Source organism: Halichoerus grypus, chromosome 8, assembly GCF_964656455.1.
Source record: "Halichoerus grypus chromosome 8, mHalGry1.hap1.1, whole genome shotgun sequence".
NCBI lineage: Eukaryota > Metazoa > Chordata > Mammalia > Carnivora > Phocidae > Halichoerus > Halichoerus grypus.
In genome coordinates this window covers 19,065,087-19,137,175 of record NC_135719.1, presented here as the reverse complement: position 1 = coordinate 19,137,175, position 72,089 = coordinate 19,065,087, and positions in this window count along the sequence as shown.

Sequence of the window (72,089 nt, the reverse complement as noted above, 5' to 3'; positions counted from 1 at the left end):
GGCCACAAGCCACAGCAAAAGAACTTTGCTAGCTCAAGTAGAAAGGAATTCATTTGGAAGGCTTTGGGGCAACTCCCAAACTGCATACGAAGGCCAGATAACCAGACTCGGCAGGGCTGAACCAAGGGAGACTGGGCGTAAAAAAGACAGGTGAGCTCCAAGCACAGCATGAGCTTGGGTTAGGCCCCATCACTGGTACTAGACACGTACCAAGGACACAGGTGTCATCTGGTCTCCTCTACTGTCACCTCAAAGCTCTGAAATCCCCAACTGTCCTCCCAAGATTCAAAAGCCCGGTGCCAAGTGTCTTCTTAGCTAACCCTCCATTATCTGCCCACTCTCCCCCCGGCATGACTTCTAAGAGCACCTGACTATTCCGCTTTCTGAGACATACTTGATGTCCCACCAGATACCCAGGGCAGACATTCTTTCCAAAAATAAGGCTCTTACAAAAACAAAATAAAACAAATGAACCAAAAGCCTCATACAGTCAAAAGCAGCCAAAACAAGAGACACTTGTCTACCACTTCCCACCTCGCCAATTCCCAGACCTGCATTTCAAATCCAAAAGCAAAACAACATATATGATGCAAAAGTCTTCTGCCTCACATAAAAACAGTCTGCCTTCGTACTGCCGAAAACACTCTACTTCCCAGAGCAAGCCATTAAAATCTCTCCACTCTATCCAAGCTCCAGCCCCAAGACCCCCGACTGACACCCTTTCCTTTGGTTTGCATTCTCTAGCAAGCTTGTTCTGGTATTTTGCAAACCACAAAGCAGTGACAAAGTCAGACAACACTAATGCATGTGTAAACTTGGTGGAAAGAGATTGAAAAGGATGTTAAAACACTGACATGATACAATAAGGCAGGAAACTCTGGGTAATGGCTTTAGTTCTCTTCTCTGTGGCAGGTCTCCGCTGTGGGTCACATCAACGGCTTCCCTACGCCAGAGCCCCCTCCACGTCTACTTTGCCTTCAGCCAGCACTTTTGCAGCTGGGGACACTTAATCCTTGGGGTGAGCCTGTGACCCTCAATGTCACACATGGAGATGTCGGCTCTGGGTCATCCTGCGTGTATAGGGTTACAACAGCCTTTCAGAACTGCCTTTCACTAACTTTTTCTTTCTTTTTAAGACATCCTTTGGTTTTATACTGGGCAAGGGCAAAAATAAGATTACTTGATAGTAAATCGCCCCTACCGTACAATTCCAAAATGCTGCTCTTTACCACATTGTAAGATTTCAATACGCAGCCAGCCTATTTCTGATTTCTTCATGGGGACTAATGTGATATAATAATAAAGATGGCTGTATCCCCACCAGGTAATTCAAATCCCCACTTAAATCCTCCACAAGTGGCCCCAACTTTTCTCTTGTCCAAATAAAGACTAAGACGCAAGATGGTTTAAGAACAAATGAAAACTCCATCGCCTTCAACCGAACTCTAGCTCTATCTGTGTAAATAGTAAGCAGTATTTCCCTCTGATTAAACCATCTTTCATTTAAAGAACTATTTCACACTTGAAATTCTTAGGCCATATGCAACTGTTATGGGATAAACTGCGTTCCTCCAAAATTTATGTTGATGTGCTAACCCCAGGTAACTCAGAATGTGAATGTATTTGAAGATAGGGCCTTTTAAAGAGTGATTAAGCTAAAAGGAGACAATTAGGGTGAGCCTAATCCAATCTGACTGATGTCCCAATACGAAAAGGAAATTTGGACCACAAAGGGACACCAGGGACATATACACAGAGAAAGAAGGCAGCCATTTGTACGCCAAGGAGCAAAGCCCCAGAAGAAACCAAAGCTACCTCTACCTTGATCTTGGATTTCCAGGCTCCAGAACTGTAGGAAAATACATTTCTGTTGTTTAGCCCCCAGTCTGTGGTACTTTGTTATGGCAGTCCTAGCAAACTCATACAGCAACCCGTTCAAAGAGACCAACTGGATTATTAGTAAAGAAAACAATGTATGAATTGCCATCTACTTTCATCGGTGTTTTAAATACTTTTCCCATGTCATGAGGGGATGGATTTTGTAATTCCCAGTAGGAAAACATACTTGAAAATCTCCGCTCTTCTCGGTCTTGCCTTCTTAATCCACATGAACATCAAAATGTGTAGCCTCTGAAGAAACAACTCCGTTGTGAATATGATCTTCGAGGTGGGGATTTCTCACTGCCCACATTCAGATTAGAGTCCTACCAGATACAATCGCTCTTAGATGCTGGACAGCATATGCTGGGTTGCAGGGCGATGTAATAATTTCACCGGTTCTTTTCCATGTTGAATGGCGTATTTCAGAAGCACTGCGGTGGAGGTATGTTAGCAATGTCGCTGTGTCTGTCTGAACGAGCAAGAGTAATTTAAATAGGACAAGTTCAGTGGCTACAGTCACCTGGGATCTCGGCCCATGGAGTTAAAGGAGTTTTCGCTGTCTGTAAATGCAGAGGATCAAAAGCTCCAACTCTTCTCTGCTCCTAGGGAATCACAACAGGACTCCTTGTGCCCTCCCTCCAGAGCTGGTCACGTGGTCAGTCCAGTCCAGCTCTGTTTGGAGGACTCAAAGCTCATCCTGGGGGTACGAACCCCTTGAATGCCCAAGGAAAAGTTTGTGAGATCTGCTAACGGTGACATAAAAACTTGATAATGAGCATCCCTCACATTTTCCTTCATTGGTGCTTCTTTTAATTTCTGGGCCAAAAAAAAAAACTGAAGTGGGAAAACAATTGAGATGTAAATATATAGATCTAGACCTTCCAGGAGGTGAAATCCACATCATGGTTAAGGTAAAATTTAATCCACCATCCAAGTGGCCGATGTTTAGTGTGTGCCATAAGGAAGCATATGCACTTTGCTGCATGGCCTTGAGAAAATGACATTCCTTTTACTGTTCGTGCAAATCATCTTTGTTATTAATTTGCTCAGTTCGGTTTCTTCCTATCATATAATTGTCATGATAGTTTACAGAAAACATATCCCCTTTTTATAGTGGCTTGTGTAGAGAGACCACACTTGGTGACCTACTCCTAGCCCTGCCACTTAACTAACTACATGTTTTCCTGCAGTTGGTAAGAAAAGAAAAAAAAACAAAGAAAAAAAAGACAGTGGTTGGTGGGGTTTCAGTTCCTTGAACAAGGGAGTGGCCCCAACAGAAAAGGAGTCTACATTCTAATAGCTCAGAAGGAAGACCTATTATAAAATCTTTCTTTGGAAACCAAAACCAACATTTAACTGTCTTATTAATAATAAGCCTATGTAACATTATTTCAAATACCCACACATGTATTTAACACAAGCTAATTAGCTGGATATGTTCCCAGGTAGTAAGTTGCTCAAATTTACATTTTCATAAATATTATAGTTTTCAAGGGTGAGAATTTTTATGGACAAAATGAACATCTGGTAAGAGTTGCTTTTAAAAAGTTAAAATTGTTGGAGAAATGGTAGGGTAAATCTTAGAGCCTCAGTCCCCCATTTATCAGTTAATTAAAGCAGACCCAAATTTACTTTTTTAGGTGAAGCTTTACCTTTCTCAAGAATACTTCGTCATCATCGGTATTTTGATGTCTGCTGATGTGAATTCCATCCAATGAGCTTGTTGCTTAAGCTTTCCCCCCAGATTAAACCAGCCCAAGAGAGCATTCCATACGGTACAGCATTGCCGTGGCCCCACACGGAATCACTTTGTTGGATTGTTCTCTCGCGTGCTGCCATTGGCCCTAGTTTGGAGCATCTTGGAATCAGTCTTGAGAAATGTGTTGTTGAAATTGCACTTGGAATGTTGGCCAGGGTTATTGTTCTTAAAATCCTGGGGCTTGTTTTAAGATGATCCAAGGTAGAAGTTGTCGGTCATGACGGGTATGCAAACCTAGGCTTTTCCACACGATTGGTTTGTTGGCATCCCCTGAATTCTGTAGAGAGCACAAGTGAACTGGTTTTCCTAATTTGACTACTAGAATGCTCAGAGAGGTCTACCTCTGCAGTGCTTTTTTGTACATTGTATAACAAAGTTATATTTTTCTACCTTTACTGTTGTAAATCTGAGATGACACTGAAAGAATTTTCAGGACTGGAATATTGGAATAATAATTTTCTGTGCAATTAGACGGGCATTCATTGACACATTCACCCACATAACTACAACATATATTGAGTAGCTACAATGAGGGCCACAGACTAGCATGCCTATAGGGGCCAGGCTGGTAAAATAAATGTGTGACTGGCCACAAACAAAGAAACAGAGACTCCCACAAACTGCCCACCTAAAGGAATTCATTTATTAACTCTGTGCTGGCCGGATAAGGCAGGTGGCTAGAAGTCAGGTGGCTATTCCTACCCCCTGGCCAACAATGTGTCAAGCCCTAAAGTATACACTATGGCTATACATAAATAAGATATGAGGCTCCTGCCCCCCAGGGGCTTCACAGTTTGTTGAAGGGGGAAAACATGGAAACAAATGAGCACAATAGCATGTCAGAAGTAGTAGGAGCACCTGCAGGGTCCAGCAAGTAAAGTACAGAGTCAGGTGCAGGATTCCAGGTAGAAAATATACAAGGGAATTAGCAAACACAATGATTCCGCGCAACCCCAACTGCTGAGAGAGGAGATCCTCAGGATTGAGTCTTAGCGCACACCACTGCAAGGAACACACACTCAACCAGCAGGAGATCAATTCAGAAAATGAAGCCAGACCCGTCTAGCAATATTTCCGTGATTGTTTACTCGAGTAATCAGAAAATTAAAATATAGATACATGGAAAGAAATAACACTTAGTCGAGGACATTAACCAGTTTTGGACTTGACGTCTCCAGCCTATATTTGTGAGTGCTGGGACATATAATTTGAATAAGTTTTCACTCATCGAGCCTCCAATTACTGGCTGGAATGATGACCTACAAAGAAAATACAGAATCACTACTTAATGGATTGAAAAGTAGTCAGGAAATACATGGGGCTTTATTAAGTGCATAATAATATTTTCAAGCTGACTTGGTAAACGATGACCTGCATTACTGATTTTTTAGGTTCATATTTATAATGACTATTGTTGTATCTTCCTGAGAGACTCTGGGCCCAAAATAGAGAAAAAAATAGTAAGAAATCTGGGATGCCTGGGTGGCTCAGTCGGTTGAGCGTCTTCCTTTGGCTCAGGTCATGACCCTGGGGACCTGAGATCAAGTTCCACATTGGGCTCCTTGCTCAGTGGGGAGTCTGCTTCTCCCTCTGCCTGCCACTCCCCCTGCTTGTGCTCTTATCTCTGTGGAAATAAATAAATAAAATCTTTTTAAAGAATAATAATAAATTTCACATTAATACTAAATGAATTCCTTAATTTCCAGTATAAATGTGCTCTTTTTTTTTTCTATGTTTAAAATTTTATACATTCTGTTAAGGGCTTATTCTTTAAAAAAATAAGTTGGCTTGGTAGTTTGAACTTCCTATTAGGCTTATTTTAAAATGAAGAATGGGAAGGATAAAAACCAATTCAGTGAAATGCAAAATGTATTTTAGATCATAAAGGAAAGAGAGTTTCACAGCTGATTCTCTCAATGTCAGACAAATTTGGTTGTAGTTTTGAACTTTTATAATGACCTTTGCACCCACCCTCCAAATGAGTTTGTGACCTATCTCCTTATTCTTGATGGATTTTGGTGAAACTGGACCCGACTTGATGAATTTGCAAAATGGAATTTCGCTTTAGTAACTCTCATTTGAAAATCCCAGCCTTAGATATCGAACTGAGTATGCTTTACCACACACATTCAGGGGTAAAATATGTTCAGGAATTCCGTAAAACTAAGGCAGGAATCCAAGCTATATGCCCACACAGTAGATGAAAACATTCTGGGCCTTGGTTAAGTTTTGTGTCCATAATGTCTCATTTCTTACAGGCTCTTTCTTCCCCAGCAATAAAAACTAATCACTTCTCTTAAGAACCAAGCAAAGCCTAACATCATGTTATTTCACCTGAAGAAACTGTATTTTAGTATATGGCATAAATGTCAATTTTGTTAAATGAAAGAGAATTGCAAATTGAGTCAGAAGGAGTAGGCTCAGAGGACCAGCATTTAAAATGCGGGGCCTGGGTGGCTGGGTGGGTTAAGCATCTGACTCTTGGTTTTGGCTCAGGTCATGATCTCAGGATTGGGAGATGGAGCCCAAGTCGGGGTCCCTGCTCAACGCAGTCTGCTTGAGATTCTCTCTCTCCCTCGCCCTCTGCGCCTCCCCCCCACTTGTGTGCACGCTCTCTCTCTCAAGTAAAATAAATAAATAAAATCTTTAAAATGCATGTAGGGTCATTGTGCTGTTTCCTGCTCGTGTTTTGTACAGCTCTGAAGTGCACATTTGAGCAAGGTGTGCTCAAGGAGGCTTGTGTCCCCAACAAGCTGGAAACTTCCACGGTCACTTAATGATGAAACATGGCAGCGGAAAAAAGGACGGAATTAGCAGCACCATGAAAAGTGTTATTGGACTCTAAAGGGCGGAAATTAAAAATGAGAAAGCGAGTGATCAATGAACAGTATGGAGAAGCAAGCTAGAATTTAAACTGGCAAGGAAAAACTACTAGAAACCATCAGGGAAAGAAAATCAAAGTGTGAAGATAAATAATATAGACAATAAGTCAAAGGGGCGCAATATAATGAAAGTTCATACTACGTGTAGGTGTAATGTAAGTCAGATGAGAAAATGGATTTTTCTTCTTTGTGATCACACCTCTCTCGAGGTGTACCTGTCATTGCAGCTTTTTGAAATACAGAAGTACTCTGCCTAATGAAGAGATTAGTAGTCTACCATTGCGCTCTATCTGACTATTATTCTCTGAGAATAAGAAAGCTAATTATCTCATGCCTTTAAATTTAACGCAGGTAGATACCACATGCTCAATGTGACTAAGGAAATTATAATGAAAAAAGAGTTATTTGTAAGAACTAATGTTTTGTGTTAATATGCAGTATCTCTATAACATGAGTCCAAAACAGAAGTTATGGTGATCTGCCTAGAAGAGTAGTATTTATTCCATCATTATCTTTTCTCTTGTTTTCTCATGCTACATTCTGCTCACGGTTTCCTATACGTGCCCTTTAGTTTCCCATCAGTCTTCTGACTAATTCTTTCACTCCAAGTGCCTAGATTCATTGTCAGCAAAATGTAGTCAAATTCTATCCCTTCAAGGCCCAAAATACTGTCTCCTCCTGAAAGAAGCCCCTCTTTTCTCAACCAGAAACAATGCCTCCTCCCAAGAACTCTCATAGCAATATCCTTGCCAATCTTATAAAGCTTTAATGAAGAACAATTGCTTTCATCTTTATGGTAACAGTTATTTGGGGTACCTGTCTTATCTTTCATACATTCATTTGTTTTGCAAATGTTTCTGGAAAACCTTCTCGATTCAAGGATAGACTCTAGAATGTAAGATTTTTGATTTTAGATTCATGCATACTCAACATGTTAATTACCTATTGATAGGTGACAAATTACTTAAAAACTGAATGGCTCAAAGCAACAAGCATTTACGATCTCAGAGATTCTATGGGGCAGGAATCCTGGTGTGGCTAGGATGGATGTTTCTGGCTTAACATCTCTCATGACGTTGCAGTCATCTCAAGGCTCAAATGGGGCTGGAGAATCTGCTTCAAAACTCACTCAAACAGTTGTTGGCAGACCATCATTCCTCACCATATGGGCTATTCCATAGGTGGCCTATGGGTCCCCATGTCATGGCCACTGGTGATCAAAGAGAGAAAGAAAGAGACCAAGATGGAGCCACCATCTTTTTGTGACTTCATCTTGGCAATGACATCTGATCACTTCTGCCATATTCTCTTTTATTAGATGCAAACCAATAAATTCATCACATATGCAGGGAGAGGGTATGACACAAGAACATGAACACCAGGAGGCCAGGATTATAAACTTAGACACCTCTTACCATGCCTAATTACCACACACAATAAGTGTGTGATGAATAATCTGTTTAGGATTCTTGAACCTGTGAGTTTATGGTTTTCATTGAATTTGGTTATGATAAAAAAAAATTTCAAACATCCTTTCTTCAAATATTTTATGACCCCATTTTTTTCATTTTGAAAACTGTATGTATATACACTTAATATACTCATATATAATACACGTATATAATAATACACACACATATATATGTGAGGCCACTTAATGTTGTCCCAGAGCTCACAAATGCTCTGCTCATTTTTTCTCCATCTTTAGGCTTCCATTTTCTGTGTGTTTCATTCTATATGGCTAGGTTAATTAATTTTTCCCTGCAATATCTTACCTGCTCTTAATCCTATCCAATGTGTTTTTCAACAGACATTTTATTTTTCATTTTGAAAATTTTGATTTTGGTTCTTTGTATATCTTTTATTTTTCCTATCTGCTCATTCTCTCTTCCACTTTGTTAAAAGTAGAGAGTATATTGATAATACTGTTTATCTTTCTTGTCTACTAATTCTTATCATTTGTTTTGCTTCCGGGTTTTTTTCTATTTATGAATTTTTTCTACTTGCCATGGGTCTTTTTTCCTCTTTCCCTGCCTGCCTTGTCAATCTCGATTAAATGCTATGCAGTGTGAATTTTATGTTGCTTAGTGCTGAATTTTTTAAATGAATATTCCTTTAAGTATCTGGGGGCTTTTTTTTTTTTTTTTTTCTGGAATGCGGATTAAGTTTGCTTGGAAATAGTCTGATTCTCTTGAGGGTTGTTTTTAAGCTTTGTTGGGTGGATATGGAACAATCTCTCATCTGGGGTTAAATATCGAGGTATAGGTGACCTTTAATAACATTTACATATTAAATTATGCAATTTAATAATTTTTGACATATTTGTACAATGTTCTTATTTAATTGTTGACCTATAATAAAATGTACGTGTTAACGTATACCGTTATTAAAGTTTTGAATTATTTATACATCCACGAAACCATCACCACAATCAAGACAGTGAACATATCCATCTTCCAAAGTTTCCATGTGCCCCTTGGCAATCCCTTCCTTGCTTTCTATGACTGTAGATTAACTCACATTTTCTAGAGTTTATATAAATGAAGTCTACAGAAGATATTCTATGTTTATCTGGCTTCTTTCACTCAGGATAATTAGTTCTCAATTCATACGCTATGTTGTAGTGTATACCAACAGCTCATTCAGTTATATTGCTGAGTTGTTTCCATTGTGTGGATATACCATAATGTGTTTATATATTCACTTGGTGATGAACAATTGGATTCTTTCCAATTTATAGCAAGTATAAATAAGGCTGCTGTGAATATTTGTATACAAGTATTTGAAAGAACATAGGCTTTCTTTTCTCTTGAGTAAATAGCTAGGAGTAGAATGGATCATATGGTACATGGATGTTTAATTTTTAAAGTCACTTCCAATGATTTTCCAAAGTGGATGTACCATTTTACATTTCCAATAGCAGTATAGGAGGGTTCCAATTTCTCCACCCACTTGCCAGTACTTTGTATGGTTTTTAATTTTAGCCATTCTAAAAGGTATGTAGTGATATCTCCTTGTGGTTTTAATTGGCATTTTTAAATGACTTGTCAAAATCTAGCATGTTTGTATGTACTAATTTGCCATCAATATATCTGCTATGGTAAAATATTTGATCAGACTTTCTGCTCATTTTTAAAATTGTGCTGTTTCTTGTTGAGTTTTGAGTATTCTTTACCTATCCTAGATTCCAATCCTTTATCGGAGCTAAACTTTGCAAATATTCTCCTAGTCTATGGATTATATTTTTATCCACCCAACAGTGTTGTTTGAAGAGCAGACATTTAAAAAGTGTTGAAGTATATTTTAAAAAAATATTTGATTATAACTATGCTTTGAAGTTGGATCTAAAACAATTTTTTTTTTGCCTAATTCAAAGTTTACATTGTTAAATCTATTGACATGAAGTTATTTAGAAAATTACCTTGGGGGTGCCTCAATTGGTCAGTCTGTTAAGAGATGGATGTTGATTTTGGCTCGGGTCATGATATCAGGGTCACGAGATTGAGCCCCACGTCAGGCTCCGTGCTCAGTGCGGAGTTTGCTTGGGATTTTCTCTCGCCCTCTGCCCCTCCCCCCACTCTCTCTCTTTCTCTCTCTTTCAAATAAATCAAATCTAAAAAAAAGAAAAAGAAAAAAGTCCACAAAATTCCCTTGAGGTTCACTAATAGCTATAGAATCAGCTTTAATGTAATCTGTCCCATTAGCAATTTGGGTCTTCTTTTCTTTCCTTCACATCAAGCCTGGCTAGTTTGTCAATATTACATATTATCAGTCTTCTCAAATAATTTTAGTTTCATTTATTATCTCTAGTAATATTTTTTTTTTTGGTTTTCTGTTTCATTGATTTCCATTTCTATTTGCTTTCTTCTTCATTGGATCAAATGTGCCTTTCCTTTTATTTTCTAGATTCTTAAGGTAGAAACATAGGCCATTAACGTAAGACATGTGTTCTGTTTAATAGAATTGTTTCGTGGTACAAGTATCACCCTGGTGTTATTTTACAGTATTCAACCAATTTTAACATGCTGTGTTTTTATTTTCTTTTTCCATTCAACATATTTCCTAATTCTCCTTTTTGATTGCTTCTTTGATAAATGGATTGCCTAAATATATGTTACTTAGTTTCTGTACTTCATAAGTTTTCAAGCAATCTTTCTGGTTTTGAATTGTAATTAAATTCTAACTTTATCCTAGAACATATTTTGCATGAATTGAATCTTTCAAAATTTATTGAGATTTGTTTTCTGGTCCAAATTATAACTTTATAAAAATGTTCCATGTGTGGTTGAGAAGAACGTGTAGTCTGATGTTTTGGAGTGGATTGTTCTATATATGTAACATAAGTCAGGTTTGTTGATAATTTTGTTCAATTTTTCTATATCCTGCCTGAATTTTATGTCTGCTCACTCTATCAATTATTGAGGGAGGGGGATACAAATCTCTGATTCTCTTTGTGAATTTGTTTGTTTTTGCACTTTCAGTGGATTTTAGCTTTGTGAATTTTAAAACTCTCTTAGGTCATGAACATTTTTGGTTGTTTTGTCTTCTTAAAGGACATTTTTACCACCATAAAATTACCTTATTTATCTCTTCTAATATTCTTGGAAATTTACTTTGTGGGATACTGATATACCCACTCTGCTTGGTTTTTCTGTTTTTTTGTTTTGTTTTGTTTTTTAGTGTTAACATAGCATATTTTTTCATCCTTATTTTTAATCTATTTGCATTGTTATAGGGATCATTTCTGCTAGGCAACAAGAATATCGGTATTGCTTTTTTATCCAATCTGACATTTTGCTTCTTAATTGGAATGTTTGGGCTCTTTACTTTTAATGTAATCAATGATATCATTAGGTTTAACTCTGTTTTCTTGTTGTTTGTTCCCTATTTGTCTCATTTGTTTTTTGTTCCCTTTTTCTGTTGTTCTATCTTGTTTGGAATTAATTAAATATAATTTTGGGATTCCATTTTATCTCCTTTTTGGCTCATTAGCTGAACCACTTGTTTGGTTATTTTAGTCATTGCTTTAGGGTTTGCCCTACATTTATCACAATCTCCCTTCAAGGGACATCATACCACCATGTAGGGTATAAAGCCTGTAATGGTATGAAACGCTTGCATTTCTCACCTCCTGACTTTTGTGCAACTGTATACATTTTCCTTAATAATTAGATTGAGCAAAGGCAAAGTTAAGAAGAAAGAAAGAGAGAGAGAGAGAGAAAGGGAGAAGAGAAGGGAATAAAGGAAAAACGGAAGGAAGAAAGAAAAGGCAGAAAGAGAGAGAGAGAACAAAACAGCTTTAATCTCTTCATGGCAATTCCAAAACCCAAGAAGTTCTGAAAACCAGAGGCTTTCATGACATGTTTTACAGCAATACCTGACCTAATCTGAATTGATTTGGTGGCAAAGCCTGACCCAAAGTGGCATGAGGCTGCTTGGAGTCTTCATGACTCTTCGTGTAATTATTCACAGATTTTGCTACAGAAAGCTGCGTGGGAAGAGTGAGCGCAGCAGGCCTGAGACTGCTCCACCTTAAAAAGGCCTCTGCATGATTGGCTCCTGACTGGCATCTGGAAACTTGCATTTTGGGAGGGTTGCCACCATCCCTGACTCATAAGAGCGGCTTACTATGCTCAGCTGTTCATAGAAACAATGTGGCTTATGTTGAAAACCTATTTCTCCTTATGGGAGTCTTGAATTTTGGTCTGTGCAAGGTGAAGGGTGTTTATGTGTCGAGTCCCCAATAAAAACCCTGGGCGCTGAATGTCCAATGAGCTTCCGTGGTAGATGCCATGTCACATGTGTTGTCACATATGTAGCTGGAGAGATCAAGTGCATCCTGTGTGATCCCCCTGGGAGAAGGCTCTGGAAGCTTATGCCTGGTTTCCTCTGGACTTTGTCCCTTGAGCTTTTTATCTTTGCTGATTCTGCTTTGTGTCCTTTTGTTATAATAACTCATAGCTATGAGCATGACTATATACTGACTTCTGCGAGTCCTTCTAGCAAATCACCAGGTCTGGGGATGGTCTTGGGAACCCCTGACAATGAAGTGAATGTGACTGATTGTAGGGCACTACTCAGGAATTCACTGGGATTGTTACATAGCATACGCTATGTGTCCTGTATAACTTATCTAATATTTCCAAAGTTCTGATTTCTTTTTTTTTTCTCTAAAGTGTGTATGACCTGTGATTTTGGATAAAAGATTGTGTAACTGTATCCACAAACACACATATATTAAATATAAATAGTTTGTATGTATAACTCGTCGGGAAGTTCTTATGAACTACTGATCTTTGCCAGGTAAGATCAATCATGATGCCTTAGACTAAGATGATAATGACGGAAGGTGCTAGTAATAATAATAATAATAATAATAATAATAATAGCTAACAGTCTTGAGTTCTCATGCCTAGTATCAGACACTATTTGCAACCTGTACAATAACTCAGCAAAATACGTATTATTAGTATTCCCCTTTTTGTTGTTGTTGAAAATAAACTATGTCTCAAAGAGGTTGTGCCATGTGACCAACAACGTAAAGTTCACAAGGGTGGGAGACAGGGACTTCAGCCCAAGTGTATGTGGATGGATGCCTGCGCCCCAATCACAATGCCACAGGGAGTGACTCTGCTCAGCACAGAGCTCATTTCTCTATTTTCTTTCATTAGGGCTTTTCCCCTCACTCACAGATTCACTTCTGGGATTTTCAAGAGTCTGTGCCTCAGGCTTGTTGACAGAATTACAGGCAGACTATTTGCTTCCCTCAGTGAGTGCTGCTAGTTGGCAGCAGAAAATGTGCTTTTGTGTTCCCTCGCTGGGCTTTTGTTCCTTTACCACGTAATCACTACCATATGTTGACTCTCATTCACACAAGTGACCTTGTATTTTATTAAGTAATATCCTGAGTGCAGACAAAAGCAAACTTTATCAATCCTACTAAAATCCAAAAAAAAAAAAAAAATGCACAGAGGAGAGGAGGAAAAATAGGGAGTCCGAATGGAAGCTAGAACCCAGGTCACAAACAAGGCTAAGACCAGGCAGGCCAGAGAGAAAGGTTTAAGATTTGGCTGACTTCCACATGGCATATCCTTAACGCTCCAGGCTCATGGCTCTCCGAGAAAGCTACACTTGGGAGGACATTTGTAGCTGGTAGAAAAATGTAACAAGGGATCTACAGGGAAAGGCTCACAGCTGAAGAGACCCTTAACTAAGAATCAAGAGATCTAGGTCCTATCAGTGGTGCTTCTCCTTCCTTGGGGTGTGACGTTGGGCATGTCACTCAGCTTTCCTGAGCCTCAGTTGTCGCTGGCCACAAAATGCATTGTTCAGCGTCACCCCTGAAGTCCCCTTCAACGTAAAAATTCACTGATCATCATCACCAAATAAACATTCTGGGTCAAAATAGGTTTCCCAAGAGGTATCTGAAGAAAGAAAAAAAAAAAAAAGTCTATGTTGTCAGTTAAACATTCTCCTTAAAGGACTATTATGCTTAAAGTCAATATCTGTAGTGGAGTTTCAAGAGGCCTTCCTATCCTCATTCTCTGACCCATATGCTTAATCTCAAAATGTCCTCTAATCTCTCTGAGGTTTCAGAAGGTCTGAGAGAACAATGCCAGAGACTTAATGTTCTTTTTTTTTTTTTTTAGATTTTATTTATTTATTTTTTTGAGAGAGAGAGAGAGAGCCAGCACACAAGTGGGGGGAGGGGCACAGGTAGAGGGACAAGCCGACTCCACGCTGAGCGAAGATCCCCCATACAGGGGCTCAGTCTCACAACCCTGAGATCATGACCTGAAAATCAAGAGTCGGATGCTTAATCGCCTGAACCATCCAGGCTTAATGTTCTAGGATGCAGCAAGTTCAACCTGAATACATTGAATTTCAACTTTCTTCCTTCAGGAATAGATTATTTTGTCCCTACTAAGGAGGTTTTGAGCAACATTTCAATGTTTAAGACTGCCCACTGCTTTTTGTTTAACGGTGGCGCTAGGGATTATCTCAAAAGACACAGGAGACAATAAAAAAAGCGCTGGACTTGGAGGAAAAGGACAGGCCTTGGGATCTAGATCACTGCTCCCTAACTGTGTGACATGGACGTGCTCAGTTGAGGTCAGGAGAAGGGACGGTTCTGCTTCTCACTGAGCTGTAGAGATGAAGGAAATGGCATGCCTCAAGGGGCCCATGTGTACATGCAGCCCGCAGAGTGGGTCCCGAGACGTTCAACACAAATGTCTCTGAGCAAGTGCTACTCGGGAAGATCTGTGCGAGAAGGTATTACCACTGTGTTCAGTTGTTTGTCCAGAAGGGGATGTGTTCTAGTTTGGACGCTGTGATGGTTAAGTTTATGAGTGACCTTGACGGGCCACAGGATTAAACATTATTTCTGGGTGTGTTTGATGTTTGATTCAACATTATTTCTGGGTGTGCCTGTGAAGATGTTTCCAGAAGAGATTAACATTTGAAAAGGTGAACTGACTAAAGCAAATGGCCCTGTGCAGTGTGGGTAGGCATCATTCAACCCAAACTCTTAAATGTCTGAATCTCTCTCTGTCTGACAGTTGAAGCTGAGATATCTTCCTGCCCTCAGTGCTCCTGGTTCTCAGACCTTCACACCTGACCCAGAATCTATACCACCAACACTCAGGCCTTTGAACTATTCCATGAGCCAATTCCTTACAATAAATCATTATCTATCTATCTATCTATCTATCTATCTTTCTATCTATCTATCTATCTCCTATTGGTTTTGTTTCTCTGGAGAACCTTGACTAATACAGGCACCAAGAAGGAAGTTAAAGTTTATAACTTCAGAATAATAGACCAAGTAATGATTTAAGGAGTTGTTAATAATGGTGATATTAATAAACAGTAGGTTAAATGTATTGAATGCTTAGAGTGTATACTTTGGTGCTTAGTACTCTGGCTACATTAATTCTTTGAACATACCATAATAGTATTTGTACTAAGCAGATGAGAAAATTGAGGTCCCAAGGAGTTGAACCTACTCAAGACCACTCACCAGTGAGTGGCTAAGCTATACTTTGAACCAGAGTCCAATTCTAGAGTCCATTTTTTTTTTAAAGATTTTATTTATTTATGTATTAGAGAGCGAGAGAGAGAGAGAAACACCATGAGAGGGGAGAAGGTCAGAGGGAGAAGAAGGCTCGCCGCTGAGCTGGGAGCCCGATGTGGGACTCCATCCCAGGACTCCAGGATCATGACCTGAGCTGAAGGCAGTCGCTTAACCAACTGAGCCACCCAGGTGCCCTCTAGAGTCCATTTTTATATACAAAGCAAGCAGTCAACATCATAGCAGGAATAGCTTTGGGAGACAATCATCTATAGAAATTTATACATTAAAAACTTGATATTTAGGGCGCCTGGGTGGCTCAGTTGGTTGGGCGACTGCCTTCGGCTCAGGTCATGATCCTGGAGTCCCTGGATCGAGTCCCGCATCAGGCTCCCTGCTCGGCGGGGAATCTGCTTCTCCCTCTCACCCTCCCCCCTCTCATGTGCTCTCTCTCATTCTCTCTCTCTCAAATAAAAAAATAAAATCTTTAAAAAAAAAAAAAAAACTTGATATTTAGAACTTTGGGGCACCTGGGTTGCTCAGTTGTTTAAGCATCTGATTTGATCTCAGCTCAGGTCTTGATCTCATGAGTTGGAGCCCCACATTGAGCTCCAGGCTGGGCGTGGAGACTACTTAAAAAAAAAATCCTAAAATTTTGAGCATTGAGAAATTAAAAACACAAGAAACAACAAATGTTGACAAGGATGTAGAGAAAAAGGAACTCTCGTGCTCTGTTGGTGGGAATGAAAACTGGTGTAGCCACTGTAAAAAGCAGTATGAAATTTACTCAAAAATTTAAAACTATAACTATCCTATGATCCAGTGATGACACTACTGGGTATTTACCCCAAAAATACAAAAACACTAATTCGAAAGGATAGATGCACCCCTGTGTTTATTGCAGCATTATCTACAATAGCCCAATTGCCTATCAAGAGATGAATGGATAAAGCAGATGTGGTATACATATACAATGGAAAATTATTCAGCCATAAAAAGATTGAAATCTTGGGATGCCTGGGTGGCTCAGTCGATTAAGCATCTGCCTTGGGCTCAGGTCATGATCCCTGGGTCCTGGGATCGAGTCCCCCATTGGGCTCCTTGCTCAGTGGGGAGCCTGCTTCTCCCTCTGCCTGCCACACCCCCGCTTGTGCTCTCTCTCACTGACAAATAAATAAATAAAATCTTTAAAAAAATGAAATCTTGCCATTTGCAATGACACGGATGAAGCTGAAGGGTATTATGCTATGCGAAATAAAGACAAATACCATATGATTTCACTCATACGTGGAATTTAAGGAAAAAAATGAACAAAGAAAAAAGAGAGAGAGAGAGAGACAAACCAAGAAACAGCCTCTTAACTATAGAGAACAAACTGATGGTTACCAGAGGGGAGGTGGGTGGGGGTTGGGAGATACAGGTGATGGGGATTAAGTAGTGCACTTATCATGTTGAGCTCTGAGTAATGTATAGAATATTTGAAGCATTGTATTGTACACCTGAAACTAATAAACACTGTATGATGATTTTACTGGAATTAAAATTTAAAAACTTAATAAAATTAAGGAAAAAAACCCCAACTTTGAGCATTGAGAGATTTATAGATCTACAAACTAACCTGAACAGCAGGAAGCTAAATCCCAGGAAAAAGAGAACCTAGACAAAAAAGAACATTTTAGATAAAATAGCAACTGTTCTCTTGGTCTTTCTGGTGAAAGGTTAGCATTCCCTCTTATTAAGGAGTAATTGGATGTCTGTATCAGAACTTCACTATATAAAGCCATTTTATGATGGTTGATCATAAAGTGAAAGAATGTGGGTTTGGTTATCTCTGATGAATACTTTAGACATCTTTTTTTTTTAAGATTGATTGAGTGATTGATTGAGTGATTGATTTATCTGAGAGAGAGAGAACACACAAGTGGGGGAAGTGGCAGAGAGAGAGGGAGAAGGAGAGAAGCAGACTCCCCACTGACCGTGGAGTCTGACCCGGGGCTTGATCTCACCACCCTAAGATCATGACCTGAGCCGAAATCAAAAGTAGGACCCTTAACTGACTGAGCCACCCAGGTGCCCCAAAATCTTTAGACATCATTGCATACATCGTCTTCAAGATCTTTTCTAAGTGAAATATAGATCAGGATGTGACAAACTTTTTCTGTGCAGTGCTAGGTAGTAAGTATGCTCAGCGCTGTGGCCCATATGGTCTCCCTCTAAACACCTATTGGGCTCTGCTAGCGTAGGGGGACATCACCCATAGACCATTCATAAGTAGATGGGCATGGCTGTATCCCAATAAAACTTCATTTACAAAAATAGGTGGCAGGTCATTTGCCAAACCTTGGTACGTAGCTGGTATCTGTGTTAGGTAAAGCAACCAGCGCATCTTATTTTGCTCTGCACTGTCCCAGCTTTATCACCGGAAGTCCTACATCCCATGAAACCCTTCATTCCAAGTTGATTGCCATGAATAAGTTGACTTACAGTCAAATTCTGAGACATAGAGCACTCCAGATATAACAGTCATCCCTCTCCCCACCCTAAAATTGCCTTTGCCGAGCTTATATCTGTCAGCATAGAGTTATAAATTACAAGTGCATTCTGTTAACCCCCACATATTACACATGCAGAAGGGACAGGAACCAGATACCAATTTTCTTTTACAACATTTGCTTCCATAAGGGGACTTCCCAGTTCCTCCCACAGTTGGTCCCATCTTCAGACAAAAGTACAGACTGAGTGTTGGCAAGGTGTCTGGGCATCTCCGGAGATAAAAGTGAAAGTATAACAGAATTGCTGTTTTGGACTAATTATGATGATTCCATGTTAGAGCAAGCCCCAGGGGGTCTGCTGAACTTCAGTGGATAAACAAAGGAAGGAGTCTTCAAGGAGTGCAGTAATACAGAGGAAAAGGAACCCCAAACAGAGCACTAATTGGCTGTTTTTTTGGCAGCTTCAGCCAGCTCCAGCCTGGGCTTTTAAGGATGATGTGTTAGGAATTACGGAAACCATGATCTCTCTACTGTCGGGAAGGCTGGGACACACCAGGGATGCAAATAATAGGTTGATGTTCATGGTATTTGGAGAGAAAATTGGCACCTCCCGTTGCTACCTATGTAGCCTTGGCCTTGGAGAAGTCCCTAAGTCCTTAGGCTTCAGAGTCCCCATCTTTCACGCAGTAATAAAACCAAGCACCCCATAGAGTTCTGTTGAGAACTGAAGGTGACATTCCTCATGAATTTGCCTAATTTAGGAATGTGTCTTTATACATATGGTCTGACTTGCCATGAGGCTGCATCCTCTGTGGGGTTCTGTATTTGGGGAACACACCCTGTATTGGTGAGTCAGGGATGGTATCCCAGAAGTTATTACTTTTATGTTAAAAGCTAAAGGATGATGAGTATTTAATTAAAGTAAAAGGAAGGAGATGGGCGGAGCAAGATGGCGGAGGAGTAGGAGACCTGTATTTCGTCTCCTCTCAGGAATTCAGCTGGATAGGGATCAAACCATCCTGAACACCTACAAACTCAACAGGAGATCGAAGAAAAGAATAGCAACAACTCTCTGAACAGAAAAGCGACCACTTTCTGGAAGGTAGGACGTGCGGAGAAGTGAATCCGAGGCGTTATTCGGGAGGATAGACGGTGGGGGAGGGGCCTCCGTTGGCCGCTTCTGGCAAGTGATAGAGCCACGGAGCACAAAATCGGAACTTTTAGAAGTCTGCTCCGCTGAGGGACGTCACTCTGGTGGTGAAGTGGGGGGTGGAACCCTCGCGGGACAGTGTGGTCTCAGGACCCTCGGGGTCACAGAAAGACCGGGGGTGCCTGAGTGTGGCAGAGCTCCCAGGTATCGGAGCAGGGAAGCCGGCTGCAGAGACAGAGCCCAGGCGCGGGCTCTCAGCTCAGGGTTGCTATAAACCGTGATCCGCGGCACAGTCGGGCCACTGCTCCTCCAGCAGGGACCCAACAAGCGGCAGATCCGGGGAGACTCACCTTCTTCCCCCGGGAGGAGAGGTGCGGGAGCGCACCGCGGGGATCTGCTGGGTTTGGAGACTCCACGCCGGGTCGGGTGCCAGATAGAAAGGCGCGGTCACAGGCCGGGTGAGCGCGGAGTGTGGCCGGAGATCGGGGAGACGGGAGTAACTGACTGCTTTTCTCTGGGGGCTCGCTGAGAAGCGGGACCCCGAGTTCTCGGCTCCTCCGGGGCGGAGACTGGGAGGCCGCCATTTTCACTCTCCGCCTCCAAAGCTGTACGGAAAGCTTGCAGGGAACAAAAGCTCCGGAGAGCAAAGCCGAGCAGATTACTTAGCCCGGACCGGCAAGGGCGGGGCAATTTTGCCTCCGGCAAAGACATTTGGGAACCACGGCAACAGGCCCCCCCCCCAGAAGATCAGCGAGAACAGCCAGCCAAGACCAAGTTTACCGATCAATGAGAACGGCAGAACTCCAGCGCTAGGGGAATACTGCACGTAGAATTCATGGCTTTTTTACCATGATTCTTCAGTCTTTCAAAGTTAATTATTTTTTTTAACTGTCTTTTTTTCTTTTTTCTTTTTTTCTTTTTTTTTTGAATTTTTCTTTTTCCCTTTTTCAACCAACATCTTATCAATCCCTTTTTTAAAAAAAAAAAAACATTATTATTTTTCATTTTTAAAGTCATATTCTATCCCTTCATAGTAGTTACCCGTATTTTTGGCATATATATATAAGTTGTTCTCTCTTTAAAATCTTGAGATAGTTTCTTCTAACAGATCAAAATATACTCTAAATCTCTAGTGTATGGTTTTTTTCTACTCCCCTGGCTGATCACATTCTCTCCCTTTTTTCTTTCTTTCTTTTTTTTTTTTTTAATCCTCTTCTTTCTTTTTTCAAACAACTTATCAAATCCTTTTTTAAAATTTTTTATAATTTCCATCTTACAGTCATATTCCATCCCTTCATCATATCAACCCTTATTATTGTACATATATAAGTTTTTCTTTCTTTAAATTTTGGGAGGCACTTTCTTTTAACACACCAAAATACACCCAAAATCTAGTGTGTGGCACTGATCTATAAACCAGCCTGATCATATTTGATCACATTCTGTTTTTGTTTTGTTTTGTTTTGTTCTGCTTTTGTTTGTTTTTATCTTTATCTTTTCTTTTTTCTTTTTTTCTTTCTTTTTCTTTTTTCTCTCTTTCCCTTTCTTTTCCCACTACTTCAGGTCTTTTCTGAGTTGTTTAGAGTATATTTTCTGGGGACGTTGTTACCCTGCTAGCATTTTGTTCTCTCATTAATCTATTCTCCTCTGCACAAAATGACAAGACGGAAAAAATCACCTCAACAAAAAGAACAAGAGGTAGTACCGACTGCCAGGGACCTACTCAATACGGACATTAGTACGATGTCAGATCTAGAGTTCAGAACCATCACTTTAAAGATACTAGCTGGGCTTGAAAAAAGCATGGAAGTTATTAGACAAACCCTTTCTGGAGAAGTAAAAGAACTAAAATCGAACCAAGTAGAAATCAAAAAGGCTATTAATGAGGTGCAATCAAATATGGGGGCACTAACTGCTAGGATAAATGAGGCAGAAGAAAGAATCAGTGAGATAGAAGACCAAATGATGGAAAATAAAGAAGCTGAGAAAAAGAGAGATAAACAACTACTGGATCACGAGGGCAGAATTCGAGAGATAAACGATACCATAAGACGAAACAACGTTAGAATAATTGGGATCCCAGAAGAAGAAGAAAGAGAGAGAGGGGCAGAAGGTATAATGGAGCAAATTATAGCAGAGAACTTCCCTAATTTGGGGAAGGAAACAGGCATCAAAATCCAGGGAGCACAGAGAACCCCTCTCAAAATCACTAAAAATAGGTCAACACCCTGACATCTAATAGTAAAACTTACGAGTCTCAGAGACAAAGAGAAAATCCTGAAAGCAGCTCGGGAGAAGAGATATGTAACCTACAATGGTAGAAACATTAGATTGGCAACAGACTTATCCACAGAGACCTGGCAGGCCAGAAAGGACTGGCAGGACATATTCAGAGCACTAAATGAGAAAAATATGCAGCCAAGAATACTATATCCAGCTAGACTGTCATTGAAAATTGAAGGAGAGATAAAAAGCTTCCAGGACAAACAAAAACTAAAGGAATTTGCAAATAAAAAACCAGCCCTACAAGAAATATTGAAAGGGGTCCTCTAAGCAAAGAGAGAGCCTAAAAGCAACATAGACCAGAAAGGAACACAAACAATATACAGTAACAGTCACTTTACAGGCAATACAATGGCACTAAATTCCTATCTTTCAATAGTTACCCTGAATGTAAATGGGCTAAATGCCCCAATCAAAAGACACAGGCTATCAGATTGGATTAAAAAACAAGACCCATCGATATGCTGTCTGCAAGAGACTCATTTTAGACCCCAAGACACCCCCAGATTGAAAGTGAGGGGGTGGAAAACCATTTACCATGCTAATGGACACCAAAAGAAAGCTGGGGTGGCAATCCTTATATCAGACAAATTAGATTTTAAACCAAAGACTGTAATAAGAGATGAGGAAGGACACTATATCCTACTTAAAGGGTCTATCCAACAAGAAGATCTACAATTGTAAATATCTATGCCCCTAACATGGGAGCAGCCAATTATATAAGGCAATTAATAACAAAAGCAAAGAAACACATTGACAACAATACAATAATAGTGGGGGACCTTAACACCCCCCTCACTGAAATGGACAGATCGTCTAAGCAAAAGCTCAACAAGGAAATAAAGACTTTAAATGACACACTGGACCAAATGGACTTCACAGATATATTCAGAACATTCCATCCCAAAGCAACGGAATACACATTCTTCTCTAGTGCCCATGGAACATTCTCCAGAATAGATCACATCCTAGGTCATAAATCAGGTCTCAACCGGTACCAGAAGATTGGGATCATCCCCTGCCTATTTTCAGACCACAATGCTTTGAAACTAGAACTCAATCACAAGAGGAAAGTCGGAAAGAACTCAAATACATGGACGCTAAAGAGCATCCTACTGAAGAATGAACGGGTCAACCAGGAAATTAAAGAAGAATTAAAAAAATTCATGGAAACCAATGAAAATGAAAACACAACTATTCAAAATCTTTGGGATACAGCAAAGGCAGTCCTAAGAGGAAAGTATATAGCAATACAAGCCTTGCTCAAGAAACAAGAAAGGTCTCAAGTACACAACCTAACCCTATACCTAAAGGAGCTGGAGAAAGAACAGCAAATAAAGCCTAAACCCAGCAGGAGAAGGGAAATAATAAAGATCAGAGCAGAAATCAATGAAATAGAAACCAAAAGAACAGTAGAACAGATCAACAAAACTAGGAGCTGGTTCTTTGAAAGAGTTAACAAGACTGATAAGCCCCTGGCCAGACTTATCAAAAAGAAAAGAGAAAGGACCCAAATCAACAAAATCATGAATGAAAGAGGAGAAATCACAACCAACACCAAAGAAATACAAACAATTATAAGAACATATTATGAGCAACTCTATGCCAGCAAATTAGATAACCTGGAAGTAATGGATGCATTCCTAGAGATGTATCAACTACCAAAACTGAACCAGGAAGAAATAGAAAACCTGAACAGACCTATAACCACTAAGGAAATAGAAGCAGTCATCAAAAATCTCCCAAAACACAAAAGCCCAGGGCCAGATGGCTTCCCAGGGGAATTCTACCAAACATTTCAAGAAGAATTAATACCTATCCTTCTGAAACTGTACCAAAAAATAGAAATGGAAGGAAAACTTCCAAACTCATTTTATGAGGCCAGCATTACCTTGATCCCCAAACCAGACAAAGACCCCATCAAAAAGGAGAATTACAGACCAATATCCCTGATGAACATGGATGCAAAAATTCTCACCAAAATACTAGCCAATAGGATCCAACAGTACATTAAAAGGATTATTCACCACGACCAAGTGGGATTTATCCCTGGGCTGCAAGGTTGGTTCAACATCCGCAAATCAATCAACGTGATACAATACATTAACAAAAGAAACAACAAGAATCATATGATCCTCTCAATAGATGCAGAAAAAGCATTTGACAAAGTACAGCATCCTTTCTTGATCAAAACTCTTCAGAGTATAGGGATAGAGGGTACATACCTCAATATCATAAAAGCCATCTATGAAAAACCTACAGCGAATATCATTCTCAATGGGGAAAAACTGAGAGCTTTCCCCCTAAGGTCAGGAACGCGGCAGGGATGTCCACTATCACCACTGCTATTCAACATAGTATTGGAAGTCCTAGCCACAGCAATCAGACAATAAAAAGAAATCAAAGGCATCCAAATTGGCAAAGAAGAAGTCAAACTCTCACTCTTTGCAGATGATATGATACTTTATGTGGAAAATCCCAAAGACTCCACCCCAAAACTGCTAGAACTCATACAGGAATTCAGTCAAGTGGCAGGATATAAAATCAATGCACAGAAGTCAGTGGCATTCCTATACACCAACAACAAGTCAGAAGAAAGGAAATTAAGGAGTCGATCCCATTTACAATTGCACCCAAAACCATAAGATACCTAGGAATAAATCTAACCAAAGAGACAAAGGATCTGTACTCAGAAAACTATAAAATACTCATGAAAGAAATTGAGGAAGACACAAAGAAATGGAAAAACGTTCCATGCTCATGGATTGGAAGAACAAATATTGTGAAGATGTCAATCCTACCTAAAGCAATCTACACATTCAATGCAATCCCCATCAAAATACCATCCACTTTTTTCACAGAAATGGAACAAATAATCCTAAAATTTGTATGGAACCAGAAAAGACCCCGCATAGCCAGAGGAATGTTGAAAAAGAAAAGCAAAGCTGGCGGCATCACAATTCCGGACTTCCAGCTCTACTACAAAGCTGTCATCATCAAGACAGTATGGTACTGGCACAAAAACAGACACATAGATCAATGGAACAGAATAGAGAGCCCAGAAATGGACCCTCAACTCTATGGTCAACTCATCTTTGACAAAGCAGGAAAGAATGTCCAATGGAAAAAAGACAGTCTCTTCAACAAATGGTGTTGGGAAAATTGGACAACCACATGCAGAAGAGTGAAACTGGACCATTTCCTTACACCACACACAAAAATAGACTCCAAATGGTTGAAAGACCTCAATGTGAGACAGGAGTTCATCAAAATCCTAAAGGAGAACACAGGCAGCAACCTGTTCGACCTCAGCCGCAGCAACTTCTTCCTAGAAACATTGCCAAAGGCAAGGGAAGCAAGGGCAAAAATGAACTATTGGGACTTCATCAAGATAAAAAGCTTTTGCAAAGCAAAGGAAACAGTCAACAAAACCAAAAGACAACTGACAGAATGGGAGAAGATATTTGCAAATGACATATCAGATAAAGGGCTCGTATCCAAAATCTATAAAGAACTCATCAAACTCAACACCAAAAGAACAAAGAATCCAATCAAGAAATGGGCAGAAGATATGAACAGACATTTTTCCAAAGAAGACATCCAAATGGCCAACAGACACATGAAAAGGTGCTTAACATCACTCGGCATCAGGGAAATCCAAATCAAAACCTCAATGAGATACCACCTCACACCAGTCAGAATGGCTAAAATTAACAAGTCAGGAAATGACAGATGTTGGCGGGGATGCGGAGAAAGGGGAACCCTCCTACACTGTTGGTGGGAATGCAAGCTGGTGCAGCCACTCTGGAAAACAGTATGGAGGTTCCTCAAAAAGTTGAAAATAGAGCTACCATATGATCCAGCAATTGCACTCCTGGGTATTTACCCCAAAGATACAAAAGTAGGGACCCGAAAGGGTACGTGCACCCCGATGTTTATAGCAGCAATGTCCACAATAGCCAAACTGTGGAAAGAGCCAAGATGTCCATCAACAGATGAATGGATAAAGAAGAGGTGGTATATATATACAATGGAATATTATGCAGCCATCAAAAGGAATGAGATCTTGCCATTTGCAACGATGTGGATGGAACTGGAGGGTATTATGCTGAGCGAAATAAGTCAAACAGAGAAAGACATGTATCATATGACCTCACTGATATGAGGAATTCTTAATCTCAGGAAACAAACTGAGGCTTGCTGGAGTGGGGGGTGGGATGGGAGGGATGGGGTGACTGGGAGATGGACACTGGGGAGGGTATGTGTTCTGGTAAGTGCTGTGAATTGTGCAAGACTGTTGAATCTCAGATCTGTACCTCTGAAACAAATAATGCAATATATGTTAAGAAAGAAAAAAAGAAGAAGAAGAATGTAGCAGGAGGGGAAGAATGAAGGGGGGGAAATCGGAGTGGGAGAAGAACCATGAGAGACGATGGACTCTGAAAAACAAACTGAGGGTTCTAGAGGAGAGGGGGGTGGGAGGATGGGTTAGTCGGGTGATGGTTATTGAGGAGGGCACGTTCTGCATGGAGCACTGGGTGTTATGCACAAACAATGAATCATGGAACACTATATCTAAAACTAATGAGGTAATGTACGGGGATTAACATAACAATAAAAAAATTTAAAAAAAAATAAAGTAAAAGGAAGGAGATGTAAATGGATTTAGGAGAGGGAAAATACTTTGTGAAACTATGGAGATAAGAGAGTCAAGACAAGGAGGGAGAGAGACAGACAGAGAGAGAGAGAGATCCAAAGAAGTGAAAGAAATCCCCCACAACTGGGGAGGGAGGGCCCGTGGGGCAGAGCGGAGAGAGGTGTTTGAGGAGGGGTAACCTGGACCAGACCATGCAGACTTTGCCAACCACACTGAGGGGCAGCATTGTCCTGAGGGCTAGGGGTCTTCATAGCGGGTGCAACATTTAGGTTTTTACAAATTATTTTTAAAAGATTCTTGCTCTGACTACAGAACGGAAAATGTCTGTTGATAGAAGGCAGCAGCAGTGAGGGGTAGAGTGTCGGGTGTACGGGTGAGGGAAAAAACAGGATTCAGAGAACCGGACCCACAAGGAGGCAGTTACGATCGTCTGGATGAGAGGCAATGGGCTGTGGCTGGGGTGATGTTCCATGAGAGAGTCCAGTGGAATCTCTGCCTGGGTCAGAGCCCGGGATCACTAGCGCAGCAGAGAAAGGCACGGGGCTAATGGAGGCAAGCAGTGAAATTTAAATTGGAAGGAAACCAAACTGACCCACAGTGGACCCAGAAGAGCAACAAAGTGGGAGCCAAAAACACCTGTCCAATTTTAAAGCATATTTAAAGTCACGCGTGCAGTTGGCGTTTGCTATTTCCTGGCCACCCGATATCCATTTATCCAAAGTCTGAGGGCGATCTCTAACTTCTTTCTGGAGGACCACTCCTAGATCTTCATTCAATGGCCCTGTGCTTCCTATGGTGTTGATTTCACTCCTGGCTATAAGGAAGGACAAGAAGCTGACCCTCTGCTCAGCACTGCCCCCAGATCTGTGCAAGTAGGACCCTATCTTGGGTCCTGCTTCAGCCTTCCTGCATCATATTCTTCTGCACTGTGGAGAATACACTGAGCCCAGTTGATATGCCCAACAGGACCCCCCACTTCCCATTTTTGTCCATGTTCTAGATCTAAGTAACCAGGATCCCAGAATGACCTGCCTAAACATCTCTACCTGCTTCCAAGTCACATGGTGGCCTCTTCCCTCTCCTGAGAGCAGACAAGGCAGCTGGTATGTGCTCACCGGGGTGGTTAATAGCTAGCTGTTTGTGGCATTGTGGACCAAGTATGGATGTGCATGCCAGAGTGACCACATGTGTACATATGGCTACAGGCTAGAGCCAAGAAAAGAAAGAGAATTCATCAGGCCATAGGCCAGAGGCAAGAAAGGAAAGAGAATTCATCAGGCTTTGGCCTACCCTTTTCCATGATGCCCATATTCCAGAGCAGGCCTCTAAGGAGTCTGAGAATTCTAAATGCAGACCTTCCTCCCAGGTTATTGTTAAAGTATATTGTTAAGAGGGTAGAATATATTTTATTTAACATGTCATTTGATTTATAATTTTAAAATAATTTGACATATATTATAGGGGCCTCTACTTATAATCTTGCTCTAGACCCCTCCAAAAGTTAGGAATTGGACCAGCCTGGCCAATCAATGCAGAACATCATATTGACTGTGCTGACAGGTTAGGGTTTAGGGAATGTGTCCGGGGCTAACATAGTGAGAAACACTGAGGGTTTGCTGAACTCAAATGAAAGAGACCCTTGAGACCCTTCTTCTTATTATTACTTGGCTTAAAGCTGAGAGGACCAGGACCCCAGGGAAGCAGCAGGTTTCTTGTCACCATGTGGAGTAGAAGACTGAGTCTGAGGCGTAGGTGAGGGGATGGATTCTGAGAAGCAGACAAAAACCAAGGTCTGGACCGTTGAACTCTGGATTAATTATCAATTAAAGTCAGATCTACTCCTGGTCTTTTCAGTAAGGTAATACAGTAAATTTCACCATAAAATTTGGCCTGGGCATTCCATCCCTTCTGCCAATCAATGGGTAGAGGCAAATAAAGAATTTAATAATAGATTATTTTTAATCCACCTTCTTTAGCCCATCAATTTCATCTCCTCTATCCACCCATCATTTACCTCCACACTTCTAATTTACCGAGATCTTAAAGGCCATCCTTGGGAAACAAGACAGCATAATTATTAGGGTGAAAGCAAGTAAATGCAGTTGTGAATCCTGACTTGGTGGCATGGGGGCCAGACGGATGTTCTTGTCTGGGACGTTTATTCCTAAATGAGTGGTCGTGTCCTGTAGAGAGAGTTGGAACATTATTCGGGGGTGGGGGGGCGCTATGGAAGCATCCAGAGTCCTGCAATGATGATGTTGAAGTCTAGTGATAGTGTTGCTGGTGGAGATGTCCTAAAAGGATATTTCTGTGGAAGAAGATGCTTATACTCACTGTTGTCTGGTCTCTCCTCGTCCCAGCTGAGTTTCAAAGCCTGGTTACCCAGCTTCCCATCAGTTCTGGAAGTTACCAAGTCTCCATAGGCAGAGTTGGACTCCACTGTATGAAACCAAGTGTCCTTACACCCAGTGATCTACAGTGTGGGATCCAGGAGTGTCTTGAAGGCAGTATAATCTAAGGGGATAGAATAGCAGTGGCTATCTGGGGTTGTCTATCTGGCTGAGGTGTGGCTGAAGATAATAAAATTTCTTTTCTCTTAAGAAACAGGATTCTGAAAGCCACATTTAAATATTTAAATAACTGATGTAATTATTGCATGTGGTAATATGGAAAAAAGTGCCCACTGAGAGTCAGTATTGGGGCCATGGTGTCTCTATCATTAGAAGGCTCATTGGGCATGGAATCTTCCAGAAAGATAGAATGAGACAGCTGCCCTCATACCCCAGAGAGCTGAAAAGAAGGAATGAGGTGTTTACATAATTTCATGCAGGTTAATTTTTTTTTTTCCCCTTGAGACATCCTCTTTGATCCATGTATTATTTAGAAGTGTGTTTTTAGTTTCTCAGTGTTTGAAGATTTTCCTGTTTTCTTTCCATGAGTGATGTCTAGTTTCATGCTACTGTGGTAAGACAACACAGTCTGTATCACTGCAGTTCTTCTAAACTTGTTGAGGTTTGTTTTATGGCCCAGAATATGGTCTATCTTGGTATGTGTCTCACAGGCAATTAAAAAAATGTATGTTCTGCAGTTGCTGGGTGGAGTATTCTATAAATGTCAATTAGATCCTATTGGTTGAGGGTATCTTTTATTCTCTATACTGGCTGATTTTCTGTTGAGTTGTTTCATCAAGTGTTGACAGGGGTGTTGAAGTCTCCAACTGTATTTGTGGATTTTTCTGTTTCTCCTTTAAATAGAGAAGACATCCAGGATTTTTAGTTGTACTTAGTAAGAGGAACAGAGAAAAATATTGAGAAGAGTCCATATTGAAAAATATTGGGAAGAATCCATCTTCTCCAAAGTGGAAATCCCCTTTCCCGTGGTTCTTATAATTGAAAAGTAGCTCCTGGTCGGGAGAGAATAGAATTTGGATCAAAATGTCATACCTCACTGCCTGATTCTCAGACTGAGTACCTTTGAGGTTTTGAAAAAAAAAGTCAGAAATACACAGATTAAATCTTTTATTTAACTTCCCTTCAGCTATGTAGCAGGTTTTTTGGTTTTTCCCCCTAAAGAGAATGAGCTACTCAAATCTTCCGAGGGTCACTGGACACTGGCTATATGTAACATCAATTCTTGGGATCTCAGTGTACCATTGCTTTGCACTGGTCATAACAGAGTCTTACAAGGGTCAAGAAACAAATGGAGTTTTAATTCACAAATGCTTCTCATAGTTTTAGTAGATCACAAACCCTTTTATCTGATACAAAATCAATTATCTGGTTGGTGAGCATGTAGTTGCTATGTATACCCTCTATCCTGGAAAAACTGGCTTTCCAGATTTTGATACAAGAGCTATTAAGGTAAGAAGAGCCAAGTTGAAGCCTATGGAGCTCCCTTTAGCTATCAAACTAATAATGCAAAGATACTACAATTTCTATGGAGAAATGTCTAAATTTAATGCTACCCCCAAAAAATTTTTTCCTGGGAAAATATGAGGATGATGTTTTTTTTTCATTTTTATTTAAATTCAATTAGCCAACATATATAGTACATCATTAGTTTCAGACATAGTGTTCAATAATTTATCGGTTGTGTGTAAGACGCAGTGCTCATCACACTGGGTGATGGGCATTAAGTAGGGCTCAAGATGTGAGGATGGTGATTTCTATTTTGTTTTTACTTAACTCTCAGGTTTGGCCAGGTCAACTGATCTTGGATTGGTCTTGGAGAATGAAAATGAATTGTTAAAGCTTAGCAGGTGGCAACTCCAATTGCATTTATTATTTGGAGGTGATCTCTTTCGAGGAGCAAAGCAACAAAAGTGCTCCTGTTGATCCACTGGGATAGTTTATTTTACGTAGGTAGATATCTAACAGCATGTCATAACCATCTTACCTCAGAATTATTTCAACTGTTCGGCTCCATGCCACAATTTAGTCTACAGAGGCATGACTGTCTCACTCATTCATAACATATTACATGGGCCAAATATACTGGTGACATGAGCTGCTAGAATATGAATACAAGAAAATTCTTTGGCCTTAGTAAAACTTATGTATGTCATGGAAAGGGACATAAAGTCTGTGAAAACCCTACTACCTCATAGTCTTAGAGATGTTGGGGTATTTTTTTCCAAAGTAAAAGACAGGTTTCCTTTGTTTCCTCCACCATGTATTGTGTACTAGTAAGAATATATGTTCGATTTGGATGGATATTTAAAGCTAATAACTGAGTAATCAGAAATAATTCTATGGTGGGTTGAAATATATGTCCACGTCCTAAATCCCAAGACCCGTAAATGTTATCTTATTTGGAAAAGGAGTTTTTGCAGACATAATTAAGTCAAGGATCTTAGAGGAAACCATCCTAGATTTAGATCATCCTTATAGAAACATGTACCCTAAATCCAATGATAAATATCTTTATAAGAAAAGGGAAAGATACAAACAGACCCAAAGGGGAGGCCAATGGGAAGACAGAGGCAGAGATTGGAGTGATCCATCTAGAAGCCAAGAACGCCAAAGATTGCCACAGGCACCAACATCTAGGAGAGGAGCATGGAGCAGATTCTCGTCAGAGCCTCTAGCAGAAACCAACCTTGCCAACTCTTTGATGCTTAACTTTTGGCCTCCAGAACAGTGAGAGAATAAATTCCTGCTGTTTGAAGCCACTGAGTTTGTGGTAATTTGTTACAACAGAACAGCCCTAGAAAATTAATACAGTGTCCCAATTGGAATGGGATCCACAACAATTTTCCCTAGATGGTCCAGATTGCAGTCTAAGCAGATCCAATAAATGGCACTTAAAGTTTTGGAAGTATATCAAGATACTGGAGGAGACAATGACAAACCCCAAGAGGAGAATCTCAGACCACTGAGGATTTAGTCAAGTTACTTTTTAGCAGGAATTTCTTCTCTTCTACAGAAAGAGCTTTGGGGTTGATATTGGGCCTTGATAAAAACTGAACTCTTGGTTATGGAAAACCAGGTGACCCTAGGCCCTGAGTTACTCATTATGACCTGTGTATCTATTCCATTCAGCAAAGCATCACCGTATCCAAGCAGTATGTAAAGATTAGGCCTGAGCAGGCCCCACAGGCACAGAGAAATTGTATCAGCATATGACTCACATTTCTCTTATGCCTACTTTTGCTGTATCCTATTAAGCCAAATTCTCAATTAGTCAATATAAAGGCCAAGAAATCAAGGGACTTTTCAGACTGCAAAACGTGTATGCTCCCACTGGAGGCCATGACAGAGACCTGAATGTAAGTCCTAATTCAACCCAGCCCGGGGTGGCGGGAGAAAGCACGCAGTCTTCTAAGACCCTGCGGAAAGTCAGCCCATGATACTGTTCTTGTTTGTCAAGCAGATTACAATAAGGATGCCAGCACAGTGCTGAAAGAAATCCAACCAAGAGTCCAGAAAAATGTAGAACATCAGAGAGTAGGAGTGAAGGATGTGATGAGAGAGAGAGAGAGAGAGACCCTCTGAAAGAGGATGGGCCGGGTGAAGAAGGTTTGAGAAGAAGGTGGGGCGCGGGGCAGAGGAAGAGGGAACACAGAGACTCTATAGCTCAGGTAGCTCATTTCAGCTGGTTTCCCTGAGGAAGGAATGCCTGGAATAGGAGGCGGGGCATGGTAGAAATGATAGGAATACCTGGGCCTAATAAAAATCTGAGTGATGCTGAAGTTCTTAAAGCAATGCAGACCCCAAAAGTCTAGGTGACCTTCCAGAATACGACCCATAATCTTCCAGATGAGCTGAAGAAATGATTCAGTGTTTACTGTGATGTATAATGCTGGTATTCCCACCAGACCTCCTCAAGTCCCTTTTATTTTATTTTTGGGGCCCCAGGATTTTGAGGCACTTTTGCTCCCAATAGACAGCCTCTGAAGCTCTTTTTTTTCCCCCCAAAGGATTGGCCTGGTAGAGTCTGGCAATTTCCTCTCCCCTAAGCCAGTGACTGATGGATTTGGGAGTTTGAAAGTTCCATGGCTGTTGCCTTGGGTCAGGACAGGGCTGAGGTGCAAATTACACTCTCATGATCCAGTGATCCTCATCGTGGGATAAACCTGAAGTGATTATCTGTAAAACTTTGCTTGAAGACATGTCCTTATTTGGCTTCCTCCTTTTTATTTTCCTGATCTTCTGACTTAATTTGCCTTTGGGATTACTTCATTCATAAGTCACCTGTACAACACTCCCTGTCTTAGAGTCTGAGGTGGGGGCAGTGGACCCAGGACACTTACGAATCTTATCTGCAAATGGTCACTTGAATTTGGAAGTCAAGACTCATGTCTTTTAAACAAATACAGCCTTTGCTGAAAGAAAAACAACACAGATCACTTAACAAGGGACACAGTCATGCAAGCAGCCAGCATCTATCTGGCCTTCTAATAAAGTAAGTCGGGGGACTTCGAAGACAGTCCTTACTGCCTGCCCCGACACAGCAAAAACATTTTACAACTGATTTGCCATTAGGCTTTTCAAGTATGTTTTCCTACTGGGAATTACAAAATCCATCCACTCATGACATGGGAAAAATATTTAAAACACCAATGAAAGTAGATGGCAATTCATACATTGTTTTCTTTACTAATAATTCAGTTGGTCTCTTTGTACGGGTTGCTGTATGAGTTTCCTAGGACTGCCATAACAAAGTACCACAGACTGGGGGCTAAACAACAGAAATGTATTTTCCTACAGTTCTGGAGCCTGGAAATCCAAGATCAAGGTAGAGGTAGCTTTGGTTTCTTCTGGGGCTTTGCTCCTTGGCTTACAAATGGCTGCCTTCTTTCTCTGTGTATATGTCCCTGGTGTCCCTTTGTGTGTCCAAATTTCCTTTTCGTATTGGGACATCAGTCAGATTGGATTAGGCTCACCCTAATTGTCTCCTTTTAGCTTAATCACTCTTTAAAAGGCCCTATCTTCAAATACATTCACATTCTGAGTTACCTGGGGTTAGGATATCAACATAAATTTTGGAGGAACGCAGTTTATCCCATAACAGTTGCATATGGCCTAAGAATTTCAAGTGTGAAATAGTTCTTTAAATGAAAGATGGTTTAATCAGAGGGAAATACTGCTTACTATTTGCACAGATAGAGCTAGAGTTCGGTTGAAGGCGATGGAGTTTTCATTTGTTCCTAAACCATCTTGCGTCTTAGTCTTTATTTGGACAAGAGAAAAGTTGGGGCCCCTTGTGGAGGATTTAAGTGGGGATTTGAATTACCTGGTGGGGATACAGCCATCTTTGTTATTATATCACATTAGTCCCCATGAAGAAATCAGAAATAGGCTGGCTGCGTATTGAAATCTTACAATGTGGTAAAGAGCAGCATTTTGGAATTGTACGGTAGGGGCGATTTACTATCAAGTAATCTTATTTTTGCTCTTGCCCAATATAAAACCAAAGGATGTTTTAAAAAGAAAGAAAAAGTTAGTGAAAGGCAGTTCTGAAAGGCTGTTGTAACCCTATACACGCAGGATGACCCAGAGACGACATCTTCATGTGTGACATTGAGGGTCACAGGCTCACCCCGAGGATTAAGTGTCCCCAGCTGCAAAAGTGCTGGCTGAAGGCAAGGTAGACGTGGAGGGGGCTCTGGCGTAGGGAAGCCGTTGATGTTACCCACAGCGGAGACCTGCCACAGAGAAGAGAACTAAAGCCATTACCCAGAGTTTCCTGCCTTATTGTATCATCTCAGTGTTTTAACTTCCTTTTCAATCTCTTTCCACCAAGTTTACACATGCATTAGTGTTGTCTGACTTTGTCACTGCTTTGTGGTTTGCAAAATACCAGAACAAGCTTGCTAGAGAATGAAAACCAAAGGAAAGGGTGTCAGTCGGGGGTCTTGGGGCTGGAGCTTGGATAGAGTGGAGAGATTTTAATGGCTTGCTCTGGGAAGTAGAGTATTTTCAGCGGTACGAAGGCAGACTGTTTTTATGTGAGGCAGAAGACTTTTGCATCATATACGTTGTTTTGCTTTTGGTTTTGAAATGCAGGTCTGGGAATTGGCGAGGTGGGAAGTGGTAGACAAGTGTCTCTTGTTTTGACTACTTTTGACTCTTTGAGGCTTTTGGTTCATTTGTTTTATTTTGTTTTTGTAAGAGCCTTATTTTTGTAAAAAATGTCTGCCCTGGGTATCTGGTGGGACATCAAGTATGTCTCAGAAAGCGGAATAGTCAGGTGCTCTTAGAAGTCATGGCGGGGGGAGAGTGGGCAGATAATGGAGGGTTAGCTAAGAAGACACTTGGCACCGGGCTTTTGAATCTAGGGAGGACAGTTGGGGATTTCAGAGCTTTGAGGTGACCGTAGAGGAGACCAGATGACACCTGTGTTCTTGGTACGTGTCTAGTACCAGTGATGGGGCCTAACCCAAGCTCATGCTGTGCTTGGAGCTCACCTGTCTTTTTTAGGCCCAGTGTCCCTTGGTTCAGCCCTCTTGCCGAGTCTGGTTACCCATGCAGTCTCCCCAGGATGCCTCTTCATCCCAGGACCCAATCTCTCTCCTGTGTGTTTCGACATAGGCACCTTCCTTTCTACAAACATTGCTTGTTTCATTGTTACCCCCATCCCTCCAGACTGAAACCTTAGAAAATCCTCTGATCCTTTGCTGTCTAATACCCACCAAGTTCCATCCTCAACCTGTCGTAATTCTGCTCCTTCCTTTCCATCCCTCTAGTACTTCCTGCATTCAGATGATCTTCACCTGATATCAGGGTCATTTCAGAGATAGTTTTCTTTCTTCTAATGACCTTTGCTCTCATCTTTCTCATACACATCCAGTAAAGATTAGTGATCAAAAATAAAATGAGCATAATATGAATATTTAAAATTTGGTCCTCCTTCAGCTTGAGGTAAACATTGTCCTTTTTCAAGTTATCATCATGTTGTTTTCAGCATGAATTACTTTAGTGAGATGCTGATCACTGAGCATCCAATGTGAATTGATTGTCTGTCTGATACGACTGACAAGGTGTAGTGGAGGGATTTTTTGGAAGATAAGGAGGTCAACATTTTGTACTATAGGGGACTTTGTCTTAGAGTCAATGGCTAAGATATTCTCTTTATAATTATAAAGCAATTAGATTTTAGAACTGGGTAGAACCTTTAAAAATTATTTAGATCAACTCCTTCAACCGAAACGTAGACAGGTGAAGTCATTGGTCGGAGACAGAGCTCAAGTCTAATTCCCCACCACTCAAATCCCAAATCTCACATTTCCTTTTCTTTTTTTTTTTTCAAATTGTGGTAAAAAACACATGACATGAAATCTACCCTTTTAATTCTTTTTAAGTTTGGTAGTTTTGTATTATTAACTAAATTCACAAAGTTGAGCAGGAGATTGCTAGAAATTTTAATCTTGCAAATCTGAAACTCTATACCCAGGCAATAACCACCCATTCCTTTCACTCCTCAGCCCGTGGCAGCCACAGGTCCACTTTCTGTTTGTAGGAGTTGGACTGCTTTATTTTTTATTTTATTTTTCACCAACTTTAGAGATCTCATATAAGAGGGATCAGACAATATCTGGTGTGTGTGTGTGTGTGTGTGTGTGTGTGTGTGTGTGTGTGTGTGTATGACTGGCTTATTTTACATAGGATACTATCCTTAAGGTTCATCCATATTGTAGCGTGTGACCGAATTTCCTTCTAAGAATAATGTTACGTTTTCTTTACTCATTCATACCATATTCTCTGAGCCCATCCATCCATCCGTTGGTGGACATTTGGATGGCTTTCTCTCGTGGGCTACTAAGAATAGTGCTCTATGAAACTAGAAGTGCAGATACCCCTTTCAGATCCTGATTTCAGTTTTGGGCGATACATATTCAGAAGTGGGATTACCGGATCATATGGTATCTCTCTTTTTAATTTTTGGAGGAGCCTCCACACTGTTTTCCACAGCAGCTATGGTGTTTCACATTCCCACCCAACAGCGCTCCAATTTCTTCACATCCCTCCACAGCGCTGCCCGATATAGCCAAGTCTTTTGTGACAAGAAGGGTCAGCTGAGGCGGCAATCTTCGTAGTTGTCTTCTTTTAAGAAATTGCCACAGCTTTCTATCAACCACCACCCTGATCAGTCAGCAAATACTGAAGCAAGACCCTTCCATCAGTTAAAAGATTACAACGTGCTAAAAGCTCAGACGACAGTTAGCATTTATTAGCAAGAAAATATTTTTTAATTCAACATGGTTTAATTTTTATTTTTTTAGAGATAATGCTATTGTACACTTACTAGATGACAGTGTAGTGTAATAAACATAACTTTTGTGTGCACTGGGAAACCAGAAAAAATGACTTCCAGAAAAATATTAATTATTGAATTGTTTGCTTTATGGTGGCATTTGCATTATTGTGGTGGCCTGGAACTAAATCTGCACAATCTCTGAGATCTGCCTGTACTAAATAAACGGATATGAATTCATGCAGTAACACACACACACACACTTTAGATTGTATAGACCCAAGTGTGCTGGTCCTTCTCCAAGTTAGTGCCCTGCACTTCCCTGCTCTGCGCTCCCTCGCCCTCTGGTGGCTGGCATGTGTACCTGCAGCAAATCTTTGTCTTCCTTGAGGACAGCCCCCCACTTGCACCCCCCTTCTCCCTCCAGGCAGTCCCAGGGCTGGGAAGAGCTTCCCCTGTTGTTAGCATCTGGGAGTCTCCCCCTGCTTTTTCCTCACTTTCTGGGCAACTCTCCTTTTGTGTGTATATGAGTTAGGTATATTATACAAATTGTGTGAGCATGGTTTCTTTCTTTCTTTCTTTAAAATTTTTTTACAATTTTGCAGCTTTCTTTACTGTTATATTATCCTCGGTTCCTGACATACCGACTCAGGGTGCCTTGGAATCGGCATGGTGGGCTGTGTGTGTGTGTGTTTGCTTGCCACCAAGGGAAAACCTTCATTTTCACTGCATAAAATTTAGAAACGTCTAAAGAGCAAACAATATCTTAAACAAAAGAAAAATGTTTAGAAAAGTTAACAAGAGGAGAAAAAAATTGTAAACCTTAAACTACGATAAGTTAATTTATGAATTTAAAGCTAGTCTAATCAAAATATTATGAAGTTGGAATAGGGGATTTTCTTTTCCAATTTTTTTAAATCAAAATTTATTCAGATATATATTAAATTACTTGTACAGACTTCTAATACATGCTCCCGAGTATCAAAATGGCATACAAAAATGCTCATGCCATAGAAAAATGTTATTTTAAATGTTTCTATCCATGCCAAATTTCAATAGTTGTTAAAGTAATTGTGGATCTTTAATTTAAATCAAAATACAATACTTAAGATTATCTAATTCTAGAGGGTCTGATGATGTGAAAACAATATATTGGTAAGAATTATAGGAAATGACACTTTACTGGAGAAATACTATCTGAAAACTATAATGCTAAATCTACTTGAATAAAAGCAATTGTAATATCAATTAAATAGCAGTATCTAAACCAAAAAGAGATAAGTCAAAACTACTTCAAAGACAGAAAACACATGCAGATGTTATGCCGTGGTTATGGGAGTTCAGGACCGGGTTGCGGTGAGCTCAGTCAAACCTGCGGGTGTCCCTGGATGCGTGGGCCCTCGCGGCCTGGCTCTTCTCCTTCCTGGCGGTGCTGATGATCCAGGGGGTCCCCTGACACTTCTGGGCCTCCGTGGGCTGCCTGTGGGGGAGCAGAAGCAAAACGGCCACTTGGGAAAGGCGGGAAGTTGAACTCCGCTTTGGCCAACATATGCCTGATGTGATCATTTTCTTTCCTTAGCTCCTTGACTTTTCGCTCTGTGAGCACAGCTGCCATCCAGCTCTCCTGGACTTTATTCGCATAGAAGAGGATGTCCTTTTAGTGCGAGGTGCTCTCCTCCAGTTCTCTGCGGGTGTCTTCGGCCATCTTCTTGTAGAAGTTGCGAATCTGAGTTGCGGACTCGATGTTTCCACACGTGTAGGAAAGACTCTTCTCAATGTCTGAGCACTGCGCTTCCTTCTCCAATGATTTTCTCTCAAGTTCCCTGGTGTATTCTTGATATAATTGAGGCAGAAGTTGAAGCTTCCGTTTCAACTGCTGAATCTCACTTTGAAGCTGTGAATTTTCCGTCTGCAAAGAGGCTTCCTTGGCTCGAAGATCTGTTATTTGTCCCATAAGCTCTTCATTGATTCGCTTTTCTTCCCACAGTTGTCTGGCTAGTTCCTCATTTTTCTCTTCAGCACTTTGAAGGGACACATTGGAATCAGCATCGTCAGTGACACCCTTCAGATCACCCTCTGACCGATGGATGGGCTGATTGTCCTTTTCTGCTTCCCTCTTTTGCTTGACTTTCCAGTTGACGTGACCCAAGAGATCTCCAAGGAGACCAGGCCAGGGGATGGCCTTCAGAAGGTTTTCACCCAGTGGTATTAACTGGCTGACTTTCTCTTTCAGAGCCCGCTGCATTCCTGCGTTCGACTGCTCTAGCTTTTCTTTCTCCTGCTCCGTTTCCTGGAGTCTCTGCTTCCATCTCGCCATTTCTTGGGCGAGCAGTTCTGGACTCTCTAGAACGTGAGTGTTTCCATTCAAATCATCCATTATTTTCTTCCAAAGTTGTTTTCCATTCTTCTCTGATGTTCTTAAGATGGGTCTATCACCAGTCACTTGGGAAAGTTTAGGAGGCTGGGTCTTCTGCACCATTTTCAGAAAGTCAATGGTGTTCTGAAGTGCCAGCCTACAGCGTTTAGTACTTACTGCTGAGAAGCATAAGGTTTGTAATGTGGGAAGACTGGCCTCCACCCCGGGCAGCCCTAGGGCATCATCAGCTTGTGTCATCGGTCCCACATTCCCACTACCTTTTCCACAGACTTTAGTGTGGGCCAAACACCTTTTGCCTAGCACCTTCACACTTCTCCAAATGTGTTGTTTCTTCGCTGTCAAAACCAGTATTACAATATATGCCAGCATGTCCCAGGGAAACTCATGGAGTACTGAAACATGTCTCCAGCTTTCAGAAATCAGCAGCAGGGCACCCCACAGGGGCTCTAGGACCAACTGGAAAGTGGATCTGATGGCAGGTAGCAGGCCCTCCATGGCTGTGTAGGGCTCCACAGCTCTGCCTCCAAGGGCCAGTGTTCTATGGGTCTCAACTGAAGGCTCAGAACCCTGGGGGGGGGGGGTGCTCTGTCTCTAAGGTAAACATGTGCCTGGCAACCAGAGCAGATCAGTTGGGGTGGGGAAGAGGGAGGCCAGCCAGCTTCTAGAAGACAGATTCCCCCTAACTTTGCCCTGAAATAGAAAGTGATCTCACTTCACTGAGTTCCCCCCCAACCTTTATTGAGATACAATTCACATATCATACAAATCATCCATTTTAAGTGTACAAGTCCACGAATTTTTAGCATATATAAAGAATTATATAACCATCACAATAAGCTTATTTTAGAACAGTTCCATTACTGTAAAAAAAAGACCTTGCCAAACCTGTCATTTCTATCCCCTTTGCCCCCTTAGGCTGTCAGAAGGAAATCTAAAAATTTCTGGGCTTGACAAGTACCCTTAGGGCAAACTTTTCTTCCCAGTTGCTGTACCTATCCACGTAAGCAGTTTCTCTGTCATATTGGCTTAGCAATTCCTTCCTGTCTTAATAAGCTCTCTCATGTTTTAAAGACTTAAAAAAAGATTACTTTTTCAGGTTCTTTCACATGTTTGCAAGTGGAGCGTGTCTCTGAGTGCTCAGGTGCACAGAAAGTCTCCCCTGGGTGCCTTATTTGCCCCACAGCTTGGATTTGAGATTTAGGATTAGTCTCCCAGATGAATAAGCATCACTAAGCAGGGCTGGGTCCTGGAACAGGCCTGGCAGTTTGCCATGAGCTTGTGGTACTCAGTTCTGCTGCTTTTGTATGTGAAGCCACCTTCACTGGAAATGCCTTCCAGTTTGCTGATGGTATCAGATTTTTATGGCCCACGGAAGTCATGGGAATTTCTCCTCTGACTGGTATAATTGCTGAAGACGCTTGCCGGCCATTCCCCAGAGAAAGAGGTCTGATAATTGAGGTGTCCTGTTTTAGAAATGGAATGTTGGGTTTGCATCTTCTGATAGGCTGACTCTTCCAAACTTGGGAATATTTACTCTATTTCCCAAAATAAACACCATCCATACCGGTTCCCCAAAAAACTAAAATAGAGAAGCATAGGTTCAAAGATCTTTCTGTTCAAAAGACCTCTTAAGACGTACACACAAGACACTATAGAATTGAACTCATAGAGGTCCTCTTCTTATCTTATTGCCCTGGATAAGACGGTCATAACATCTAGACTTAGTGTCTTCATTGGTTAGTTTTATATATACGGTTCTTCTTGAAGGTAAGCAAGTGGGGTTTGTCTGTCTTTTTCACTGCTGGTCCCCCACAGAGCCTAGCACAGAGCCTGTACAACTTTACTAAGGTTCACGATTCAAAAAGGAAGCATGTGAATAACGAATCCAAGAATTCAGACCACAGATTTGGAACAAAGCGTATGAGTTTCAGAGAAGTAGACATTTTAGAAGAAAACTGTCCTTTTAACCCTAGATGCATTGTGAAACCATGTTTCTTTCCAAGGTCTTAGAGAAAAAGAAAGCCCTGAGTGTATTCCACTGCAAATGAGCAGGAAACAGCGTGAGTACTTCATGTGCTCAAAGTGACCACCTCTGTTCGAGAGCTAGCCAGGGATTCTTGAGAGCAGCCGATTTTCCTCATGAAAAGTATGCGATTATGGGCAAAATAACAAAATGGGGGTCATGAGAATCCTGAGAACGACCGGATGGTAGGACAGATCTGGGTTCACATCTCTGCTGTGTCCCTGTGGACTCATCCTATTTTTTCCAGCCTTTCTTTCCTCCTCTGTGGGATGGATGTCTTAGATTTATTGTAAGATGATGGGGCACTTCAGCACCATGCCTGGCATATGGGACAAGTTCCATGTATGTTGGGTTTTGCTCATTTCTCTTCCATGATTTGAAAAAATAGCCATGAGAATACTTCTCTGGTTTTTTTATGGATTGAAAAAAAAAAAAAAAACACATAAAATAGGTAAGCTATTTTACCATAAGTTGATGTTGATCGTAAGACAAAACTAGATTGGAAAAAAAAAATCTTCAACTAAAAGGGGCTTGTTGTTTGTCTGCAAGCACAGCCATATGCAAGAAATAGGGGCCAGAATCAAATTAGAAGAAAAAGGTGGGAGGGATTCCTTCACACACAGTCTCTATAACTTATTTAAAGTAAACCTCTAAGACAGTGCTTCTCAAACTTGACTTTGTATCATGGGAGGCCTTGTTAAAACACAGATTGTTGTCAACTCCCTCCATCCCCCCAGCCCTGCCATTTCTGATTCTACAGTATAGGGTGGGTCCTAGGAATTTTCATTTCAAATAAGATGAGAGTAATATTCTAATGCTGGTCCTGGGAACACACTTTGAGAACCATTGCCATGGAGGTGATTCTCAACCTTGGTTGTACCTTGAGATCACCTGGGGAGCTTTACAAAATACCGATGCCTGGGCTCAACCCAAACATCAGTTGAGAAGTTCTGATTTCACTGGTTCTGGGTGGAGTCTGGATGTCAGGAGTTTTAAAAGCTTTTACTGTGCAAAATGTTAAAAATAATTTCCCTGTCCGTTCTGGTATATTTTAGAAAAGAATCATTCAATTATTCATTCATTCAATAAATATCAGTCGAGTATCTACTATAACCTGAGCTCTGTGCGAGGTGCTAGGGATATGGATATAAATCGGACGGACAGAGGAAGACTGCCACATTGATAACTCATGAGGTGACTGGCATACCAATGAACATATTTACAGAGAGCTGTTAAGAGCTGTAAGTGGGGGCACCTGGGTGGCTCAGCCTATGTCCTGAATATGTTCTAAAGGAAATAGCAATTTTGAATATTTTTTGAAATCTGGATTGTTTGGGCTCACAAGTATTAAGCTGAAGGAAAAAGGAAAGGCTCAGTGGGTTTTCATATATGCTCTAGCTGTCCTATGAATCCCCTGGGTCTTAGGAATTTACAGAAAGTTACAAGAGTCCCTGCCATCTTGATGTCAACTTCTAATGTTCCAATTGCAAAAGCAAGTGAACGTTCTCAGCAGTCCTGGCTTCAGAGGTCCCTGGGAAATAGAATTCCATTTACACAGCAAGGCTCTGGGTCAAAAATCTGCCTGGGTTAAGTGGTGACTTTCTCTCCTTTGAAATTCATTTGAGTTCTGTTTCCTGCCTGTGTAGTCCTCCCCTTCTTGTGATGACAAACCTTGGCTTACCTTTAGTCTGGGTTTTCTAGGTCTCAATACCAAACTTTAAACTGCTTGTGTTGGGGTGCCTGGGTGACTCAGTCGTTAAGCGTCTGCCTTCGGCTCAGGTCATGATCCCAGGGTCCTGGGATCGAGCCCCGCATCGGGCTCCCTGCTCGGTGGGAAGCCTGCTTCTCCCTCTCCCTCTCCCCCTCCTTGTGTTCCCTCCCTCGCTGTGTCTCTCTCTGTCAAATAAATAAAATCTTTAAAAAATAAAATAAAATAAACTGCTTGTTTCTCCTTTTGCTCATGCGGACCATACCACATATTCATTTCCCATTGCTCCTCATACTTGCCTTGTTCCATAACTCAACCTAATTTTTGACCTCCAGCCCTTTGACCAAAGATCTAGTTGACCGTTGACATCTCCATTCTCTGCAAGATACAGTCTGTTTTTCACCTCCTTGTTCCATGTTCCAATCTGCGTATCATCTGCCCTATGCATCTCCAGGTGGTCTCCTAGAAAATAAATGGAGAACAGAACATGATGAACCTATGAAATCAAATAATCCAGAGACCATACTCTGCTCCCAGGAGATCAGATATGCCCACACTTTGTGGTCTTGGAAAAGGTCATCGCAACTCAATTTCTCTGGTGGGATCCTTTAGAAGGTCCCTGGAACAGACATGACTACTGTCCAGATAGCAGAACAGAGGAGCTCCAAGAACAATTTTAGCCACTGCAAAATTTAGAGTGTAGGGCATCGAAATACTCCAAGTGACTCAGTGGAGAGAACCCCAAAATAGGAGTTGTGGGCTCTGGTGAGACAGTGTAAGGGTGTACCTCTGAAGAGTGCAACTCAGGAACCCCCAGCCCAGTAGCTCTATCTTAGAGTCCCCCAGTGTGGCTGCACACCAGCCTCCTGTAAGAGGCTAGGACACACGGTGCACTCTGGGCACAGGATGAACTCTTCTGGATACCTCTGCCATGGGGAATGTCCCCAGTGAGTTTACCCAGGTTTCACACTGGGCCTGGCCCTCTTTAGCATAAGGGAATTTACCTGCTGCATTCTGTGTTCAGCCTTATTAGGAATGTTGGCTTATGTCTCTGCTTTTCCTCTACAGCCTCCCCATAGAGCAAGAGTCAAGGACCATACCATGCACTTCTAACAGGGCGGGCCCTGTGACTTCCATTCTCCTTAACTTGAACTCATGGGGCATCCTACAAAAATGACTCCTCCTTGCCTCTCTTCTGACCCTCACTGAAAACCCTTCTGCCAAGATCACCCCGTGATTGGCAAGTCAAAATATTCTTTTCCATTTATACCATACTTGCTTTTGTTTTGTTTGATTTCACTTCTTCAATTTTTAAAATTCTGTACTCTACTATATTTAGCAATAATATACTTATTATTATATATTTATTATCTATGGAGGCACAGATCAGCATTTCTCAGTGGATACATGACAATTCCAACACCCCAAAGAATACCCCTGTTCTGCCTCTTTGTGTTCAGACTCTCCCCACCTTTAACCCTTGGCAACCACTGATCAGGTCTCTGTTCTTATATTTTTCACTTTTCCAGAATGTCATATAAATGGAATCATACAATATGTAATCTTTTAAGACTACATTCTTTCACTCAGTCAAAAGGGTGAACATGATTCTCAATCAAGACATTCAGCCATGTCTGCAGACATTTTTAATTGTTATGAGTTGGAAAGGGAAAACGTTACTGCCTCCTATGTATAGGGGTGGGATTGCCTTAAGATTTATTTATATGGTCACATGTATCGAGAGTTCGTTCGTATTGAGTCCTGAGTTGTAGTCCATTGTGTGGATGTAACACAGATTGCTTATCCTTTCATCCTCTGAAAGACATGGGGGTTGTTTCCAGGGATGGGCAACAATGACTAATACTGCTACAAATATTCATGGAGAGGTTTTATTTTTTGGTTTTTATTTAAATTCCAGTTAGTTAACATACATGGATAGTTTCTGATTTAACATAAGTTTCATTTTTCTGGGATGCATATCCAGAAGTGGGTTGTCTGGGTCACCTGGTAAGTGTATGGTAACTTTTTAGAAACTAACAAAGGTTTCAGGAATGGCTAAACCAATTTGCATTTCCATCAGCAATGCTTGTGCTTTCCTGCTGTTCTGCCTTCTCAATAACACTTTAACCATACTTTGCTTTATGCCAGCATTTGACACTGTAAATTAAGAAATAGAACATTACCCGGGCACCTTTGACTTTGGCTCAAGTCATGATCTCAGGGCCGTGAGATCAGGGTCTTGAGATCAAGTCCCGTTTCAGGCTCTGTGCTCAGCAGGGAGTCTGCTGGAGATTCTCTCTCGCCCTCTCCCTCTGCCCCTCTCCCCACTCTAAAATAAATCTTTAAAAAAAAAGAAATAGAACATTGCCAACAACCCAGATCCTCCTTGGGCTCCCTTCCTATTACCACCCACTGCTCAAAGGTTAACACCATTCTAACATCCAACAGCAGAGATTCAGTTTCAATGTTTTGAACTTTATATCATTGAAATCATTGAACACACACTCTTCAATGTCTGGCTTTTATCTCTCAATAGTTTGTGTATGGGACTTATCCCTATTGTTACGTGTAGTTGTGATTGTTTATACTCTTGATTACATAATGCCCTCTTGTGTGATTTATCTTCTATTCCAGATGAATGTTTGCTTTTCTTTTTACTGAGGTTTAATTTGTAGTCAATAAAATGTACCGATTTTAAGTGTGCAGTTCAACAATTTATGAAAATACATATACTCATGTGAACATCAACTTTATCTAAATACAGGACATTTCATCACACCAAAAATATTTCCTCGTTCCCCTTTGCCCACATTCCCCTACGGTAGCCCCATGCCCAGTGGCACATCGATCCACTTCTGTCACATTGCTGGTTCTTGTCCAGAGTTTCATGTAAATGGAAATATAGAGTATGCCATCTTTTTTTGTCTGACTTCTCCAGCTCAGCATAACATTTTTGAAGTCCATCTATGTTGTTGTATGTTATTATATGGTGTTGTATGTATGGTGTTGTATGTATGTTGTATGTATGTTGTTGTATGTATGTATCAGTACTCTGTGTTATTTTATGGTCAAAGGACACTCCAATCCATATACCACAATTTTTTATCTCTTCACTTCCTGTTGGACATCTTTGCTATTCCAGCTTTGGGTTATTTTGAATAAGGCTGCTATGAAAAACCATATACAAGTCTTTATGTGGACACCCATTTTTATTTTCTTGGGTAAAAAAATAGGTGTGTGACTCCTGTGTCCTTGGTTATATCTACATTTATATATACATTTATAAGAATAACATGTCAAAGTGAATTCCAGATGGATTGTGCCATGTTGCATTCCCAGCAGCAGTAACTAAGAGTTTTAACCGCTTCAACATCCTCACCAACAACTTTTGGCAAGGCTTTGCTTTGTTTCATTTTTAATTTTGCCATTCTAGTTGGTGCGTAGTTGTATCTCATTGTGGTTATAGCTCATACTGGAGTGTTCTGTCAGGTTATTCAAGTCTTCCTTCTCTTCATTGATTTTGTCTCCTTATTCTATACATTACTGGGAAAGGAGCTAAAATCTCTAACTATAGTTTTACACAATGCCTGTTTCTCCTTTCAGTTGTATAAGGCTTTATTTCATGTATTTTGAGGCTCTCTATTAGGTACTTACACATTTAAGATTATTATGTCCTCTTGATATCTTGGCTTCTTTATCATTACATAATGTTTTTCTTTATTCCTGGTCATTATCTCTTCCTGAAGTTTTCATCCGAATTTATATAGTCACTTCAACTTTTTTTTTTTTATCCCATTCGCATTCATTTTACTTTATTCTTTTTTAAATTTTTTATTGTTATGTTAATCACCATACATTACATCATTAGTTTTTGATGGAGTGTTCCATGATTCATTGTTTGTGCATAACACCCAGTGCTCCATGCAGAAAGTGCCCTCTTTAATACCCATCACCAGGCTAACTCATCCGCCCACCCCCCTTCCCTCTAGAACCCTCAGTCACATTGGTTTTACTTTAATTCAGCATGGATTCAACAAATACTAGTTGATTGTCTGTGCATCAGACACTATTGTAGGCATGGGGATAACATTAGTGAACAAAACAAAGACTTTTGGCCTTACAGAGCTTATGTCCTGTGGGGACAGACAAACAATAAACAATCATCATAATAAATGAGCAAATAGTATATTAGGTGGTGATCAGCCCTATAGAAAATAACAATAGAGTAGGGTAAATGAATTGAGAATTCATTCATTTGAGGGAGAGGGGGAGATGGTGGTTAGGTTTCCACTTTTTAACAAAGGGGTGTCCAGAGTTGTCCTCACTGAGATGATATTTGGGAGAAGATTTCAAAGGAGTGAGATAGTTGGCCATGGGGATTTTCATGATGAGACTTCTAGGCAGGGGACACAATGAGTGTAAAGGCCCTATGGCAGGAACGCGCCATTGATTAGTGTTTGCGTGCTGTCTGTCTTACTGCATTCCTTGATTCTAACATATGTCTATCTTTACCTGTAAAGCGTATTTATTTTAAAGAGTACATAGTTAAATCATGCTTATTAATTCAGTCTGACAATATCTACCTTTTATTTGAGGTATTTAAGACATCTCCATTTAATGCAATTATTAAGTGTTTAGGTTCAATCTGCCATCTTGTTACCTGTTTTATATTTCTTACAGCTGTTCTTTGTTCCCTTTCTGTTTTTTTCATGCATTCCTTTGAGTTAATTTACTATTTGTCATGTCTCCTTTTTACTTTCATTATTGGTTTATTAGTAATTCCTCTTTGTTTTATAGTTTAGTGATTAAAGTTTAAAATGTGCATCTTTATCTTATACTCTATCTTCTAATAATAGTATATAACATCTCTTATAATGTAAGAACTTACATGAAGATATCTCCATTTCCTCTCACCCTTTGTGCTATTGCTGTCAGGCATTTTACTTTTGCATATATTAAAAATGAAAGATACCTTATTATTTTAGTTTTAGACAATCAATCATTTATTAGAGATATGCTGTTGCCCCAGCACCATTTATTGACAAGATCATCCTTACCACCCCGGGAAATGCATAGGTATGGTGCTGCAAGAGTAGGCACAAAGCATGAGGATCTATGTATCACAGATTCAGGTCCACCAGAGACCATCCACTTGCAGGAGAGACACTAAATGGCTTCGTTGACAGGATGATTTATTCGATAGCTATAAACCAGCCTCTATCCTCAGCTGTTCTAATGTATGCATAATGGGGCCATGAATTGAGTAGTCATAATGATAGACTATGCATGAGCCCAGAGGTATGGGTTTCATCTTACCAAGACTGATCTAGCTATTGAATGTTTGGCCTGGTGGCCGCAGCAATAAACATTTAGCCCTTAATGTAACTCCATCCCTTAAAGAGACCACCCATCTTCTTAGCGGCAAGAGGATTACACCAGTCTATCTACATCCTGAAAATAAGAATTTTCTTGATTAGAACTGTCTTGTACATTGGGTATGGGTTCACTTTTCTTGTCCATATGTCTCACTGTCCAGAGGCTCACAGACTATTTATTTAACCACCGCCATGGGATCATGCAATGACATTGTCCCAGACCAAGTGGCCCACTTTATAGCACAGAGAACTACAATGGACATATAACCGCAGGATCCACTGGTCATATTATATAACACATCATCCCGAAGCTGTTAGCCTGAATATTGACAGATAATGTGTAACAAGTTTATGGTACTATCCATCACCAACAACTTAAACCAATGACTGTTGTATGGTAATTATTTTTCCTCCCCAACAATTTTAGGTTCTACAGATCTAGAAGGCTTGTATCCCAGAGAAGGAATGATTTAACAGTAAGAATTCCATTAATACAGAGCTATAACTGCTGCATGGTCATATTGGGCTTCTCACACCGGTAGACTAGGCAAAGAAATAAATTACTCTACTGGTGGGGTAATAGCCTAATCATCATGAAAAATGGGATTGCTCTACATAATATAGGAAGAGAGGAATGCATTTGGAGCCCAAGAGATCTTGGGGCCTCCATATCCAGGTTTGACTACAAAAAAGCAATTAGCCTAACTGCACTCTGATAAAAGCACAGACCCAGGGTCTAAAGCCCCTCAAGGATAAGGGGATCATCTCAACAAACAAACCATCTGGACCAGCAGAAGTGGTAATAGTGAGTAGAATCTAGAAGAGTTAGTAGAGGACTGTAAATTATGATTTTCTTTTTTTTTTTTTTGAGTATTTTCTTTTTTTTTTAATTTTTTATTGTTATGTAAATCCCCATACATTACATCATTAGTTTTAGATATAGTGTTCCATGATTCATTGTTTGTGCATAACACCCAGTGCTCCATGCAGAACGTGCCCTCCTCAATACCCATCACCCGGCTAACCCATCCTCCCAACCACCTCCCCTCTAGAACCCTCAGTTTGTTTTTCAGAGTCCATCGTCTCTCATGGTTCTTCTCCCCCTCCGATTTCCCCCCCTTCATTCTTCCCCTCCTGCTACATTCTTCTTCTTCTTTTTTCTTTCTTAACATATATTGCATTATTTGTTTCAGAGGTACAGATCTGAGATTCAACAGTCTTGCACAATTTACAGCGCTTACCAGAGCACATACCCTCCCCAGTGTCTATCACCCAGTCACCCCATCCCTCCCACCCCACCCCCCACTCCAGCAACCCTCAGTTTGTTTCCTGAGATTAAGAATTCCTCATATCAGTGAGGTCATATGATACATGTCTTTCTCTGTTTGACTTATTTCGCTCAGCATAATACCCTCCGGTTACATCCACGTCGTTGCAAATGGCAAGATCTTATTCCTTTTGATGGCTGCATAATATTCCATTGTATATATATACCACCTCTTTCTTATCCATTCATCTGTTGATGGACATCTTGGCTCTTTCCACAGTTTGGCTATTGTGGACATTGCTGCTATAAACATCGGGTGCACGTAGCCTTTCGGGTCCCTACTTTTGTATCTTTGGGGTAAATACCCAGGAGTGCAATTGCTGGATCATATGGTAGCTCTATTTTCAACTTTTTGAGGAACCTCCATACTGTTTTCCAGAGTGGCTGCACCAGCTTGCATTCCCACCAACAGTGTAGGAGGGTTCCCCTTTCTCCGCATCCCCGCCAACATCTGTCATTTCCTGACTTGTTAATTTTAGCCATTCTGACTGGTGTGAGGTGGTATCTCGTTGAGGTTTTGATTTGGATTTCCCTGATGCCGAGCGATATTGAACACTTTTTCATGTGTCTGTTGGCCGTTTGGATGTCTTCTTTGGAAAAATGTCTGTTCATGTCTTCTGCCCATTTCTTGATTGGATTCTTTGTTCTTTTGGTGTTGAGTTTGATGAGTTCTTTATAGATTTTGGATACTAGCCCTTTATCTGATATGTCATTTGCAAATATCTTCTCCTATTCTGTCAGTTGTCTTTTGGTTTTGTTGACTGTTTCCTTTGCTTTGCAAAAGCTTTTTATCTTGATGAAGTCCCAATAGTTCATTTTTGCCCTTGTTTCCCTTGCCTTTGGCGATGTTTCTAGGAAGAAGTTGTTGCGGCTGAGGTTGAAGAGGTTGCTGCCTGTGTTCTCCTTTAGGATTTTGATGGACTCCTGTCTCACATTGAGGTCTTTCAACCATTTGGAGTCTATTTTTGTGTGTGGTGTAAGGAAATGGTCCAGTTTCATTCTTCTGCATGTGGCTGTCCAATTTTCCCAACACCATTTGTTGAAGAGACTGTCTTTTTTCCATTGGACATTCTTTCCTGCTTTGTCAAAGATGAGTTGACCATAGAGTTGAGGGTCCATTTCTGGGTTCTCTATTCTGTTCCCTTGATCTATGTGTCTGTTTTTGTGCCAGTACCATACTGTCTTGATGATGACAGCATTGTAGTAGAGCTGGAAGTCCGGAATTGTGATGCCGCCAGCTTTGCTTTTCTTTTTCAACATTTCTCTGGCTATGCGGGGTCTTTTCTGGTTCCATACAAATTTTAGGATTATTTGTTCCATTTCTTTGAAGAAAGTGGATGGTATTTTGATGGGGATTGCATTGAATGTGTAGATTGCTCTAGGTAGGATTGACATCTTCACAATATTTGTTCTTCCAATCCATGAGCATGGAACGTTTTTCCATTTCTTTGTGTCTTCCTCAATTTCTTTCATGAGTGTTTTATAGTTTTCTGAGTACAGATCCTTTGCCTCTTTGGTTAGATTTATTCCTAGGTATCTTATGGTTTTGGGTGCAATTGTAAATGGGATCGACTCCTTAATTTCCTTTCTTCTGACTTGTTGTTGGTGTCTAGGAATGCCACTGACTTCTGTGCATTGATTTTATATCCTGCCACTTGACTGAATTCCTGTATGAGTTCTAGCAGTTTTGGGGTGGAGTCTTTGGGATTTTCCACATAAAGTATCATATCATCTGCAAAGAGTGAGAGTTTGACTTCTTCTTTGCCGATTTGGATGCCTTTGATTTCTTTTTGTTGTCTGATTGCTGTGGCTAGGACTTCCAATACTATGTTGAATAGCAGTGGTGATAGTGGACATCCCTGCCACGTTCCTGACCTTAGGGGGAAAGCTCTCAGTTTTTCCCCATTGAGAATGATATTCGCTGTAGGTTTTTCATAGATGGCTTTTATGATATTGAGGTATGTACCCTCTATCCCTATACTCTGAAGAGTTTTGATCAAGAAAGGATGCTGTACTTTGTCAAATGCTTTTTCTGCATCTATTGAGAGGATCATATGATTCTTGTTCTTTCTTTTGTTAATGTATTGTATCACGTTGATTGATTTGCGGATGTTGAACCAACCTTGCAGCCCAGGGAAAATCCGACTTGGTCGTGGTGAATGATCCTTTTAATGTACTGTTGGATCCTATTGGCTAGTATTTTGGTGAGAATTTTTGCATCCATGTTCATCAGGGATATTGGTCTGTAATTCTCCTTTTGGATGGGGTCTTTGGTTTTGGGATCAAGGTAATGCTGGCCTCATAGAATGAGTTTGGAAGTTTTCCTTCCATTTCTATTTTTTGGAACAGTTTCAGAAGGATAGGTATTAATTCTTCTTGAAATGTTTGGTAGAATTCCCCTGGGAAGCCATCTGGCCCTGGGCTTTTGTGTTTTGGGAGATTTTTGATGACTGCTTCTATTTCCTTAGTGGTTATAGGTCTGTTCAGGTTTTCTATTTCTTCCTGGTTCAGTTTTGGTAGTTGATACATCTCTAGGAATGCATCCATTACTTCCAGTTTATCTAATTTGCTGGCATAGAGTTGCTCATAATATGTTCTTATAATTGTTTGTATTTCTTTGGTGTTGGTTGTGATGTCTCCTCTTTCATTCATGATTTTGTTGATTTGGGTCATTTCTCTTTTCTTTTTGATAAGTCTGGCCAGGGGTTTATCAATCTTGTTAATTCTTTCAAAGAACCAATTCCTAGTTTCGTTGATCTGTTCTACTGTTCTTTTGGTTTCTATTTCATTGATTTCTGCTCTGATCTTGATTATTTCTCTTCTCCTGCTGGGTTTAGGCTTCATTTGCTGTTCTTTCTCCAGCTCCTTTAGGTGTAGGGTTAGTTTGTGTACTTGAGACCTTTCTTGTTTCTTCAGAAATGCTTGTATTGCTATATACTTTCCTCTTAGGACTGCCTTTGCTGTATCCCAAAGATTTTGAACAGTTGTGTTTTCATTTTCATTGGTTTCCATGAATTTTTTAATTCTTCTTTAATTTCCTGGTTGACCCATTCATTCTTCAGTAGGATGCTCTTTAGCCTCCATGTATTTGAGTTCTTTCTGACTTTCCTCTTGTGATTGAGTTCTAGTTTCAAAGCATTGTGGTCTGAAAATATGCAGGGGATAATCCCTATCTTCTGGTACTGGTTGAGACCTGATTTATGACCTAGGATGTGATCTACTCTGGAGAATGTTCCATGGGCACTAGAGAAGAATGTGTATTCCATTGCTTTGGGATGGAATGTTCTGAATATGTCTGTGAAGTCCATTTGGTCCAGTGTGTCATTTAAAGTCTTTATTTCCTTGTTGAGCTTTTGCTTAGACGATCTGTCCATTTCAGTGAGGGGGGTGTTAAAGTCCCCCACTATTATTGTATTGTTGTCGATGTGTTTCTTTGCTTTTGTTATTAATTGCCTTATATAATTGGCTGCTCCCATGTTAGGGGCATAGATATTTACAATTGTTAGATCTTCTTGTTGGATAGACCCTTTAAGTAGGATATAGTGTCCTTCCTCATCTCTTATTACAGTCTTTGGTTTAAAATCTAATTTGTCTGATATAAGGATTGCCAGCCCAGCTTTCTTTTGGTGTCCATTAGCATGGTAAATGGTTTTCCACCCCCTCACTTTCAATCTGGGGGTGTCTTTGGGTCTAAAATGAGTCTCTTGCAGACAGCATATCGATGGGTCTTGTTTTTTAATCCAATCTGATAGCCTGTGTCTTTTGATTGGGGCATTTAGCCCATTTACATTGAGGGTAACTATTGAAAGATAGGAATTCAGTGCCATTGTATTGCCTGTAAAGTGACTGTTACTGTATATTGTTTGTGTTCCTTTCTGGTCTATGTTGCTTTTAGGCTCTCTCTTTGCTTAGAGGACCCCTTTCAAGATTTCTTGTAGGGCTGGTTTCGTGTTTGCAAATTCCTTTAGTTTTTGTTTGTCCTGGAAGCTTTTGATCTCTCCTTCAATTTTCAATGACAGCCTAGCTGGATATAGTATTCTTGGCTGCATATTTTTCTCATTTAGTGCTCTGAATATGTCCTGCCAGTCCTTTCTGGCCTGCCAGGTCTCTGTGGATAAGTCTGTTGCCAATCTAATGTTTCTACCATTGTAGGTTACATATCTCTTCTCCCAAGCTGCTTTCAGGATTTTCTCTTTGTCTCTGAGACTCATAAGTTTTACTATTAGATGTCGGGGTGTTGACCTATTTTTATTGATTTTGAGAGGGGTTCTCTGTGCTTCCTGGATTTTGATGCCTGTTTCCTTCCCCAAATTAGGGAAGTTCTCTGCTATAATTTGCTCCATTATACCTTCTGCCCCTCTCTCTCTTTCTTCTTCTTCTGGGATCCCAATTCTTCTAATGTTGTTTCGTCTTATGGTATCGTTTATCTCTCGAATTCTGCCCTCGTGATCCAGTAGTTGTTTATCTCTCTTTTTCTCAGCTTCTTGATTTTCCATCATTTGGTCTTCTATCTCACTGATTCTTTCTTCTGCCTCATTTATCCTAGCAGTTAGCGCCCCCATATTTGATTGCACCTCATTGATAGCCTTTTTGATTTCTACTTGGTTCGATTTTAGTTTTTTACTTCTCCAGAAAGGGTTTCTCTAATAACTTCCATGCTTTTTTCAAGCCCAGCTAGTATCTTTAAAGTGATGATTCTGAACTCTAGATCTGACATCGTACTAATGTCCGTATTGAGTAGGTCCCTGGCAGTCGGTACTACCTCTTGTTCTTTTTGTTGAGGTGATTTTTTCCGTCTTGTCATTTTGTGCAGAGGAGAATAGATGAATGAGAGAACAAAATGCTAGCAGGGTAACAACGTCCCCAGAAAATATACTCTAAACAAATCAGAAAAGACCTGAAGCAGTGGGAAAAGAAAGGGAAAGAGAGAAAAAAGAAAAAGAAAGAAAAAAAGAAAAAAAGAAAAAGATAAAGATAAAAACAAACAAAAGCAGAACAAAACAAAACAAAACAAAAACAGAATGTGATCAAATATGATCAGGCTGGTTTATAGATCAGTGCCACACACTAGATTTTGGGTGTATTTTGGTCTGTTAAAAGAAAGCGCCTCCCAAAATTTTAAAGAAAGAAAAACTTATATATGTACAAAAATAAGGGTTGATATGATGAAGGGATGGAATATGACTGTAAAGATGGAAATTATAAAAAATTTTAAAAAAGGATTTGATAAGTTGTTTGAAAAAAGAAAGAAGAGGATTAAAGGGAAAAAAAAGAAAGAAAAAAGGGAGAGAATGTGATCAGGCAGGGGAGTAGAAAAAAACCATACACTAGAGATTTAGAGTATATTTTGATCTGTTAGAAGAAACTATCTCAAGATTTTAAAGAGAGAACAACTTATATATATATGCCAAAAATACGGGTAACTACTATGAAGGGATAGAATATGACTTCCAGAAAGTGGTCACTTTTCTGTTCAGAGAGTTGTTGCTATTCTTTTCTTCGATCTCCTGTTGAGTTTGTAGGTGTTCAGAATGGTTTGATCCCTATCCAGCTGAATTCCTGAGAGGAGACGAAATCCAGGTCTCCTACTCTTCCGCCATCTTGCTCCTCCACTCCTATGATTTTCTGATCAACTACAGCAGTGGGAGCTATGGCTCAGCCTACAAACTCCCCTATTTTAATGTTTTCCTTTTTCTCTTCCCAACATCTTTAAAAAGCTATCATAGGATAGAGTGAAATTAATGTGATGTAAGTGGATCAGACTAGTGTAAGGAATGGACTCTATGGACATGTCCATACTCCACCCAGATCCCCGTAATTCTCTTTTATTATTTATGGGTCCCCCTCCCTGGTTTGGTTACTCTTTTGTTTCTAAGAACCCATTCTTGCAATTCTCTTGAGAAGACTACCTTCAGACTTCTGGATCCCCTTTGTCCCATAAGTAGAGAGCCAAAAGTGCCTGGGAGTTTATATACCCAAAGCAGCCCTTAGCTAAAAACTGATTCATGTGGGACTTTGGAAGCCCAGTTCCCTTTCCACAACCTGTAATAAACCCCATGGCATAATTTCCACTCCTGAACATCCCTGCAAAGTTAAGCTGAGCTGGAACTTTGTCTGAAAGATGCCCCTGCTTGATTTCTTTCCCTTCTGCTTTCTTTACATTTTTATTCCTGGGAACACTAAATCAGGGGTGTCCTTAAGCCAGTTCATACCAGAAAACAGCAAGTCACATAAGCCAATTGTTAAATTTTCAGGAATTTTGTAGGTGTGTTTGGAAACACAAACATAATAAAAAATCTAGAAGGCTACATACATGTCCAGAGCTGGACACGTGCTCAGAAAAGAATGAGAAGACTCCAAGCTTTCAACTCTGGCTGACTGTCAGGTTCCATCAAGCAGGAAGTAAAGGCTGAGGTAGAATTGTAAATGGCCTGGCTTAGCATTGTGAAGAAGTGCCCTAATACAAAGATAATCTGCAAAGACCAAAATAGTAATGTTTTTCCTTATTTATTTGGCCCAGGGGTGGGTGGTGGTGGCTCCATGTTTTTAAGAAAATCTCTAAAAATCACTAGTTCACCATTAAGAGACTTGAGTGACCACACATAGCAAATAATCCAGTCTCAAAAAATAGTTTAGAAAAGCCACTAAGCAATTACAACTCACAAGAAGCAGCAACAATAAAACCTGGGGGAGCGGGGAGGATCTGGTTTCCAGAGTTACTGTATTATGACTCTCAAAATGTTCAGTCTTTAACAAAAAGGTACTATGCATGCAAAGAAATAAAGTGTGGCCCATTTACAAGGAAAAATATTCATAGAACTGTTCCTGACAAAAGCTGGATATTGGACTTACTAGATCAGACCTAAGCAGATAAGGGGCACCATAAAGTGTTACAACATACACTTAAAGGGAGTCCCAGAAGAGGAGAGAAAGAAATATAAAGTATATTTGAAGAAATAATGGCCCCAAATTTCTCCCGTAGGATGAATGACATGAATCTACACATCCAGGAATCTCAATAACCTCTAAGCAAGATAAACTGAAAGAGATCCACACTGAGACACATTATAATCAAACTGTCAGAAATCAAAGACAGAGAGAATCTTCAAAGAAGTAAAATAGATAAAATTCACCATGTGCAAGGGATCTTCAATACAATTAACAGCCAATTTCTCATCAAAAACCATGGAAGTCAGAAGGCAGTGCAATGACATATTAAAGTGATGGAAGAAAGAATGAAAAAACATCTTTCAGTGAATAATTGTATATACAGCAAAACCATTTTTCCAAAATGAGGAAGATATTAATAAATTTTCAGATAAACTAAAGCTGAAGGAGTTCATCACTTTTATACTCCTGCCCTACAAGAAATGCTAAAGGGAATTCTTTAAGCTAAAATGAAAGGACCCTAGACAGTAACTTGAAGCCATATGAAAAAATAAGAAAATAAAAAACACAGGTAAACGTAACTACATAGGTAAATGTAACACCTAGCACTATATTTGACTTGTTACTCATTTTTATGCCTATATTATTCAAACTGAACATGCATGAAACAATTATAAATCTATGTTAATGGGCACACAATATATAGCAATGTAATTTGTAAAAAATAACAATATAAGGGGGGGCAGATTTGTATAGGTTTAGAGTTTTTGCATATCATTTAAGTTGGTATTCATTCAAACTAGATTGTTATAAATTTAAGATGTTAATTGTAATACCCAGGGTAAACACTAAGAAAATAACTGAAATATATACAGAATAGGAAATGAGAAAGGAATAAAAAGATATAATAGGAAAAAAATCAATCAAACACAAAAGGTGGTAACAGTGAAAATGAGGGAAAAAAGATAAAATAATATAATTAGTATAATGAGAGAAGTCAGTTCTTTCTTATCGGTAACTACTTTAAATGTACACATATGGAACTCATCAATTAAAAGATTGGCAGAAAGAATTTTGAAAAAACACATAAACTAACTGTTGTCTATAAGAGATGCAAATAAGTTTAAAGTGAAATTGTTTTAAAATATATTCCATGCAAGGGTGCCTGGGTAGCTCAGTCAGTTAAGTATCTGTCTTCAGGCTCAGATCATGATCTCTGGGTCCTGGGATCCAGCCGCACATTGGGGTCCCAGTTCAGTGGGAAGTCTGCTTCTCCCTCTCCCTCTACCCCTCTGCCCTGCTCATGCACTCTCTCTCTCTCTCTCAAATAAATAAATAAAATCTTTGAAATATATATGTATATTCCATGCAAAGAGTAAATGGGAGCTGGGGTAGCTATATTAATATCAGACAAAATAGACTTTGTAAAAAGTTATTACAAGAAATAAAGGATATGGGGCTCCTGGGTGGTTCAGTCAGTTAAGCATCCCACTCTTGATTTTGGCTCAGGTTATAATCTCAGGGTCGTGAGATCTAGCCCCATGTGGGGTTCCTCACTGAGCAGCTTAAGACTCTCTCTCTCCCTCTCCTTCTTCCCCTCCTGCCCCACTTGCACATGCACACACTCTCTCTCTAAAAAAATAAAAAAATAAAAATAAATAAAGTCTCTAAAAAAAAAAAACAGAAACAAAGGACATTATTGACAAAAGGGTTATTCCATCAAGAATATATAATGATTATAAACATATATGTATCTTTCTACAGAGCCTCAAAATATATAAAGGAATATTGAGTCTTCCAATTCATGAATATAAAATATCTCTCCATTTGATTAGATACTGATTTCTTTCATCAGAGCTTTGTAGTTTTCCACATGTAGATCCTGTTTAGATTCATATAAGTATCCCATTTTTTGATGCTGCTTTCAATAATTTTTTTTTAATTTTAAATTCCAATTGTTCATTACTGGCATACAGGAAAGCAGTTGACTTTAGTATATTAGCCTTGTTTCATGTGCCATACTTGCTTACTATTGCCAAGAGTTATTTTGTAGATTCCTTGGGATTTTCTACATGAACTATTAGGTCATCTATGAATAAAGATTGTAGTTCTTCCTTTTCAATCTACACACCTTTTTTTTTTTTTTTTTTTTTTTTTGGTCTTATTGCACTAGTTGAGACCACTACTAGAATGTATAATAGGAATGGTGAGAAAAGACCATCCTTGCATTGATTCCAAACTCAGGGGGAAAGCATCCATTTTTTCACCATTTAATATAATGTTAGCTGCAGGGTGTTCATAGACAATCTTCATCAGGTTGATAAAGTTTCCCTCTACTTCTAGTTTGCTTAGAGTTATTATCAAAAATGGTTGTTGGATTTTGTCAAATACTCTTTCTACATCAGTTGACATGATCATATGATTTCTCTTCGTTGGCTGTTGATATGATGGATTACATTGATTGTTTTTTTATTCTGAAATCAGCCTTTCATAACTGCAATAAACCCTACTTGTTTGTGGTGTATAAATATTTTTACCCATTGTTGGATTTGATTTGCTAATGATTAGTTTAGAATTTTGCATCCGTGCTCATGAGAGTTATCAGTCTGTATTTTACGTTTCTTGTAATATCTATCTGGTTTTATTATTAAAGTTCTTCCTTTTTTTCTTTCTCCCTCTCTCCCTTCTTTGCATCCTTCCCTAGGGGCTCCTTCTCAGAGACGTCAGCATCTGGTTGCTAGTTCAACTGTACTGCACTGTTATACTGAAGCTCTGTCAGTGTGGTAGCAAGGTATGGGTGAGGGAAAGCATTTTATAATCTTATGGGTTATTTTCAGCCTGTTAGTGGACCTGTTTATCTGGGCTATGGATGTTCACAAGTATTTCTTCAGAGGTATAATTCCCCCTTCCCCTTCCACATGGCTTTGGCGAAACAGAAAGGCAAGTGGGAGTTGAAATGGGAAAAATTATTTTCTCCATCTGAGATAAGGCAAGATGGATATAGTTTTTCTGCCCCTTGGAAGGCAGTGCTATGTTACACCCTCTTGGAGAATATGTCACAATAAAGAATCTTCCCCTTCCCCTTCCAAAGTCACAAAAGGGACTTTGTGACTGTGAGAATCTGATGGAGTTCCTAGAGGTAAACTTGAGGGTTTCTCCAAGACTGAAGCAGCCAGGAGTTTTCCCTCTCACACCAGTCCACACTCAGCTTCCAGCAATTCATCAAAATTACCATGATGTGTTCCTACCCCCAGTTTATGACTCCAGCAGGTCGGCTCCAGGTATGTATACCTCAGCTGTGACTCCCTGCATTGGCTTTTCTCCCCAGTTTTGGAATGGCAGCTTGTCCTTTGATCTCTGTTCTCTGAGGAGCCCAAGAAAAGTCATTGATTTGGGGTATGTTCAGTTTTTTCTGTTGTAAAGATGAGAGTGACATCTTCCAAGCTCTTTACATGTCAGAACTGAAACCAGAATTTATGTTTTTATTTTCATTCAGTTCAAAAGACTTTCTAGAATCCCTTTAATTTTTCTTTGTTCTGTGGTTTATAAAGAAGTGTGCCATTTCATTTCCAAATATTTGGGGTTCTTTTAGTTTTTTTTCCTGTAAGCTAATTAAATTCTATTGTGCTCAGAAAACATACTTTGCACATCTTGAACCATTTCAAATATATTGAGACTTATTTTATGGCACAGAGTATGGTATATCTTGGTAAATGGTGCATATGCAGTTGAAAACAATGTGAATTCGGCTGTTTTTGGGTTGCAATATTTTATAAATTAGGTCAATTAGATCAGAATGGTTGATAATATTATTCAAGTCATCTGTAGCCTTACTGATTTTCTGCCTACTTGTCCAGTCAATTAGAGAGAGACTAATTATGGAATTGTCTGTTTCTCCTTGCAATTCTATCAGTTTTTGCATTATGTATTTTAAAGCTTCATTAGTAAGTGCATAAGTATTTTGGGTTGTTATACCTTCTTGATGAATTGGCTTCCTTATTATTACAAAAAAACTTTTATTTCTGGTAATATTTTTGCTTTGAAATGTAGTTTGTCTTATGTTAATATAACCACTTCAGCATTATCTTTAAAAAAAAAAGATTTTATTTATTTATTTGAGAGACAAGAGAGAGAGGGAGCACAAGCAGGGGGGGGGGGCAGAGGGAGAGGGAGAAGCAGACTCCCCGCTGAGCAGGGAACCTGACACAGGGCTCAATCTCAGGACATTGGGATCATGACCTGAACTGAAGGCAGACACCTAACTGACTGAGCCACCCAGGTGCCCCAACAGCATTATCTTGATTAAGCTTAGCGTGAAATGTCTTTTTCCAACATTTTAACCTATTTGTGTCTTTATACTACTATACATACTTTAAAGTAAGTTTCTGATGAGAAGCATATTTGGGTCTTGCTTTATTTATCCAATCTGACAATTTCTGATCTGTAATTGAGGTATTTACACATTTCACCTGTAATATAATTATTAATATGGTGGCAGAAATCTACCACCTTGCTATTTGTTTTTTAATTGGCTTGGCTATGATTCATTTCCTTTTTCCTCTTTTCCTGCTTTCTTTTGGATTAAATGAATATTTTTTATGATCCATTTTCTCTCCTTTTTTGGCTTTATTAGCTATAACCCTTTGTTTTGTTATTTTAGTGGTTGCTTTATGATTTAGAGTATTTCTATAGTATTTTTAATAAGTTTATTTTTTAAAATAATCTCTACCCCCAACATGGGGCTCACACTTATGACCCAGAGATCAAGAGTTGCATGCTCTACAGATGAGCCAGCCAAGGACCCCTATCATATACATTTTTATTTAATCACAGTCTCATGTCTGTGATGTTATATGCATTCATGTGTAGTGTAAGAAACTAACAACAATATACTTCCATTTCCCCACTCTTAGCCTTTTTGGTTTGTTTATATGCATTGTAAATCTATGTATGTTATCAACTTCCCTACTACATTGTTTAAGCAGTCTACTACCTTATAGAAAATGAAATATTTTTTAAAATCCTATGTATTTACACTTATATCTTAGTCAATTTAGGCTGATAGAACCAACTACCATAGACTGGGTGACTTACAAACAATAGAAATGTATTTCTCAGTCTGGAGGCTGGAAGTCTGAGATCAGGGTGCCAGCATGGTTGGGTTTTGGTAAGAACATTCTTCTGGGTTGCGGATAGCTGAATTCTCCTTTCTCTTCACATGGCAGAAAAAGAGCAAGCTATTTCCTGGCCTATTCTTATAAGGGCACTAATCCCATTGATAAGGGTTTCATCCTCATGACTTAATCACCACCCAAAGGTCCCACCTCCAAATATCATCACATTGGGATTTGATATCAATAAATGAATTTTAGGGGGTACATATTCAATCCATATCATTCAGACAACATTTCTGATTTTTTATTTTTATAGATTGATATTTCTTTGATATTATTTCCCCTCTGCCTGAAGAATGTCCTTTAACATTCCCTATAGGGCAGGAATTCTTGTGAGGAAATTTTTCAGATTTTGTATTTCTGGAAAAATCCTTTTTTACATTTGATGCCTCCATTATATTTCTATTGGATAGTGCTGTGTTCGATATATGTCCCATATCTTTTTTTTCCCCTTGTTTTTCGCCTTTTTTTTTTTCTTTTTGTCTCTCAATCTTGATATTTTTTACTGATCTGTTTTTCCGTCTATTAATCGTCTGTTCTGCTTTGTCTAATCTTCTATTAAACCAATAAGTTAAATTTTACTGTCAGATATAACATTTTTGTCAGTTTTAGAAATTTACTTTAGATTCCTATTCTCTGATGAAATTTTCCATCTTTTCTTCATTTTAAAGAGCACTTTAATCATAAGTTATTTAAAATCAATTATCTGGGCATGCCTGGGTGGCTCAGTCAGTTAAGTGTCTGACCCTTGATCGGCTCAGGTCATGATCTCAAGGTTCTGAGATCCAGCCCCACGTTGGGCTCTGTGTTCAGCATGGAGTCTGCTTAAGATTTCCATCCTCTCCCTCTGCACCTCCCCCTCTGCTCACATACTCTCGACATCTCTAAAAAAAAAAAAAATCAATGATCTGGAACTCCTTGGTTGTGTTTCTATGTTCTTTATAAAAAATATGATTTTGTATGTCTTTTGGTCATTTAGTCCTGTTTTAATTGTCCTCGTAATTTTTAATGGATACGTGACACTGTAGATGACACAATACAGAGGCTCTTGATGATGTCATTTTCCTCCACAGCAAGAGATAGATTTTCTTCCAGGGACCATATAGGGACAGTGGATCACCATAATCTAGTTGCTGTTTAATTTTAGAGTTTTGGGGTTGGTGTATTTCAGTTTTGAGATTATTCCTAAACCATGGTTAATCTTCTAAAGTGTGGTCTTTATTCCAAGTCTGTGCTTTTATTCCTAGTTCCTGGTCCTTTGGGAATCTCAACTGAAAGTCTAGGCTATATTCTAAAGCTCCTCCAACTTGATAGGAATTGAAATCCAACCATAGTCTCCCCAGCAACAAGCAGCTACTAAAATTTCTGCTGTACTATTTGGCTTCCCAGATGTTGTAGTTGGCTGGACTTTTGGACTCTTGCCCTGACACATTTAGCATAGGAATTAACCAAGGATTTTGATGGGAATTAGAGATTTGGGGGACTTCTCTGTATTTCCCTATTCTCTGGGATTTTGTCCCTCAAATCCCAACCAATGTGGCAGTGTGGCATTCTGTCAACTGTATCTTTACTCCAATAAGTGAACCACTTTCTGCTTGGCCTCTATTTCCTCTACAGAAAATAGGAAAATGTCTTCATGGGAAAAGCCAGGATAAATGTGGAACCTTCTGTGTGCTTCTCTCTTCTAAAGGATCACAGTCATCCAAGTCTCATCTCTGTTAGTTATTCTTCAATGAGTTCCAAGAGTCATCTCATACGTAGTTGTCAGTGGGAGGTTTAGTTTTATTCAGTCTAATCCACCTGTCCCAGAACCAGAAATCTGCAATGCTCATTATGTTTTACCTGATAATTTGAAGTGTCTTATATCGGAAACTGTTTCTCTGAAATTCTAGTTTGCCATATTGCCTCCAAAAGACTTACATCTGTAATAAACCATGGTACCTTAAGAGATCCATTTATAAAAATTAATGTGCAATCCATCTTTTCCTCTTAAATTTCTAAACTATATTTAACCTCCACTGCCAGGTACTTGATCTATTTAGTTGAATTCGAGTCACACATGTTTTCATTTAATAGCCTATAATTTTTAGGAAATCAAAACAAGGACAAAAGAGTGTCATGTGGCACAGTGAAACCTGAGATTAGAGTCAAACTGGACTGATGATGTGGCCATTTGCACTTTTTTAGCTAAAATTTCCTCATTTGTGGGGTGCTTGTTTGGCTTAGTTGGTAGAACGTGTGACTCTTCATCTCAGGGTCCTGAGTTCAAGTCCCACATTGAGGATAGAGCTTACTGAAAAAAATAAAATAAGGGGCACCTGGGTGGCCTCAGTCCATTAAGCATCCGACTCTTGGTTTCAGCCCAGGCATGATCTCATGGTGCTGAGATCGAGTCCCATGTTGGGCTCTGTGCTCAGCATGGAGAGTGCTTATCTTTCTCCTTCTGCTCCTCCCCCAACTCATGCTCTCTCTCTCTTTCTCTGTCCCTCTCTCTTAAATACATAAACAAAGAAAGAAATAAAATCTTTTAAAAATAATAACAAATAAAATTTCCTCATTTGTAAAACTTTTCTTTACCTTTCCTTAATTATAGTTTCCTCCTTTGTAAAATGAAAATAGCACTTAATCTCTTTATGTGTTCTTGTCATGGACAGGCACTAAGATGTTTACAATAGCATTGTCCATTGGGGCACAAATGTTTAAAACAGAGTAAAGGCAAATTTTTTCATTTAAAAATTGTAAAAGACTTTCAGTAGGGTTCTGGCGGAATAAATTATGGTGTATCCACACCATGAACTAGTGTGCAGTCATTAAAAAGAGTAGCGAGGCCACTTGACTTCAGAGACTTATTCTGAGATATTAAATGAGAAAAGAAAGATGCAGACACGTGAATATAATTTTTAACTATGTAATTGTGTGTACACATATCTACAGATATCTATATATTCCATTGAAGAAAACCACTGAAATGCACCTATTATGTTAACATGGGCTTCTGGATAAGGGAAGGTGGAAAGGGGAATAGGGTTGACACAGAAGAAAGAGAAAAAGAGAAGAAAAGGAAAAATGGGCAAATAAAAGTTTATTTCAAGAAATGCATGTATGCCATGATCACTTTTATATATTTTTTTAAAATTTTATTTCTATTTGTTTATAGGAATAAGTTAATTTTTAAGTGCTGACTTTTCAACTTTAAAGTGTAAATTTAGTATCATGAATATAAGTTCTTTAATAAAACACTTGTCATGAAAGGCAGTTAGAGTTGAAGGGGTAGATCCTTAGCTTGAAGATCTTCCAAGTGCAAATTATCACATTTACTAACAAAACAATCTTGATGCCTGTGCCAAGATCTCCTGCTAGGCCTAGTAGACATCCTAGCTTGACAGCATCTGGCTTTTATTTCTGGTGTTTGTAATATTCATTTTAATGCTAAGGTCCTCCATATGCATTTTCATAATACAAAGGCTGATAATTCATGCCATGTATCTCTTTATGAAATAAATTGAATGAATAATTGAAATTTATTCCTTGGTTCCAAATAAAAGGTTAGCAAAAAAAAATAAACTTTCCAAGAGTGAATGTTCAGTGTGTGGATGTAAGTATAAATTTAGTTGAATCACTAAATTGCACTTCCATGAAATTGTACTAACATGCCCTTACTTGCCTAGGCCTTCCTAGTTCTTTTCCCACCCTCACAATGTTTTGCAAGTTTCAAATCGTCATTCAGATGAATAATAGTCACAAAAGAACATATCTGCCACTGAACTTTTGGAATTTCTAGATTGCCTAGTCAGTCGACGGTTTTGTGTAAAAGACCAGGTGTGAGCGGGGAAGGATGTTCATGCCCTAGAGGTCAGGCTATCAGCCCTACCCTGCCAGCCTTGAGGGAAGATACCACACAACGTACACACCTAACCCATACTACATTTATTTGTGCTATTTATAAATGTCAGTAGGGACCTAAGTCCATGCTGGAATTTGTAAATGGCATTTGACCTCTTGATCCAAAGTGAATTGCTAAAGATTTGGTATTATGTGCCAAAAGGCTAAAGATGTATGACGGAATAATATGTGAGCTATTAAGGGAACTGATTAATCACAATTGTTGAAAAGCCCTGTGTATAAGAATGGACTTAATCCTCAAAGCCCTCCTAGGAAGTAGGAAACATTATCCTTCTTATTTTACAGGTGGGGAAACCGAGGCACTGGAAAATTAGGTAAATTCCCACTGATAGAATGCAGAACTAAGATGGAACAGAGTTATTTGAGATCCACATGACATCCTCTCAACCACTATCTTATATCTGTTTAAACCCGGAGTGCCCAGAATGTGTGCTCTTCTCTTCCTGCGGAAATTAGGCCCCTGTTTTCTTGTGCAGTGACCAGCACATGGAGAGTCTCGGCTGCTGTGGTAACAGGTCAAGAATTCAAGGATGAGATACAGATTTGAAGGTCCACGTTATGGTAGAATTGGGTTGTCATTACCTGGCTTTCATTCCTTCTTTATGTAAAGAGAGTTTGGGGTTGGGGGTGGGCATGTGGTGAAGGGGGACAAAGGATAGGATGGAAGAGAGATGTAGGGAGAGTAAGCTGTACACCAAAATTTGCTCTCAGCGCCTGGCAGCTCAGGGGCAAGAGAGAAATAAAGAAGATCCTCTGGGAACTTACATGTGTTAACAGTGAGACAGACAGACACACTGCGTCCCAGATGGAGAAGGAAAACAGAAGTCTCTGAGACACGAGGAGGACCCTTGGGAATGTGGACAGCAACTGAAGTGGCAGGTGGGGCATAACATACAGGCAGTAACATGGATCCTAGAAGGCCCACCCTCAACACCTGATAGATCTCATTCAGATCTCTTGGCTCAGAATGTATTCCAAGAATATCTTCCCATGAAACTTCCAGAGTGGCAGCAAGGAGCTAGCCTGCTTGTGGGACATGGTGGCAACAAGAACAAAGTGTTTCTCTTTTCCCTGCCCTGCCACTGTGACTCCAGTCAAGAGTCAGCAGGAGAACAGAGGAAAAGCTTCCGATGAAATTTTGAGCCCGACTGTGATTGATTTGATCATCCTGAATTAACCCCAAATTGCTACCTGTAATAGAGAATATTTGGAAGGTGCCCGAAGAAGCTGTCTAACTCACCACAGCAACTCCAAGTAACCCTATTCACAGTATCCCTCCTACAGCGTTAATATCTCCAGCCTCTCCCCCACTGTCCTACAGTAAGGCTCCTTAAGTAGAGCTCCTATGTTCTTTTAACTCTTTGAAACAAATTGGTGAGCTCAGATAATTTCAGCTATATTTACTACCGAATTAAGAAAGAATTCAGTAAGGTCCCTTTCCAGCGCTACATTCTTGGAGTCTGAGAGATTTTTTCAAAGTGCATGCATGCGTGTTTGTATGTGTATGTGGGAGTTGGGGGGGGTGGTAATCATGAAATCTATTGCTGTGACAACTTTCCTCTGACTATATGAATTATATGAAATATTTTTCAGCCTCAAAGCTAGGAAAAAATATTATCTAGAAACCGATAAACTTTCTCCTAATAGTCAATAGTTTACGTGAAATATTTGACATTAAATAATAAGAGGTCCTCAATCAACAAAAATGGGGGGGGAGGGCGCCTGGGTGGCTCAGTCGTTAAGCGTCTGCCTGCGGCTCAGGTCATGATCCTGGGGTCCTGGGATCGAGGCCCGCATCGGGCTCCCTGCTCCGTGGGAGGCCTACTTCTCCCTCTCCCACTCCCCCGGCTTGTGTTCCTTCTCTCACTATCTCTCTCTCTGTCAAATAAATAAATTAAAAAAAAATCTTTTAAAAAAATAAAAATAAAAAAATGGGGGGGGAATGTTCTAGAACTGCTGGACACTATCTCTCTTAGAGAATGTCTGTAACATAATTACATTCGACAAGGTGCTGATAGTGTTTTGATTTGGATAGTTGATGGCTTAGGAAGGAGTCCACCAAATAATGCCACAGACTATAAACCACAGCTCCTAAAAACATCAGTTGTACTAAGGAGAACTAATAAACTGTTTTGCTTAATGATCCATCCCATTTCATGCCAACTCGTTGATCTTTGTAATCAAATACCATTCAGGTTGGTCTAGCCTCAGCTGGAAGCTTAGGAGTAAATTAATATGTCATGGACTGAGTTCTTAACAGTGATGGACTTACTAATACAGACTTCAAGCTAATATCTATTTTCTAAACAGTTTAGAGAGTGATGATGAAATATATAGCAGCTTCCCCCAAAGGGAGGTGTTCTGATAATTCTGGAAACAATGTTAAGAACAACATGGAAGGGGATGAAGATGAAACTATTGGGGATTGGTGGGAAAAATATATACCCCCTATCAATTTAAAGGTTAATGCTTATAGGGTGCAGAAGGGTCTGTTATAGATACTGTGTAGGGAGATTTTTAAAAATAAAGAGTAGACCAGAAACATGTATGCAAGTGAAAAGCACTATATCTAGGAAACTGTGCGGGGAGTGGGGAGAAGGTCCTTATGGACATAGTCCGTTTCAAACCTTTTCCACTATGGACATTGGGTTCAAGAAGGTCAAGCATATAATAGTTTGTCTCTTTCTATTTCCCTTAAAACAAAAAGTCAAGCAGGATCTCAAATCATCTACAATGTCATCTATGTGGTTTATTGGTGTTATTGGAACAACATAAACTGGAACATTGCACGTAGGAGGGATATATTATCAACAACGTATCCATAACACCTAGGACTGCCTAAAACCATGAATGCATATTTCCCATTGTCTTAATTTCCTCTTGTCTTGAAACTTCCTTGTTAGAAGTTCACTGAGACTGAGTGCATGCTTTTTCTGAGGCAGGTGGTTATTAAAATGTGCAAAGTAAAAAGATAAGCACTAATCACTTCAACTAAGAACAAGATGGGGAGCATCCTGAGAACAATTAGAAATGAGTTTGAAAAAGGAAAATATATCATGGTAGATGCCTTTTCCCCCCAGATAACACCTATTTATTTAATTATTTATTTTTAAATATTTTATTTATTTATTTGTCAAAGAGAGAGAGAGCACCAGCAGGGAGAATGGCAGGCAGAGGAAGAAGTAGGGAGAGGGAGAAGCAGGCTCTCCACTGAACAAGGAGCCTGATGTGGGACTAGATCCCAGGGTCCTGGGATCACCACCGAGCTGGTGGCTTAACTGATTGAGCCACCCAGGTGCTCCAAATTACACCTCTTGATTCAATCCAGTGCTTGGTAGAATGACGGACAATTTTGAACAACTGCACTGAAGCCTGTCTTTAAAAAAAAAAAAAAACCTGTGTCATGTAGCTTGTCTTTAATGTGGAACAGGGCAAAATCGCTTCCTAGTCTAATTCCCCAATTACAATTTGGTGTAAACCCCCAAATCTGACAAAGATCACCATTTTGCAGCATCATAGGTTTTGTTAACAGATGAGAAAAATGTCTTTCTCTGGAAAGGGAGGAGTGGTATATTCTCATTTCGTAACATATATTTCCTCATAGAATTTAAGGACTATACTCAGCTTATGTATTAAATTCAGTTGGTAAAAATTCATTGATAGTCCATTACTATTGGTGAACTGCAGTGTAGGGACTTCAGGAAATCCTCCCAAACCCCTGCTTGCTGGATACTTCTCTCCCCTCCCTCTTTTCAACTTCATCAAAAGTGATTCATTATAAGCAGACATATTTCTCTTCCAGCTAATCCGAAATGGTTGGAATAAAGAGCTTGACACCAATTTTAAGCTTTTCTTTTTTCCCTCCCTTAATCATTTATTGTGGAAGAAAAATAGCCCTAAAAAAATGGATTTTTTACTGCATCCTCGGTAAATCCTACATGCATTTCTCTTATTCTCTGTCCACTGCAAACATGCCTCTATCAAGATTAATACTAAATTCAGCCCAAGGCTGAGCACTAGATTTGAGCAATGACAAATTCGTCACATTTCCCCACAGATCTTTTACTTTGTCTGCTAAGTTGTGAATTTCAGGCTTGCCCTCAAAATAGACACAGTGGAAAAGCATTCCTATCACTGACTGTAAGTCATTATTTTTGAACCCTGACACATTGATACATCTCAGCTTTTTGATGTGTTATTTGATCTTTCATCCAGCTAATTTTTGAACCTTCTAAAAATTTAGATCATTCATAGTTGAAGTCCAATCTTGTGTCTTGAGAGGAGAATAGGGAAGGATATAAGTGTTTTAGGTCAGTTGTCCCCAGATTTTGCATTTTTATCAGTAAAATATATTTTTTAAAAATTAGAAGATGGAAATGAGACGCAAACTCAAACGTCTCAAGTACAGACGTGCACACACATAAAAAAAAAAAAAAAAGTCTACCAGCTACTGTTTCTTCAATTTCAGGATAAAAATCTCAGGATGAAAAAGTTTTTTAAAATGAATCGTTTGCTTTATGTGAATTTTCTTATTTTGTTGGAGATTTATCATGTATGTACCACTGTCTGCAGCTTTGCTTTTGGAACAATGGCATCAGGCAAAAAAAAAAAAAAAAAAAAATAGAAACTTCTGTCCACACAGTTCTAAAACGGGGATCAGCTGACCTGGCCTGTGATCCCAGCAATTTTTTTGATAAATAAATAACAATTCTATGGGATTGTCATTTGGGTCAGGAGAATCATTTTCCTTTCAGAAGCTCATGAGTTCATTTGTATTGAAAGATCATCATAGAGATCAAATGAGACTGTGAGGCATGTAACTGATTAAAGGGACAGACTTACTAATAAGTATATACCGCTTGACTACGAGCCAGAAATTGGAGATGAAAACGGTTTTCAACTAAATTCTGATCATTGCCATCCAGGGTGCATAGAATTATTCTGGACATTTTAATTTATACATATTTTACTAAGTTAATCATGAACCCAAAACACTGAATCACAGAGAAGCCCATTATAAGAAACATTCTGCCTCATTCCAGGTACAAAAATCCCATTCACCTTTTGGGATTCACACTTTGCTTTTGAAAAGATAATTTTCCTCATTCTTGGAATCCTCACTATGACCTTCATTTTTTTAAAGATTTTATTTATTTGAAAGGGAGAGCATGAGCAGGGGTGAGGAGCAGAGGTAGAGGGAGAGGGAGAAGCCGACTCCTCACTTAGTAGGGAGCCCCGATGCGGGGCTCGATCCCAGGACCCTGAGATCATGACCTGAGCTGAGAGCAGATGCTTAACCGACTTAGCCACCCGGGCACCCCTATGACCTTGATTTAGAAGGCTATTTTTAGGTGCCTAAAATTTCTTGGAGACTCTCTGTACTATTCTGTACTTGGACTATTTGAGTGAGGCCAAAGGCTGCCCTAAGAAAGTAACCATAAAGTGTTGATCACATTTTATTCAAATTAAATGAATTCTGTAAACAGGTGCTAAACATGAGTCAGTGTGGGGGCCACCTTCCCTTGTTTTTCATTCTATCTGTTCTGTTTGGAGAGAGCAGCTTCCCTTATTCTATGCCCTTTTATTTGAGAAATTGTCTCAAATTCTTCTCCACTCAGGGATTTGAGTTTTCTTTTTGGGTTGCATTACCTGTGTCTCCGTCATGCCTCAGCATAAAGCCATGTGTGGTCCACTGAGTGGTCAGGCTAGCCCTGGGACACTCTCCCTGATTGTGCTAGTCTAGAAAGACTACAACCCCTCAGGTGCATAACTGGGCATCTACGAAGTTAGAATTTAATCTCTGAGTTTTTTAGAACTAATTTTAATTAATTAGTTAGAATGCATGGGCCTCGTTGGACCTTCTAAACAATGACCAGATATTGTCCATGGTAATTTATGGTGGGGATGGAGAGGGATACCTCGAGTGACTCCAGATACTGGAAGGTTACGCAAGTGCATTAAGTGGTGGAAATGTCATGTAATACCATTGGAGGATGGGGGGGGGGGGGTCAGTGCGTATGCATGCCCGTTCCATTTCTTAATGGAATGTTTTAAATATTCCAACTGCTAATTTTTGATCCTGGTTAATTGTGATCTACCCCCCATACACACAGAGAGTCCCTAAATCCCCCCTTTTCCCATTGCACTTAACATTTTGTAATACACTCTATGGTGTCTCTATTTTAGCTGTTTCTTTCTTGAGTCTCCCCTCACCCCTTAGCCATATAATTAAACTACATGAGGGAAGGGATTTTTGCTTGTTTTATTCACTTCTGAATCCCCATCGCCTATGTAAGTGCCAGACATGCAGCATGCATTCAAATATTTACGAATGGAGAGCTTAATTCTCTCACCCATCACTATACAGATAATCAGCTTTTAACGTGAGATTTTATGTTTGTGTTTTCAGCTTGCAGGGCACTTAGGATCTCATTGGAAAATG